General features: G+C 46.5%; 1 protein-coding gene across 1 annotated transcript; it reads right to left on the bottom strand.

The window, feature by feature from the left end:
- Positions 1–29818: 29818 nt before the first annotated feature.
- Positions 29819–63455, bottom strand: TRIP4 (thyroid hormone receptor interactor 4). Its single transcript, XM_068106330.2, has 12 exons — positions 63203–63455; positions 56199–56368; positions 51344–51471; positions 49152–49358; positions 48873–49030; positions 43914–44132; positions 40225–40339; positions 37560–37753; positions 33561–33682; positions 32063–32160; positions 31740–31836; positions 29819–30066 (listed from the first exon to the last, which is right to left on the bottom strand). Exons 1-12 carry the CDS (start codon positions 63286–63288, stop codon positions 29996–29998), a joined length of 1665 nt encoding a protein of 554 aa, XP_067962431.2. The 5' UTR covers positions 63289–63455; the 3' UTR covers positions 29819–29995.
- Between the last annotated feature and the right edge of the window lie 8634 nt (positions 63456–72089).

The raw sequence follows: 72089 nt of genomic DNA, 5'->3' as shown, positions 1-72089 counted from the left end.
GCATTGCATCAAATTGAAATAAGGTAGAATCCCCTGAAATATCCCCATGGCCTCCGAAAACCTGCCAGCAAGGCGGCGTTCGCCGCTGCTGCTTTGGGGTTGTGTTCTTCGCCGCAAGACTCCATTAGCCACGAGGTAATCTCGGAGAAGAAAGGCGTGTCTCCACCTCGTCAAAGAGGGGAGGAGTGAGCCAGCCCCGAACAACCAACCAAGTACAAGGGGTTTGGCTTGAGAGGGCGGGGAGAGAACGCTCGGGGAGGTTCGCGAAGGTTCGGGGGTGTGGTCAATATAACCCGCGGCGGGACGCCCCCACCTCAGATGAGATACAGGAGATGCGTCAGAGAGAGAACCCGTCACGCAACGCCCCCACGAGAGAGAGGAGATACGAGAGATGAGCTTTGAGTCCACCACGCAGCTTTGCATCCACCACGCAGCTTTGGAACAATCGCAGCTTTGAACGACCGCAGCTTCGGGGCTTTGACGGCAAGTTCGACCGTGGCCGCGAAGGAACGGCAGCTGCTGAACGCGCCGATCGAGAAAGGGTGGCGGCTGCTCACTCCCGGCCCGACCGTGCTCCGGTTCCAGCTGAACCTGCCTCTCCCTCCAGCCATCCACCTCCTGCCATTCCTGTCATCATCCCCCGTGTACGTGTGCTTGTAGTCTGTTTTGTGTGTCTTGTCCTGGGTTAAGTAAGACTGTTTATAGGTAAGCTAATATTTGCACTGTGTCTCGTTACTCCTTTCTGTCTTTATTTTTGTATTCTTCCTCCTTCCTTGGTTTCTTTTGACTTGTAAATATTGGTAATAAATAATATTTGTATTTCCTACCTTTGTTCTTCTTTCCTTTACATCCATTTCGTCCTTGTCTTTTCCCCCATTGAAAACCTGTGGCACGATTTGGCCAACGTACAAGAATCGGGTCTAGTTCTTGTTAATAGTTCGTGCCGCGGTTGCTAAACCGCTCGGCAATTAACATCTGTCCGCGGACGCGAACGGGGTTGCGCACCTGCCTTTCTGGAGGTAGCTGTGCAGCGTCAGGAGCAGAGACGGCCAGTGAAAATAGAAGGGGCATTAACCCCCCCGTAAGGGGAGTGCCGTACTCCGTTTCCGTAACATTTGGTGTCAGGAGTGTCGGATTTGGACCTGAAGCGCGCGTAGCGCGCTCAAATTACGAGTGGCCCACAATTTTTATTTATAACATCTAAATTAAAATCGTGCCATGGATGGTCAAGGTGATCGGATGCCGGTTTGGGAGTTAGAGGGGTTAGAATCAACCCAGGACCCCAGGGAAATGTATATGGGGGAGAGGGAAGAGGAGAGCAAAGAAGGTGCGGTCGTGGGGGTTACAGGCACACAAAATGGCGCCCTCGCTCACGTGGTTGCAGCGGCACCAAATTTTGCCGTGCCCGTGACCGTAGCAGCGCCGCCAATGGACTGGGGCCTATTAATGCTACAAATGCAGGCCTTCATGGCCAAGGCGGATGAGGAGAGGGAAAACAATAGGGGGCTGGGAAACCAACTTGTGGGATTGAGGGCTGATCGTGAGCAATTGGGAAACCAAATCGAAGGGATGGAAAGCAGAATGAGGGACGAAACGAGGGCTCAGAGAGAAAAATTGGGAAATCTAATTGAAGGGTGTTGTAATAGAATAGAGGGGGACAAATCACGGGCAGAAATGAGGGCCGATAGAGAGCCAATGGGAAATGATTTGAAAACCAAATTCGGGGGATTGAGTAAGGAGGTGGAAAAGATGGATGCAATGCCAATGAGGGAAGAAGTAAGGGCCAACACCAATAACTTGGGAAGCAAATTGGAGGGACTCGGAAGCAAATTTGAGGGAGTCGGAAGCAGATTAGGGGACAAACTGGAGGGCATAATTGGCCAAGCCAAAAAATTAATGAGTGGTTGGCGAGGGGGCAAGCCGCGTATGAGGTGAGGGAAGCGGAGAGGGACAGAGACCGCAGGTTGGGCGAGCAGGTCCCACGGGTGCACAAGGAGGTAACGCGACTCGAGGAGCACTGGTTGGGCGAAGTGGAGAAAAGCACGGGTAACTGGACCGGGGTAGAAATCGCGACCCGGGGTATGGGGCAGCCGGCGACCGCTGAAGTAGAAGAGGGAATTTTAATAAAGCCAGCGGTCGTCGTGGTGAATAAAGAAAAAGCAGTAGTGGGTATAATTGAAATTGAAAAGACGACAGAGGTAGCCCAGCAGTTGGAGGAAGGAATGGAAACTGTACAAATTCCGTGCTCACATCACGATGCTGTGCTTAATAATCCTTATGAAGATTTTCAGGTGTTGGTGCAGGGAGGAAGAAGAACCCCGAAGGTGAGACGGGCTGTATGTTGTGCCGGGAGATTTTGTAAGAGGATGTTTGGCGCGAAGAGAATTGTCGCGCGATTGGGGTCAATATGGCACCCGGGCGTTGGTGAAGGGTCCCCTGTGAGTGGAAATGGCGCGCTTGTGGAAAAAAGTGTGCGTCGGCGAGTGGGTGTGTTATAAAGTGTGGGAGTGAAATCGAGTGCGAGCGGGAATGCACGACGGAGTGTACGTGCGAGGGTGAGAGTGAGTTGGTGGAGGAGCGGGTGCGAGGATGCACGTATGGGTTGGTTGTGGCGCGTGTGCGGGAGGGCACATCGGAGCGCGTTAGTGGGTGGATGCAAGAGTGCACGCCCATGGTGAGTGTTACGGAGGACGTAACGGCGGAGAGGTGTGGACCGAAGTGTGCGAACGGCGAGTGTGCGCAAGAGGGGTGCGCGAGAGGTGTGGTGTGTAACAGGGAGTGCGGTGGTGGAATGGACGGAGTGTGTGGGATGCACTGGAGGCGCCGAGACGCCAGGTTTTGTGAGTGTGGAACGGGTCGCGTATGCGAGTGAAGCATCGACGTTGACCGGGGCAGCGTTTAGGGTGACGGATAGCGTGCGCGGTGCGTTTTGTTTGCAGCGAGGACCGGCCGGGACCGTAAGCGCGTCGCTCTTCGGAGCGTCACGCACGAATCGGGCCGGGTCCCGCACTGAATGGTCGGTGCCGTGTCAGAGCGGCGATCGGCGCGATTCCGGGGGAGGGGGGCCAGGTCGAAGGGATCGGAACGGTGCCCCCTGGTGGCGGGGGCGGGGTTCCGACCGGGCGAGATTGAGCCATCGGGCCGGCGACCGCAAGGTGCCGCGCCGAGATGGTGCGTGGAATCTCGGCCCAACGAAGCCTCCTCCCCAGAATCATGAATGCCGGACGGACTCAACCTGCAGGCGACCAAACCACCCAAATTCATTGCTCGGCTTTGCGAAGCCGAGTTTTAATGATGTGACGACGCACCGAGGCTCGAGTTAAAGGACATTTGGTAGGTATAGGGAATTTGTAAAAAGCAAAATTTGATGATTGGCAACTGATTGGTAGTGATTGGCAGTTATTGGCAAATTTTTGATTGGTTGCAATTGGATGGGAAAAAACATTGATCGTGGGAGATACCCGATGTGATGGGATGGCAAAATTGATAGTGAGACATACCCGATGTGATGGGATGGCAACTCTGCCATCCCTCACAACGGGGGCAAAGGAGCAATAGTTTTATGGGGTTTGGCAGTGAAAACTAGCCAGAGAGGGTTAGGATAAAATGATAGGGATCTAGAGAAGAAGGGCCATAGGTAACGGTAAGGTAAGTAGCAACATTGGACAGGTAGTGGGGACATAGAGAGGGTAGTTGGATTATAAGGACGAGGGAGCGCAATAATGTAAGGGGCGACGGGGAAGCGCGAGTTTTAGCAGGGCACCAGGTAGGTCAGATGATGCCGTGTGTATGTGTAAAAGTGTACTCAGAAGTGTATTGTGAAAAGGTGATTGTGAGTTGTATTGAGCGTGGAAGTGTATGAAGCAGCGTATGAGGAATAATTGATTGTGCATTGCATTGAATGATTGAAGAAGCCTGGGAGGAAGGAGGGTGCAAGTGCCACCAGGTGTGTGATTGCACAGGTGTGCAAGTGAACAGGTGTATGAGTGAGTAATGGTGATTGAGTGTTGTGTTGAGCAAATGGTCCTGGAGGAAGGAGGGTGCAGGAGGCACCAGGTGTGATGGCACAAGTGTGCAAATACAGGTGTATGGAGAATGGTTGTATGGAATAAATGGTCTGGAATATATGGAGTATGGAATATATGGAGTATGGAATGGATGGTGTGGAGTGAGTATGGTGGAAACTGTGGAGTGGAGTGGATGGTGCGAAGGTGTGAATGGGGGAAAAGTGGAACCCTATCACGAATACCCGGGGAGGGTAGTTTAGGAGTTAGGTAGAGGGAGTAGGTAAATTGTGGTTGGATATTGGCATCTGTGGTGCGTGTGGAAGAATGGAGTTTGGATGGGTGCATTAGTGACGTGGAAATGGCTGGGCGTGTGGCCTGTTAGTGTGTGTAGTTGAATGGACACTCCGCCACTGTTAGGATGTCGGCCAGGTGAGGCCGCAGGTGGGCTCTGGGAGCCGGTAGAGTTGTGGATGGGGCCCGAGGATCCAGAGGACGGACCCGGGTAGCCCAGTGCCAGAGAGGGCACCGAGTGGGGAGAGCGCCAGAGGGCCTTCCCCAGGTAGATAGGTTAGGTAAGGAGCAGGTAAGCTCGGAGGCAACTGCAGTGGTGGGGGTGTGCAGGTGGGTAGACCTGCTGGGAGAGCCACACGACCCAGTCTTGAAATTGTGCAAAGGCACAGGGAGTTGAATTGGGGGAGTGAGACCCCAAATTGATGAAGCACCACAGTTTGGTCAATGGGAATTTGGTTCTTAGAACCGCATAGAGTAAGATGGCCAATGGTTCGGCAGGGAAAGACCGGGGTAGTGTAAAGTGTGTTAAAGTCATTTAGAGGATAGTTAGGATTGAAATCTCCTTGCACCATCTACATCCACTCACCTGAGGTAACGACGGTGCTCCGCACCATGCCATGTGTTTTGGTTGTTTTTGTGCAAATGTTTGGAATGTGAGACGCATCATGACGTGGGTGTGACATTGTGCTTTGTTGTGTTCCATCTCTCCCTCCTTATGAGGATTGATGATGAATTGGGGATGGCAAATTTTAGACAAAGGGATTGTGGTGACAAATTTGGTATAGGGGAAATATGGGGAAGCCGAGACAGTAGCGACGAATTGGTAATGTGTAGATTTTTGTAAATATGGGGTAAGGGCAAGGGTAGAGTAGGTAACAGGGGGGGGTGACGTACGGTAGGGACCAGCTTTTCTCCGCTCAGTCTCCAGACGCACCTCGCCTTGCATTGCCTTTATTGATGTGTACCCTTGTGACCTTACCCCTCGCTCACCTGTCTTCTGTTCCCCTGTCTCCCACCCGAGGACTGTGCTCTCTGGGCACCGAGGGGAGCGTGCGGGAGTCCGCCATTGTGTGCCAGAACCCCCGTAACCAGCTGCTTGCATCAATGCACCACTAATGGACCACATGTCTGTGGCTGAGCACCACTCATGGACCCAACGGGTTGGGGGCATGGCCCCTCTGCTGGAACCGGCCATGATGGCCTGAGATCTTGCTGGCGGACCTTGGTAACATGGCACCTATGCCATACAGTTGAACCACTCCTAGTCGGCCCTGTGGGCCATAAATAAAAACAATGGACACGTTTTGTGCATGTTTATTTCCACCAAATAGGCCGCCAGCAAAGAAGAAAGACAACATCTGGAAGAACGACAATGGCCAGCAGAGGGAGCCGAAGAGCAAGACACCAGCAGGGGTTGTTATTTTTGTTATGAACTGTGATGACTGTGCACTGACTGGTGCGTTTATGGTGCTGTATGGGGCTTTATGGTGCTCGTTATTGGTGCTGGTGCGTCGATGCAGGGCAGGCTGTCTCCCCCCCAAAAGAACAATCACAGGTCCTGGGTTAGTGTTGTAAATACCAGCGTCAATTGTAAATAATGCTCCCCACCGTAAATGTGTAGTTTGAAGACAATTCCGCAATTCGGTTAGCTGTGGGCGCAAATCTGTTAGATAGGGTGCAATGCAGCAGAAGGGACATACTTATTTGTGTTTTAAAACTGTCGCACTCAGGGTCAGGTTAAATGTAGAGGGAACTACACCTACGTGCCACACTAAAGTTAGGTTTTATAGGCCCGAGCGCGTGCCTGGAGGATGAGGGTGCAGTGTTGCGGATTTGAGAATCCTGTGGTTTTTTTTATTGTTGTGTCATGAGAATTGTTGTAAATATCACCCTCCGTGTTGGTGTGTAAAGGTCAACGGTCGTCCTCCTTAGTTACTCCATATACATACACGTAGCCAATCATATACCCTCTTAAATAGTTATCTCCTTATTCTATGTAGTTGAAGGCTCTGTTCCCACTAGTTGACACTGCATTGCATCAAATTGGAATAAGGTAGAATCCCCTGAAATATCCCCATGGCCTCCGAAAACCTGCCAGCAAGGCGGCGTTCGCCGCTGCTGCTTTGGGGTTGTGTTCTTCACCGCAAGACTCCATTAGCCACGAGGTAATCTCGGAGAAGAAAGGCGTGTCTCCACCTCGTCATAGAGGGGAGGAGTGAGCCAGCCCCGAACAACCAACCACGTACAAGGGGTTTGGCTTGAGAGGGCGGGGAGAGAACGCTCGGGGAGGTTCGCGAAGGTTCGGGGGTGTGGTCAATATAACCCGCGGCGGGACGCCCCCACCTCAGATGAGATACAGGAGAGGCGTCGGAGAGAGAACCCGTCACGCAACGCCCCCACGAGAGAGAGGAGATACGAGAGATGAGCTTTGAGTCCACCACGCAGCTTTGAATCCAACACGCAGCTTTGGAACCATCGCAGCTTTGAACGAACGCAGCTTCGGGGCTTTGACGGCAAGTTCGACCGTGGCCGCGAAGGAACGGCGGCTGCTGAACGCGCCGATCGAGAAAGGGCGGCGGCTGCTCACTCCCGGCCCGACCGTGCTCCGGTTCCAGCTGAACCTGCCTCTCCCTCCAGCCATCCACCTCCTGCCATTCCTGTCATCATCCCCCGTGTAAGTGTGCTTGTCGTCTGTTTTGTGTGTCTTGTCCTGGGTTAAGTAAGACTGTTTATAGGTTAGCTAATATTTGCACTGTGTCTCGTTACTCCTTTCTGTCTTTATTTTCGTATGCTTCCTCCTTCCTTGGTTTCTTTTGACTTGTAAATATTGGTAATAAATAATATTTGTATTTCCTACCTTTGTTCTTCTTTCCTTTACATCCGTTTCGTCCTTGTCTTTTCCCCCATTGAAAACCTGTGGCACGATTTGGCCAACGTACAAGAATCGGGTCTAGTTCTTGTTAATAGTTCGTGCCGCGGTTGCTAAACCGCTCGGCAATTAACATCTGTCCGCGGACGCGAATGGGGTTGCGCACCTGCCTTTCCGGAGGTAGCTGTGCAGCGTCAGGAGCGGAGACGACCAGTGAAAATAGAAGGGGAATTAACCACCCCCCCCACCCCCCCGAAGGGGAGTGCCGTACTCCGTTTCCGTAACAATATATATACATATATATATATAAATTTTTGTATACAAGGTCGAGGCTCGTTCAAGAGCTAACATTGATCACAAAAAAGACAAACAGACACAAAAAACATAAAATATATATATATAAAACAGTTTGTGTGTGTGTGTGTAATGTTACCGATAGACTCCTAAACGGAGAGGCTTACGTGCCTGATATTTGACATAGACATGGCCATTGAGCGTGGGACGAACATGGCCGAACTCAAAATATTTGACGATCCATATTTTTTATTCATATTTACCTCAGCGTATTTCAGCGAAGTCCCGCTAATCTCAGCCGGTTCCAGAGCAGCTCGCTGATTCGCTCAGAGCGATCACGTGATGTTCCATTCCCGCCGCCAGACTGATTCGCTCAGAGCGATCACGTGATGTTCCATCCCGTCACACGTCACTTCACCTTTTATGCGATCGTGTTTTGTATCGATTTTGTGCGATATGAATTAAATGTCTTTGAAACAGCTGTGAAACGTCTTTCCACAACCCTTCCGTAACCGATTGGAGCAGTTTCTTGCCGCACAAAACGAGATCCGCGAAGCGAGTTGGTCGAGTCGTGCTGACCAAGATGGCGACACGGCGGCTTCACTTTTCACGGAGTATGAGCGTTCTATATATTTTCAATTCAGTGCGCCCGTGATTTGTGGCATAGACATGACCATTGGGCCTTCACGGTGTAATTTGTGCGAGGCTTTTGTCCGAGTGAGCTTGAGTCGAGAGGGCGAATGTACGGGTTGGGAATGTACGGGTCTCCCTTCCCCCGCCCGGCAACGCCGGTACTGGAGGACGTCACAGGATCGGTGTCTCCAAAATCCGCTTCGTGCTGTTGCGAATATGCAGGACTATGTCCGATTGTTGTGCTGCTCTCCGACCATGAGAACTGAAACGTCATTGTTGACTGGCCATCCCCTTCCCTCCCCCTTCCCCCTCCCCCCTCCTCCACCCTACCCTTCTCCCCTCCCCCGCCATTTTCCCCTCCCCCTCCCTTTTCCCCCTCCCCCTCCCTTTCCCCCTCCCCCTCCACCTTACCCCCTCCCCTTCTCCCCTCCCCCTCTTTTCCCCCTCCCCCTCCCCCATCCACCATCCCACCCCCTCCCCCTCCCTCCCATCCCTCACCCTCCCCTCCCCCCTTCCCCCCTCCCCTCCCCCTTCTCCCACCCCTCTCCCCCTCCCCCTCTTCTCCCCTCCCCCCCGTTCCCCTCCCACCCCCTCCCATCCCTCACCCTCCCCATCCCCCCCTCTTCTCCCCTCTCCCCCTCCCCCTCTTCTCCCCTCCCCCCCGTTCCCCTCCCCCCCGTTCCCCTCCCCTCCCCTCCCCAATCCCCCCCCCTCCCCCGCCCGGCAATGCCGGGTACTTCTGCTAGTATATGATAAAGGGAGCAGGAGAACAAGATGATGGAGAGCAGGGACATCAGGAGATCTGTGGAAGGGAGAGGGCTTTGGGGGAGGAGGCATGTGAAGGGGGAGGGGGGAGGGGAGGGAGAGGTAAAAAAACAACAACACGTGGACACTGCTCGGACTTCCAGGAAAGTCGTCTGTATTTCAAAAAAGTGGATTTGGGGAGAATTAATGGTGGTAGAAAAGATCAAGGTTTTGGATGAGTGAAGATAAGAGATGGTGGTGGACAGCTGTTTTAAAGACCTGGATGGAGGAGTGGGATTGAAGAGAGTGAGGGAGTTTGTTCCAGAGGCGGGAGTAGAGAGGAATGAAGGAGTGGAGGTGAATAGAGAGTCTTGATTTTGGCAGCTTAACCATAAGAGGGTTGCAGGCAGATCTTGTGTGACCTGCAGGAATATTTGGGGGACAGAGCACAGAGAGAGCTGGGGGAGCAAGGCCGGAGAAGAGTCGGTAGAAGACAGAAAGACCACCAACCTGCCTGCGGTGAGTGAGTGAAAGGCCCTCGGAGTTAGCTTCATCGCGGGAGATTCAAATGATTCTGAAAGCTTTGGTTTCAACATCGTGAAGCCGAGCTAGGTGTGAGGCAGGAGCTCCGACCCAGATGGGAAAACAGTATTCCATTGAGCTGCAGATGAAAGCCTTGTATGTGTTGAGGAGCTCAGGTTTGCCAAGGAAGGAATTCGCACGACGGAGGATGCCCAGTCGGCGACTGGCTTTGGAGGCCAGCTTGGAAATGTGGTTTTCCCAGGAAAGATCATGGCAGATCGTGAGACCCAAAAGCTTGAGTGACAGAACTTCTTGAAGAGGATTGTTGAGAAAGTAGATTGGAGGGTTGTCCAGTCGGTCTTTTCGGAGAGACATTGTGAGAGTGTGAGATTTGTCAGGATTGAAAGACATGTTCCACTTGTTTGACCAGCCTGATTTTTCCAGGTCTGCAGAGAGTGAAGCGGTTGCAGACTGCCGATCTGAGGGATGGAGTATGGAGTGGCAGAGAGTGGAGTCATCAGCAAAGAGATAGAGAGGATTTTCCAGAGTCGGAGAGATCATTGATGAAGACGAGAAAAAGCATAGGGCTCAGAACACTGCCTTGGGGAACTCCAGCCTGAACAGGAAGGGGAGATGGGAGAAAACCTTTCAGGGCCACACGTTGACTACGACCAGAGAGGAAGTCCGCAAGCCATGCGTGGAGATGTCCATGGATACCATAAGAGGAGAGTTTGGTGAGCAGAGCGGGGTGCCAGACCGTATCAAAGGCACGTGATATGTCAAGGGAGACAGCTCTGATTTCCTGTTTGGCATTCAGGACCTCCATCCATTGTTGAGACAGCAGAAGCAGCATGTCTAGAGTAGAATTGCCTTGGTCTGAATCCAAATTGATGATCCGAGATCAAGCCATGGGAGAAAAAGAAGGATTTGATGTCAGAAGCGATGATTGATTCTATGACCTTGCTGATTATTTGGAGCAGGCTGATTGGTCTGTAGTTGCAAGGATCTGTTTTTTCACCTTTTTGTGTAAAGCGGTAATGTTGGCTGATTTCCAAGCAGATGGCAGATGACCTTGAGCAAAAGAGAGGGTGAAGAGAACAGAGAGAGGGTGAGATAGCGTGGCAGAGCAGGATTTTAGGACCCGTGGGCTGATGCCGTTTGGTCCATTTGCAGAATCAGAGACGAGGATTGACAGAGACTTCTCCACCTTGTCAGGAAAGAAGGACACAGAGTCCAGGAGCAGCTGGGTACGACTGGGTACGGTGGGTACAGAGAGAGACGGGTTTGGGACACAAGAATTTGAGGCAAACACAGAGATATTTTCTCTCATCTGGGCAATATCTCAGGCACCTTTTGATGTAGGAAGCTGATACTTGCACACGGCAGTGACCAAGTGATTTGGCTATAAATAATATTTTTGAATTATGATTTTTTTTGATTAATTACTTAATTTTCAAAAAGCTACAGATTTAGATGAAACAGTGGCAGTTTAGGTCGGCTATTAGGCAATTGATGAATAAATTAATTATTTTACGATTATAATTTTTTTTTGGGATACAAGATCGAGGCTTGTGTAAGAGCTAACATTAATGACAAAAAAACATAAACGGACAAATAAAACATAATAAAGGGAGCGGGAGACAAGATGGGGAGAGCGCGCACAAGCACAACAATAGTAGAGAACAGGGACATTGGGAGATCTGTGGGAGGGAGAGGGCTTGGGGGGATGGGGATTGGGAAGGGGGGGGGGGGGGGGAGAGAGGTATAAAACAAATGGACACTGCTAGGACTTCCAGGAAAGAAGTCGGCATTTCAAAAAAGTGGATTTGGGGTGAATTAATGGGGGTAGAAAATATCAAGATTTTGGATGGGGGATAAGAAGATAAGAGATGGTGGTGAACAGCTGTTTTAAAGACCTGGAGGGAGGAGTGGGACTGAAGAAAGTATGGGAGTTTGTCCCAGAAGTGCGAAAAAGAGGAATGAAAGAGTGAAGGTGAGCAGAGAGTCTTGATTTTGGCAGTTTCACCAGAAGAGGGTTGCTGGCAGTTCTTGTGTGTCTTGCAGGAATATTTGGGGGACAGAGCCCAGAGAGAGCTGGGGGAGCTAGGCCAGAGAGGAGTTGGTAGAAGACAGAAAGACTGCCAACCTGCCTGCGGTGAGAGAGAAAGGCCCTCAGAATCAGCTTCATCACGGGAGATTCCAATGATTCTCAAACCTTTGGTTTCAACAGCGTGAAGCCGAGCTTGGTGTGAGGCAGGAGCACCAGCCCAGAGGGGAGAGCAGTACTCCATCAAGCTGCGGATGAAATATTTTTATTTTTATTACACAATTAATCAATTATTGTACACCACTCCCTCCCAATTCGGTCTCCATGTGCTGCACTGCGACATCGCTGAAGGCACCCCGGCAATGTCACGTGCTGGAGGATATGTTATTTATTTATTTGGCATTGGGGCTGTGTATTTTTAATTTCCAGTCACGTGAAAAAGTAAGTACACCCCATGTAAAGTTTTCACTTTTTTAACTTATTTCACCATACAGCTATTTGATCTTCATTTCAACAATATTGATAGATAAAGGTGATATAATTAAACAAATATCATGAAACATTTACATTTTGTAGTCCATTGTATAATTTAAATAAACATAAATGCAAATTTCGCATGTGAAAAAAGTAAGTACACCCCTACATTTATCACTACTTCAAATACCTAAAATTAGAATCAGGTGCACCAGCTCAGGTGCAAATGATTAGAACATCGTTAGAGAGGAAGAAGGTTAAAAGAATGGATATCCACTGGACCTGCTTGACAGTGCTAATGACATTAAAAATAACTCCACCCACGTGATGTTGCAAACTGCAATCCGGGGAACCTTGACAATACACTACTCACAATAAGTTAGGGATATTGTGGGAGTGAGTTAATTTTTTTATAGGGGTTAGGGTTAGGGTATTGAAATTAAGAATGCTGTGATTTTTCACTCTCATTAATAACCATAGAATTAGGACCAACAACTTTTTTCAACATAATTAATACACAAAATCAACCACACCGAAGAACCTGCCAATATCCCTAACTTATTGCGAGTAGTGTATATCCAAATGGTCTTGTTCATGACGAATGTGCTTTTACCAAAGGCATTGAAAACTATTTGTAAACGAGATGGTATTCATAGAATAATAATTACCCTGCGCAGTTAAATTGGTGTGAGCCAACTCTTGTTTCTGAAGGTTCTTTTTTTCTTTGATCCAATATGGATGCCAGACCATGTGAGCGATTACATCATAAATTTATTTCCTTTAATATAATTGTTGCGTAGATCACGCTCAATAAATTTCAAACAGATCAGACTAAGTGTTGTCCCTGTCAAATTATGACGTAATAATTAAGGTACCAATGACGTCATCATCAACAACACTTATTCCCCATGCGGAGTTCTTTACAATGAGTCACGTTTCAATTTTCTTCCATCGAGCAGTTTTGGAGATATAGAGGTGCAACGTTTTTTTCCAAGAAGGCGCCTGTATCACGTAAACTGTGATGTCATAATTATTTTAAAATTGTACAGGAAGAGGCGCTCCTATGGTGAAAATTGTGTCCATCAGCCAAACAGTTGCAGAGAAAAAAATTCATACTGATTGAATGAAGTGTTATAATTTGTTGAATTATGACATCATTAACATAATCTTATTCCCTATGCGGAGTACTTGACAATGAGTCATGTTTCAATTTTTTCCCATGGAGCGGTTTCAGAGATTTTGAGGTGCTAAGGTTTTCCAAGATGGCGCCCATACCACGTGACCTATGACGTCATAATTATCACATAATACAGGCGGAGGCCCTCCCATGGTGAAAATTTCGTGTCAATTGGACCAACGGTTGTTGAGATAATGAATTTTTAAAATGCAGACACATACGCTACACGTACGCAACCGATCGCCTAACCTTGCTTTTCGCTTCGTGAGCGCAGGTTCATGATTGCTTACATCAGGCAAATTACATCAGGTCTCATAGACGTATGGTAGGCACTGTAGGTGGATGGGCATCTCAGCAAATAGGAGCTGATGTAATTCTTTCAACATTTAGAAGTAGAAAAAAAATCAGTTCTTAATAGACTTCAGCGGGGAAGTTTAGGGCACCGTGCTATCATTGAATGGATGAGAAGAAGACGAGAAAGGATGAAGACAGATTAGTTAGAATGAAGGAAGGTGAGAAGAGGGGAGTCAGAGTGTGCAATGGGGATGAAGTTGAAGAGGGAAAGGAAGCAATGGGGGGGAGAGAGGGGTACAGTATGGGTGGCGGGACTTTCTGGCCAAACAAAGTGGATAAATTGTGCCACCATGAAGAGGCTTTGAAATGGGTGAGAAAAACCTGAGTCTCGCTCTGTCACCCAAATGCTGTGCAGCATTGGCTGGAATGCTGGCCATCAGGAACATCATGAGGCTTGCCAAGGGAATTCCCACAGCTTTTCTCACCATCCCAGTTCCATATGGCTTCTGCTTTTTCCGATTCTATGATGTCAACCTGCAAAAGCTCTGGGAACATGATTGTCCAACAATGGTGGTGCAGAGGGGCAATTGCAAGATCAGCAGTCAGAAACCTCCACCATGATGAACTCGACCCAGTGCTGCATTCCATATTGAATGTCTTTGTTTGTGACATCACACTATTATAGACAGTAATTAGCACACCTTTATTTTTTAAACATTTTGTTCAAAAATGTTTTACAAATATCCACAAACCAGACCCTTCTTCCCAAACATTATATTGATTTATTGATAATGTTAGGCTGAGTATTGACTTTGCAGAGTGAATGAATGTGATGCACTCATTTAGCCTCTGTCACTATCAGGCAGCATTGGATGAAGCAATTTTATTTTTCGGATATAGAATTTTCGAAACTGTCGAAGACCCGAAAGATAAGAGGAAGGATGGTGGATCGTGTGGGACACCCTCCATTTGAGGGCACTTTCTTCTGGCTATCCTGTCTGCAATATGAATCAGGATGTAAAGGACACCATGGTATCTTTTAACAAGCCCTTGCACTGATATTTAGATAATCTCCATGCATGGTTTGAGTATATGGTCCCTTCCTGATGTAGGTATCAGTTTACAGCAGCCCCAAAAGACTCCATCAATGATGATCCTCAAAGGCAACCAATTATGAAAATAATTGTCCAAAAGGCCAATTAAAGAAGTTATCAATATTAAAGGCTGCATTTTGTTTAAGATCTTCTCTGAGGGTCAATTAAAGAAGGGTCACGACTTTCTGAAAACCCACCTGGACTGTTGTGGAGGGGTCCACTGGCTCTTTGTGCTCCCAAGCAATGACTCATTTGCCTCCTCTAGCGGTTACGGCTGGAATGGATCGATAACCTAAACAATATGTGTACTGACTGTACTAACCGGTCACAAAACCTACAAAAGAAATGGAGTGGTAGTGATTTAATTGAAATAAGAAGATTGAAGGGCCAGTACTGAGATACAACCCAATCAATCAATGAGGGGTTAATATCAGTGAGGCTAAAGGGTCATCCAGTGAACATAATCATCATTCAGATATATACTCCAACTTCTGCATGAGATGAAGAAAATGTGGAGAAGTTTTATGGAAAGTTACAGGAGCTGCAGGGGATTGCAAGAAAGCAAGGACTTGGCATCCAAAATCTGTGTGGAGAATGGTCTCGTAATTGCAAACACATGGTTGAACAACCCAAACGTATACGGTACACATGGACTTCACCTGATGGTCAACATGGAAATCAGACAGACTACATTCCAATCAACAGAAGGTGGAGAAGTGCTGTGCAATCTACCAATACTCCGCCAGGCACAAACTAAACTGTGGGACAAGTCATGAACACCTTGCGGAAAAACTGAGTAAAATCGAGAAAGGAGAATATATATAATATCACACACACACACACACATTAATAGTAAATATTATAGTAAATAAATTGATCGTAAATATTTGATCTCCTGCGATGAAGCTAACTCCGAAGGCCTTTCACTCACTCACCGCAGGCTGGTTGGTGGTTTCTTTCTTCTCCCGACTCCTCTCCAGCCGAGCTCCCCAAGCTCTGTCTGGGCTCTGTCCCCCAAATATTCCTACAGGTCGCATAAGATCTGCCAGCAACACTTTTATGGTGAAACTGCCAAAATCAAGACCCTCTGCTCACCTTCACTCCTTCATTCCTCTTTTCTTCCGCCTCTGGAACAAACTCCCTCACTCTCTTCAATCCCACTCCCCCCTCCAGGTCTTTAAAACAGCTGTTCACCACCATCTCTTATCTTCCCCCATCCAAAACCTTGATCTTTTCTACCCCCGTTAATTCACCCCAGATCCACTTTTTTGAAATACCGACTTCTTTCCTGGAAGTCCTAGCAGTGTCCATGTGTTTTTTGTTTTTTTTACCTCGTGTAGGTCTCATGTGGCACTGCCTGGAGGTAGTCTGACACCTCCTGCTTCAGATCATCCAGTGTGACAGGGTGGTTGACATAGACAGAGCGGTTTCTGAAGAGCTGCTGCAGGAAAGTGATGGTGTCACCAGCTGTATGCGGGGGTGCACCATCCTGCATAAACCAGGCCATGCTAAGCTGGTTTGGGGTGACCTTTTGGGCGAGATCATTATGGAACTTCTGGAGCACGGCCCGGTAGCGCTCACCGTTGATTGTCACCGTCCTGCCATTGTCATTCTCAAACCAGTAAGGCCCAAGCATTCCCCAACTGGCATTGAAGACGCAGAAGCATGTGATCTTAGGCCATTTCAGATATCTCTCAGTGATCTCTTCAGGTGGTTCTGCCCCCCCCCCCCCAAAAAAAATGTTGTTGTGGTTGTTGATTTAGTCTCATACCACAGAGCCAACACTTTTGTCTTCTGATCTGCTGTCAATGGCATCGTTGAGCTACAGAGCTAAAAATCACAGGGAACAAATACCACGATAACACCACCAAACCCTAAAAAGGAAAACTTTATAGGTCAAAAAAGAAAAAAAATGGCAGGAAGTCAAAGTTGTATCAATCTTTTTGAAACACCCTGTGTGTGTGTATGTATATATATATATATACCCTGCAAAAAAAGAAACGCAAAAGTAGTAAAATCGTAAATATCTGACAGAATGTTGCCGATATCCATACAAAATTAATACCAAAAATGAATCGGTAATTTCTGCATGGATTGGGATTGATTTGTGTGGAAAGAATGAGGTACTGCAGAAATTTGGCGAAAAGATGGAACAATCGCAAAAACACAACCACGTGAGAGCCTGGTGCCGAAACACACCAACATGACATGCACATGCAACATCACTTGTTGGGCTATAAAAACGTTGGGTTTTCATTTGCATGCCATCACAATCTTACAGCAAGTGAACAGCGAAAACATGCCACGACTCACGGATGAGATTCTTCGGCCACACGTCCTTCCCATTATACAAGAAGCGAACGTCATTTTCCAACAAGACAACAACGCCCGACCTCACACGGCAAGACTGACAACAGCCTTTTTGAGGAACCACAACATCCAGGTCCTGCCATGGCCCTCCAGGTCTCCAGATTTAAACCCAATCGAACATTTATGGGATGCACTGGATCAACGACTGCGAGCACGTCAGCAACAACCACAGAACCTCCGACAGTTGGCACAAGCACTACAAGCAGAGTGGGTGAACATTCACCAGGCCACAATTCGGGATCTGATTGCTTCCATGGGACGACAATGCCAGTCCGTTTTGGACTCTAATGGTGGCCATACAAGATATTGAGCACAGATGACCCTCACCTTGAAAATATACTGTTCCATGTGTGCCATATGGAACCTGGGTCAATGAGAATGATGTGTGCCAATTTTGAACAATCGATTACCATCTGTTGATTTATTTATATGATATATAAAATATACATCTAAAATGCGTTTCTTTGTTTGCAGGGTATATATTATACATATATATATATATATATATATATATATATATATATATATAGATATAGTCCATATATATATATAGTCCATATATATATACGTATATATATATATATATATATATATATAGTCCATATATATATATATATATATAGTCCATATATATATATATATATATCATCCAGCATAGTCCATATATATATATATATATATATATATATATATATATATGGACTATGCTGGATGATATATATATATATATATATATATATATATATATATATATATATATATATATATATATATATATATATATATATATATATACATACATATATATATATATATATATATACATACATATATATATATATATATATATATACAGTATATATATACATATATATATATATATATATATATATATATATATATATATATATATATATATATATATATATATATATATACATATATATATATATATATATATACAGACTTGGCATTTAATATGGAATATATATTTTTTCTTGACTTGGGTTTACTTTCTTAACTCAGTATATCAATCTGGTGAGTTTCTTTTACACTTTGGTGATTTGTTTGTTAAAAGAACCATGTCACTGATTGTCTGTCGCAGCAAGAAGTCAACAACAGGATTATATCACAGGTGGCGTGGCAAAATGTACGGACAGGTGCATTTGATGATTGGCTTCACAGTCTGGTATACAAGGGTTGTTGCGTTCTGTATTAGTGAAAAACAACTGCTGCACGTCTCCAAAAGTTATTGCCGCATCCTCTGGAGATGGTCCGTCAACTCGACAATGCTGTTTGTCATGGAGCGGTGGCTTTACGAAATTATGGCATGAAACAGCGTGCTATTGCTCGGCAGTATGGCATCACTCAAGGTCATGTGTCAAAGATCCTGAAACGAAATGCTCAGAGGGGTGTCCCTACTCCAATACCGAGGCCAGGACGTCCCCGCAGAACCACAAGGAGGGATGATCGCCAGCTGCACCGGTTCGTCCGCAATGGCTGTACCAAGTCAGCTAATCGGCTTAGGGCTGAGTGGCAGCAACTGACAAATGTGCCTGTATCCAGAAGGCTAGTCAACCAACGACTGGTTCAAGCAGGCTATCGTGCCAGGCATCCCCTGAGAAAGCCATGCCTGACCAGACAACACTGCCAGCGCCGATTGCAGTGGGCCAGAGAGCACCGTCAATGGCAGCCAGGACACTGGAAACACGTGATCTTCAGTGACGAGTCTAGATTTCTGGTCTATCGTCAAGATGGCCACGTCCGAGTGCGCAGACAAGTGCATGAAGCCTACAACAAAGATTGTATAGTGCCAAGAGTCCAAGCTGGAGGTGGTGGGGTGACTGTTTGGGCTGGTTTTCATGCAGGGGGCAAAACTGACCTGGTTGTTCTGAATGGAAACCTGAACCAGTTCAAGTGCAGGGCCATTCTGGAAGAAACATTGCTTCCATTTGCTCGTGCAGCCTTTCGAGGAAACTTTGTCTTCCAAAATGACAATGCACGGCCTCATCGTGCTCGCATGATCCAACACTTTCTTGCTGACCGTGGTGTTGAGCATATGGAGTGGCCTGCCATGTCCCCGGATATGAATCCGATAGCGAACTTGTGGGCAGAATGAACGCGTCAAATCGACCACTTGGACCAGCAGCCGACCTCTGTGCATGAATTGCAGCAGGCTATTGTCACTGCATGGCAAGCGATTCCTGTCCAAACCTTGGCAAATCTCGTGAACAGCATGCCTCAACGTGTACGTGCTCTCCTGAATGCTCGTGGGGGTTACACGAAGTACTGAACTGTAATTTTACTGTCCGTAATCCCAGTCGTAATTTAACTTTTGTTTTTGTTAACAAAAAATTTGGCTAATGTGCAAAATAAAGAGATACTTCTGGAAAACGTACAGAAGTTTAACACAGTACTGTCCATGAATTGAGTTCGATATCAGTTTACATCACTTTCAAGGATCAATTTATTTGTTTCGAAATGTCAAATGTGGTTTTTGTTTCTTTTAAAGGTCACATTAACAAAATCTAGAATAATTTCAACATAATTCCAATGAACTTTTTGTTCGAAGACATCTTGAAAAGTAAGTTCACCCCCACAAAAAAAATATTCCATATTAAATGCCAAGTCTGTATATATATATATATATATATATATATATATATATATATATATATATATATACATATATATATATATATATATATATAAATATATATATATATATATATATTGTTGCGGTTTTGTGTTTTTATAATAAAGGTTAATGTCCCCTCCTAGTTAGTACACTACAACATGTAGCCTCGTTTAAGCTCAGTTATTTCTTAGTAAATGTAAGCGTAGACCTTTCCTGTTTAGTTTTGCGTTGAGTAGGATAATGAGAATTAGGTCCCCTTACGATGCTTCGATGCTTTTGGTTTTGGCGCGAAATACCACAAGGCAGGCCCAAACAAGTCGATCGAGGCCGAAGGAAAGCGGAGGAGGAGCCAACGGTAAGCGCGAGCCACCAATCAGGGCTCGAGGGGAGTGACTTACCACTGCGGCAAAAGGCGGGGTTTGGAACATTCGATTCGGGCTAGGGCGGGGCGATATAACCCTGTGCCCAGAGGCCCCGCCTCAGTTCAGTTATGAGCTGGAGTCTTTTTTTTTTTTCTTTTCTTTTTTTTTTGTATACTGAATCGAGGCTCGTGAAAGAGCTAACATTTATTTCACAAAAAAATCAACCAGACAAACAAAATATACAAAAAGAGGGAGCGGAAGACAAGATGGGGAGAGAAGCGGCAGCACACAACCACAACATTTGAGAGCAGGGAGAAGTGTGGGAGGGAGAGGGCTTGGGGGCAGGAGGCGTGGGAAGGGGAGGGGGGGGGGGGGGGGAAGAGGTATAAAACACAAGGGGACCGAAATTAGCGGGGGTAGAAAAGATCAAGGTTTTGGATGGGGGAGGATAAGAGATGGTGGTGAACAGCTGTTTTAAAGACCTGGAGGGTGGAGTGGGATTGAAGAGAGTGAGGGAGTTTGTTCCAGAGGCGGGAGAAAAGAGGAATGAAGGAGTGAAGGTGAGCAGAAAGTCTTGATTTTGGCAGTTTAACCATAAGAGGGTTGCAGGCAGATCTTGTGCGACCTGTAGGAATATTTGGGGGACAGAGCCCAGAGAGGGCTGGGGGGGGCAAGGCCAGAGAGGAGTCGGTAGAAGATGGAAAGACCACCAACCTGCCTGCGGTGAGTGAGTGAAAGGCCCTTGGAGTTAGCTTCATCACGGGAGATTCCAATGATTCTGAACGCTTTGGTTTCAACAGCGTGAAGACGGGCTAGGTGTGAGGCAGGAGCACCAGACCAGAGGGGAGAGCAGTATTCCATAGAGCTGCGGATGAAAGCCTTGTATGTGGTGAGGAGCTCAGCTGTGCCAAGGAAGGACTTCGCACGACGGAGGATGCCCAGTCGGCGACTGGCTTTGGAGGCCAGATTTGAAATGTGGTTTTCCCAGGAAAGATCATGGCAAATAGTGAGACCCAAAAGCTTGAGTGACAGAACTTCTTGGAGAGGATTATTCAGAAAGTGGATGGGAGGGTTTTCCAGTCGGTCTTTTCGGAGAGACATCGTAAGAGTGTGAGATTTATCAGGATTGAAAGACATGTTCCATTTGTTTGCCCAGTCTGTGATTTTGTCCAGGTCTGCAGAGAGTGAGGAGGCTGCAGACTGCCGATCTGAGGGATGAGGAATGGAGCGACAGAGAGTAGAGTCGTCAGCAAAGAGATAGAGAGGATTTTCAAGAGAGTCAGAGAGATCATTGATGAAGACCAGAAAAAGCTCAGGGCCCAGAACACTACCTTGGGGAACTCCAGCCTGAACAGGAAGAGGAGATGAGAGAAACTCATTCAGGGCCACACGTTGACTACGACCAGAGAGGAAGTCCGCCAGCCATGCGTGGAGATTTCCATGGATACCAAAGGAGGAGAGTTTGGTGAGCAGAGCAGGGTGCCAGACCGTATCGAAGGCATGTGAAATGTCAAGGGAGACAGCTCTAATTTCCTGTTTGGCGTTGAGGACCTCCATCCATTGTTGAGAAAGCAGAAGAGCATGTCCAGAGTAGAGTGACCAGGTCTGAAACCAAATTGATGATCAGAGATCAAGCCATTGGAGAAGAGGAAAGATTTCATATCTGAAGCAATGATGGATTCCATGACTTTGCTGATAATTGGGAGAAGGCTGATTGGTCTGTAGTTGCTGGGATCTGTTTTTGCACCTTTTTTGTGCAAAGCGGTGATGTTGGCCGATTTCCAAGCAGATGGCAGATGACCTTGAGCAAAAGAGAGGGTGAAGAGAACAGAAAGAGGGAGTGAAAGAGCGGAAGAACATGATTTTAGGACCCGTGGGCTGATGCCGTCAGGACCAGTTGCAGAATCAGAGTCGAGGGTTGACAGAAACTTTTCCACCTTGTCAGGAGGAAAGGACACAGAGTCCAGGAGCAGCTGGGTACGACTGGGTACGGTGGGTACAGAGAGGGATGGGTTTGGGACACAAGATTTAGAGGCAAACACAGAGATGAGGCATTCAGCTTTTTCACGTGCGGAGTCAGCCGTTAAGCCGTTTGAGGTGAGGGAGGGGATGGAGGAGGAACAAACACCAGAAACAGATTTGACCAGACGCCACCAGGATTTGGAAGAGGGAGACAGATAAGAGAGTTCGGTCTTGAGAACGGTGAGATATTGTTTCCTGGCTCTCCTGAGGGTGGACACACACTTGTTTCGGGCTTTGTGAAAGGAAATGAGATTTCCTTCCGTTGGATTTGCTTTCCAGGAGACGAAAGCAAGTTGTTTCAGGGCAACAGCCTCACCACAAGATTCCGTGTACAATGGATGGGAGGAAGGGTATGACAACTGAAGACGAGATGGGATAAATCTGTGCATGAGAGAGAGCAATTTACTTTGAAAGAATTCCCAGGATGAGTTGATGTCAGAGGCGGTAGAGATGGGAGACCAGTCCAGATGATTGATGGCTGCTTGAAGACCGTGCCAGTTGGCCTGAGTGAAATGCCAGACTCGCCGACGCTGAGGAGGCTCTCTGAGAATGGTCAGAGAGATGTCCACTTTGACAAGCACATGATCAGATGAGCCGATTGGAGCAGAAGAAGAGCAGCAGACATTTTCAGGGAAGTTTGTCATAACCAAATCCAGAAGAGAAGATGCTCCGTTGACTGAGATCCAGGTCGGGAAATTGACAGATTGTGTCAGTCCCAGTGAGTCGCAGAAGTCCTTTGCTGAAGAGCCATGGCTGGTGAGAGAGGTACATGAGAGGATCATCACCCAGCCAACTGGCATGGTGACAATTGAAATCACCACATATGAGGAAGAGAGAGTTGGGATGGGTAGATAGAAGTTGGTCCATATTATCAGACAGCGAGATGTAGATGGAGTCATCGCTGTTTGGTGGACGGTACAACACACATATGAACAAAAGGTGGGAGCGAAGGGGAAGCCGTAGCCAAAGGTATTCCTGGGGGTGAGGTGGAGAGAGGGCAGTGGAGGGCGAGTGAGGAAGAGAGTTTTTTATAAAGATAGCTACCCCACCTCCAGGACGAGGCTCAGGTCTATCATACCGGAGAAGGGAGTAACCTGGGAGAGATACCAAGGCATCAGAGACATCATGAAGGAGGAAAGTTTCTGTTAAGCAGATCACATCTGGTTTGTCAGAAGCAACCTGTATGGAGAGATCAGTCAAGTTTGAGTGAAGGCCCCGGATGTTTGAGGTCCATACCGTTAATGAAGAGGAAGGGGGAGCATCGGGTCCAGAACAGGGGGGGGGGGAGGGGTAGGGTAAGATGTGGAAGAGGAGGAAGAGGTAGGGAGAGCTGTTGAAGGTGTGTCAGAGATTTCAGAGATTTCAGAATAGCTTGGAGAAAGGGAAGAATGGGGCGGACAAAAGGTTTGATGGAGATTGGGTGAGGCACAGTGAGGTGTTATTTGAGGAGGGGGAAGAGCGAGGAAGAAGGTTGGGGGAGATGAAGGTGAAAGTTGGAAGGGGGAAGAAGCAGGGAGGATGCTTTGAGGAGGAGGGGTGAGAGGGGAGTCTAGGAGGGGAGGAGCGAGGAAGAGTCTCGGAGGGGAGGGGTGTGGGGGGAGTTTAGGAGGGAGGGGAGGGAAGGGGCAAGGGGGGAGATTTGAAAGGGATGGGTGATGGGGAGGATTTGGAGGGGAGGGGTGAGATTGGATTTTGAAAAGTGTACGATTCATGGGAAACAAACATTTTTTGCAAAATGAGTTTGAGACCTTCGAGTCAAAAATACGTTTGAGGACACTGAAGGAGGGGTGGAGTTCTGGATAGTTTAGGGAATGTAGAAAGGAGGAACTGTAAGAGATGGTATTATATATATTTTTTGGAATGAATAGATTTGGTGAGCAAGACGAAAGCATCCTTTTGTAGGAAAAGAAGAAAAGGGTGTTATAATATATGAGAGAAAATAGTTGTTCAGGGGAGAGATTATACATTTCTAACCACGTGATCGCGAACGAAGAACGAACGAACAAATAAGAACAACAAATAAACGAATAAGACCTGGGAAGGAAATATTTTTTGGGGTTTTTTTTTTTTTTTGAGTAGAGATATTAAACAAGGAGGTATGGGGTGAACGACTGGGACGAAACAGAGAACAAAAATAATTGCAGCGCATTCGACGAATCGCTGAGAGAAAAACAAAACCACAAGGTCGGAGACGGTACGGTAGCCTAAGCCTACGAGTACGAGGCCGCAGAATACTCGATACGCATTAACCGACGATTGTGTATACATGTACGAAAAATTAGCACCGAAAAGTTTCCAAAAGATACGCTGTAGGTACATACACGGAAAGATAGATACAGTCTCGACAAAAACACAATTGAGAAAGATCACTTAGCTTCGAAAGCGTGAGCGCATGGAACAGCTTCAAAAAGACGTGACCTCGCCGTGATCTATCCGTGAGTTGGAGTTCAGTTATGAGAGTGTGGGGTGTTCAGTTGAGTTGGTGAGTCAGCAGATGAGTTGCGCAGCCCATGAGAAGAGTTACGAATCGGAGTTGTGAGAAGGCGCGTGAGATTGCGTTGTGTCGAGTCTTATCGGAGGAACTGAATAACTCCGTGTATACGAACTTTGCCCTGCTCCCCGCGCTCCGCGCAGTATTAATCGCGGCTGTGAAGAGAGACCCGCGCCGGGCCACAGAAGCGCATATTACCTTCTGCCTGCCTTTGCCGAGATACGCGCCGCGAGGATTTTCACGCCTGCCTGCCTTCGCCGGGATACGTGCTGTGAACGCCAGAGGGCCACACCGAGTGAGCTGTTCCTGGAGCAGCCAGAGCAGGCGCGTTCGGCGCGCGAACATTCTCCCTTCATCTCCCTGTGTGTGTAAGTGGGCCCATTGTCTGGGCTATAAGTTACGACTGCTTAAGACTTCCCTGTGTCTCTTCTTCTACCGAATCATTGTACATTGTGTAAATAATAATTAAATCGTGGTATTCCTTTGATTCGACCGCTTTTGTCTCTCCATCATTGGCTCAGCATGGTACGAATTAGATCGCTCTGATCGGGTTCCATAAAAAAGGTAACAGCATGGGTCACGTGGTACGCCATCTGCCCGGGTGTACTCAATTACGCGTGGTTCGTGCGAGACTCGATCCCCGCTTCTGCTGCGGCGTGGGTACTCAAGGTACATGCGAAATTGTCCGGAGACCCTTTCCCACGTCTGCCCGGAAGTGGCGACTCAGTCTCGCGGTTCGAAGACCCAAGGAGAAAAAGGGGCTTAATCTCCCCTTTGTAAGGGAACGGGCTTCGCAAAACCGCAACAATATATACAGACTTGGCATTTAATATGGAATTTTTTTTGTGGGGGTGAACTTACTTTTCAAGATGTCTTAGAACCAAAAGTTCATTGGAATTATGTTGAAATTATTCTAGATTTTGTTAATGTGACCTTTAAAAGAAACAAAAACCACATGACATTTCGAAACAAATAAATTGATCCTTGAAAGTGATGTAAACTGATATTGAACTCAATTCATGGACAGTACTGTGTTAAACTTCTGTACGTTTTCCAGAAGTATCTCTTTATTTTGCACATTAGCCAAAAATGTTTTAAACAAAAACAAAAGTTAAATTACGACTGGGATTATGGACAGTAAAATTACAGTTCAGTACTTCGTTTAACCCCCACGAGCATTCAGGAGAGCACGTACACGTTGAGGCATGCTGTTCACGAGATTTGCCAAGGTTTGGACAGGAATCGCTTGCCATGCAGTGACAATAGCCTGCTGCAATTCACGCACAGAGGTCGGCTGCTGGTCCAAGTGGTCGATTTGACGCGTTAATTCTGCCCACAAGTTCTCGATCGGATTCATATCCGGGGACATGGCAGGCCACTCCATATGCTCTACACCACGGTCAGCAAGAAAGTGTTGGATCATGCGAGCACAATGAGGCCGTGCATTGTCATCTTGGAAGACAAAGTTTCCTCGAAAGGCTGCACGAGCAAATGGAAGCAATGTTTCTTCCAGAATGGCCCTGTACTTGAACTGGTTCAGGTTTCCATTCAGAACAACCAGGTCAGTTTTGCCCCCTGCATGAAAAGGAGCCCAAACGGTCACCCCACCACCTCCAGCTTGGACTCTTGGCACTATACAATCTTTGTTGTAGGCTTCATGCACTTGTCTGCGCACTCGGACGCGGTCATCTTGACGATAGACCAGAAATATAGACTCGTCACTGAAGATCACGTGATTCCAGTGTCCTGGCTGCCATTGACGGTGCTCTCTGGCCCACTGCAATAAGCGCTGGCGGTGTTGTCTGGTCAGGCGTGGCTTTCTCAGGGGACGCCTGGCACGATAGCCTGCTTGAACCAGTCGTTGGTTGACTAGCCTTCTGGATACAGGCACATTTGTCAGTTGCTGCCACTCAGCCCTTAGCCGATTAGCTGACTTGGTACAGCCATTGCGGACTAACCGGTGCAGCTGGCGATCATCCCTCCTTGTGGTTCTGCGGGGACATCCTGGCCTCGGTATTGGAGTAGGGACACCCCTCTGAGCATTTCGTTTCAGGATCTTTGACACCTGACCTCGAATGATGCCATACTGCCGAGCAATAGCACGCTCTTTCATGCCATAATTTCGTAAAGCCACCACTCCATGACAAACAGCATTGTCGAGTTGACGGACCATCTCCAGAGGAAGCAGCAATAACTTTTGGAGACGTGCAGCAGTTGTTTTCCACTGATACAGAACGCAACAACCCTTGTATACCCGACTGTGAAGCCAATCGTCAAATGCACCTGTCAGTACATTTTGCCACGCCACCTGTGATATAATCCTGTTGTTGACTTCTTGTTGCGACAGACAATCAGTGACATGGTTCTTTTAACAAATAAATCACCAAAGTGTAAAAGAAACTCACCAGATTGATATATTGAGTTAAGAAAGTAAACCCAAGTCAAGAAAAAAAAAATATTCCATATTAAATGCCAAGTCTCTATATATGAATGACGTTTTGTATCTTTCTGTTAAGTGATTCTGGAGAAAAGGGTTTTTAAAGGTTTTTTTTTTCTTTTCTTTCAATCCAGTATGGCTACCAGACCAGATGATGTCATAACTTTAAAACTGAACTCGAATTGGGAAGATCACATATATGAAGTTTCAATTTTTTTGGATAAGGATGTTGATTCATTCAATTATGGTTGCCACACCGCTTCACGAATGACGCCATAATTATCAAACTTTATACCCCTTCGGGAGTTGATGACATGTCATTTCAATTTTGTTCCATTCAGCGGTTTCATGAGTAGATCATCAAAGTTTTTCCTTTAATCCAATATGGCTGCCACGCCACATGACCTATGACTTCAGAGTTGTCAATAGAAAATTCTCCATGGATAGTCACTCCTGTGTTGAAAGTTTCATATTGATTGGTCAAGCGGTTGCAGAGAAAATAAATGTGAAAGCTATTAAAAGTGAAAAAAGTGCAAAATGGGGGTTCGTATAACTAGTGAGCTACCCGTGCTATGCACGGGTGGGAGGCCAGAAGCAAACAGACAATGCAGAAACGGCGAATGAAAAAGCATGAAACCAATAAATTCCACATTCCTGTAGCACCTTCAGTCACACGTCAGACATGGACAGCAAGTTCGTGAAGGACTTCCATGAAAAACGTACCCGTTCGCAAACAAACGGGTACGTTTGTTCCATACCCAGTCAATGGCGAATCTGCATATGGCGATCCACGAATTTCACGTTTAGAAAGTAGAAACCGTCACGGCATTTCGTCATTCACTTGAACTCGATATCTCTTTTTTTCATTCCAAACAGCATAACTCCAATTACAAATTAAATAACATTAATATAAAAAATAAACTTTTAACAACATTCGTGACATAAACAAATATTTAAATCCTGATGTGAAGTTCCGTATGGTTGGGTGAATACAATTACGAATTCAAAATCGTAATTGTATTCACTCAATTCCAATCATCAATTGATAACTTTAACAAAATGATTAACACGATTAACGTTTAACGATTTAACATTACAATTGAATGACTGTTGTATTTGGTTGGTTATTATCAAACCGATTTTGATATGTCCGTCCGTCCTCCGTATCTCCGTATCACATTGCCGTCATCTGTCCACTTCCGCATTCGCGGCAGGTTCATAATTGTCATCAAAATGTAAACAGTATTTGTAGAATTTCAATAAAAGCCACATCACTGTTCATATCAGTAAATATTATTCCATCGTGTTTGGAAAAACTGGAAAATTGGAAAACTTGGAAAAACAATATAGCCTATTTTACTCCCAGGGATCCCAAAAATACCCACCCAAAATATCGTTGTGATCGGTTGAGCCGTTTTTGCGGTACCTTCGAACGGACGGACGGACATTTGGTGAATTATAGTAAGATAACAATATGAACAGAAATAATATGGTTCTAGCCTGTAATGCTTGATCCCCCATCTAGGATAATGGAGGCAAATACACGTGGCTTTGAAAACCGGCAGGACACAAGGTGCACACTATAAAGAGCATCTTTTTTGTATAGACTATAGAGTGTGGAGGCTCATGGAGAAGCTAGGACATAACAGAACTAATGAAACAGGAGAAAGAAGGGATGGGGGGAGGGCGGACGGGCAGCACACCAACAGCAGGGTTGAGGGACAAAATAGAGGGAGATTTTCGGGAAGAATGAGGGAAAGGGGGGAAGTCTTCTCCATGGGTAGTCGCAACAGTTGGTGAACAACATGAATGCAGGAGGTGAACAACATCAATGCAGCTGTACCCTCTCAAACACAGAAGTAGAAGGAAAAACTGGAAACCCATATAGAGGTGGGTTTGGGGAGGGTTAGATAGGGTTAACAGGAGTAAGATTGCAGGTACAGAAGGGGATGACAAGAGATGGTGGTTCACCACTTGCTTCAAACCCTGGAGGGTAGAGTGGGGTTGAAGAATCTCCATTAGACTTCCACAAAGGAAGAAAAGAAGAACTAGAACAATGTGACTGTGTCGCCAATATGCCTCCGCATAGTCGCACAACGAGTAGATGCCATCATTCTGCATATGTATGGGTAGGGGATCACGTTTGTGAAGTTTCGTGTTGATTGAAGGTTCGTTTTTCTATCCAAGATGACTGCCAAAACACGTGACCTATGACATCATTTTCAAACTGTGGTATCACGTTCACTCTTTAATTCCTCTTTTCTCACGCCTCTGGAACAAACTCCCTCACTCTCTTCAATCCCACTCCTCCCTCCAGGTCTTTAAAACAGCTGTTCACCACCATCTCTTATCTTCCCCCATCCAAAACCTTGATCTTTTCTACCCCCGTTAATTCACCGCAGATCCACTTTTATGAAATACCAACTTCTTTCCTGGAAGTCCTTGCAGTGTTCATATGTTTTTGTACACCTCACACCCCCCACGCCCCTTCCCACACCTCCTCTGCCCAAGCCTTCTCCCTCCCACAGATCTCGCAATGTCCCTGCTCTCAAATGTTGTACTTGTGTGCTTCCCCCTCTCTCCCCATCTTGTCTCCCGCTCCCTTTATTTTGTCTTATGTGTCCGTTTGTTTTTTTGTCATTAATGTTAGCTCTTACACGAGCCTCGATCTTGTATACCAAAAAAAACAAACCACATCAACATGTGGTGAGAGTATAAACCTAACACCCATGAAGATTGTAAAAGGCTTTTGGAAAACAGTTAATGATTCAAAAAGTAAAATGGATAGGCCTTTCGAGGAAGTCCTTTTGCAAAAATGATCCGTACTTTGTCGGATTTGAAAAAGATAATCTCAAACTGGTTAAAAACAACTTTTCACCGCACTGTTCCCCATTCCCCATTGGCTCTAAAGAGCACAAGGAGACATTCTTGGCATGGCTTATTCGAATCACAATTAGATTTGTGAACCAAAGCTATTTTCCATCAAGGTTCACGTAAATGGCATTCCAATGACCCCAATCCAAAAGGAACAACTGAATACCAGAAAACGCAATGTTGATGAGAGTACTTTATAAATGTAAACAACATGGTACATTAATTAATCAAGTGCCCCGAATCCTTACTGTGGTGATGTTCCAGTTATCAACTTTAGACATTTTGCTATTCAGGTTCTACTTTTCACTTCCAGGCAAGACCCGGTGCCAGCTCTTTGATCACCACCTGATGGTGGTTACAACTCCCTTTGAAGCTGTTGCATGAGCCCCCGTCTTGCCCCCTGGTGCATGTTCGAATCCAATTTCCCTTTAAAACACGCATTCAACATCAACATCAACCGTTGCAGGTGCATATGGGCAGAAGCAGCTCAGCAATCAGACTTTGAATCCTCAATTACTTTTAGTTGCAACACCAAATGGTGCAACAAGCACGACTACTCCAACTACTACTTCTTCTTCTTCAACGGCCTCAATTATTGTCCCCCGTCGCACCGCGGAGCGAAAGGGGGACTATGGCTTTCCCCTCCGTCCGTGTATCCGTGCGTGCGTGCGGACGTGTGTGCGTAAGCGAAGGACCGAATTCTAATTTGGTGTGTGGGTGCAACCCACGTCAAAATCCAAGATGGCCGCTGCCATGTATGTCTGACGCCATGTATGTCAACCTTGTGAGCGGAATATCTTGAAAAATAAACGAAGTACCAACTTCTAATCTGGTGTGCGGGTGTATCTAGGCATAAGGAAGAACCCTATTAAAATTGGGTCGCCACGTCAAAATCCAAGATGGCCGCCACCATATATATGTCTGAACCTTGTGAGCGAAATATCTTGAAAAATAAACAAACTACTAACTTCTAATCTGGTGTGTGGGTGTATCTACGCATAAGGAAGAACGCTATTGAAAATTGGGTCACCACGTCAAAATCCAAGATGGCCGCCGCCATGTATGTCTGAACCTTGTGAGCGCAATATCTTGAAAAATAAACGAACTACTAACTTCTAATCTGGTGTGTGGGTGTATCTACGCATAAGGGAGAACGCTATTGAAAATTGGGTCGCCACTTCAAAATCCAAGATGGCCGCCTTGCGTCTTCCACTTAGTCAACTCACATCACTTCACCGACGGGGGACCTACGCGTAATGCTTGTTTCCAGCTTATTGTGGGATCGGCCAGGGGAGAGGTTTTGGCCCAGGTGCTTTACAAACAGGCTAAGCAGGCTAAATATTCGACTGAAGATAGCAGGAATTTGTAATTTGGTCAGGATGCCAATGATAGCTCACCTACTCTTTGTGAAAGACATCGTGGGGTATTTATCGTTCATCAACTGATGCTAGCAGATGATATACCTGGCTTCACATCCATCTAAGGGACAGAACACGTCAACGCAATGTCATGCATGTGAAGCACCAATCCGACAATTTATAGTCGGGTTGGGAATCAAACCAAGACGAGACAGCTCAAGGGCAAATGCGTTACATCTGTACCATCATGTCGGACACTACATGTTGCATAATTGACAGTCCAATTGACTTCCTGTGCTTGATTTTAGGAGCAGTACCAAATGGGTGCTGTAAAATGGTAGCCCTCAAGGTGATTCCCCAGACATTGTGGACCATCCAAGCATTCTGAATGCCTTCTGGCTCAAAACATTGATAGGCAGAAAATGGAACAGATCACCCAACAGCAACTTAAAGCCAAATCTTCAACAGTACCAATATATAGGATTAATAAACCCAAAATGGTTTACAAAAGAGGATAAAAAAGGAAAAAAGAATGTTAAAAGGTGTTTTTTTTCCGACAGACTGCAAGCTAGCCATACCATGTAATGGGATTAGTTCCAGACCATTTCGGCACTTTGGGAAGAGCACTAAAGGAGCATTGCACAGCTTTGGATAATATCGGGACACACATGGAGGAAGGATGTGGACACGCGGAGCAGCACGAGAGACAAACTGCTTGGGGTGAGGGTTGAAGGTTCTCACATATTTTGTGCTGCCCTTTGATGGGGAACTTAAGGCGCAGCTCCTGGGGATTCTCACAGATGAACAAAAATGGCGAATCCGACTCTCCGTCAGGGAACTGCACAGAAAAAGGGAAGATTTAATCAACTGGAAAGGGGTTGGCACAAGCTGTCTTTTCACATTGTCATGTGCGTGTTCATGCGGGTGTTATTTAACAGCACCGTGTGTAACCCGCCCAGTGACAAGGTGGGGTAACTGGGCCGCATCCATGACATGTTAACCCAGCAGGATCGTTAACTCTAACTCCCAATCAATGCTTGGAATTAGCCACCCTCCCCTCTTGCCTGTGCTCGATACTGTTCTTGTGTCAGGCAATCCGTGAGGATCAAGCAACCAAGAAGGCAACTGGTAGGGTAGTCCTTCGGGAATGGCAACTTCTCATCTGGTCAAATCACAAACAACTTACCACAACCATGATATATAACTTGATTAATAAATGTACACCTTAATAAATAAATAAAAACACAAGGCACAATAACACATGCTCTTTTTGCCATGTTAAGACCATGGTGGTTTTTAGGCCTAAGATAAAACGTGCACAGGCAACCAAGCCTTAATACACGAAATTGAAGTCATTTCATCTTGGGCTTTATCTGAAATGAAGAGCAAATGAAACCAGTACATTCTACTTCCATAATTAGGTATAATTTTAGATTACGGTGCCTCGCGTTTATGGCCTTCACAGTCCACCATGGCGACGGCGAAACCCCTGAAGAGGCACGCAGGCAATTAAAGCTTGCACTTGGCATTGAAGGAATCGGGACGAAACGGCCATTTCCCAATTACAATGACAAAAACCAGAGAAACCCCTGCACGATGAGAGCAATGCCCTGAAGTTATACCAAAACATGCATGCTCCAACTCCCAAAAGGGTGATTGGTCGAAGACGCTCCAGTTGGTCGATGGTCCATGAAGATGGTCGATGAAGCAGATTCATATTCTTGAAAAGAAAAAATATGAGGAAGCATCAAATGGAAGTCTGGCGAAGAATGAGGAGTCGCATAACACGTAGCCTGTACTGTGTGAGCATGGTCGTGACAAACGCTCAGATTAGCAGCTCAGGGAGGCCACTTGTTTAATCACTAAAGGGTGGGCAGACTGCCAGGCTTGGCAAGAATGATACTTGGCGGTATTAGCCATGGATTCCCCAACCACTATTGCAGCACCTCAAGAGACCCGTTTCTCCATTCAACCGCCTCGCCCCCTTTTCCACCGCTTCCACATCCACGATAAAAAAAAAAAATAAGAAAAGGGAACCCTGGTCCAAAGTGTAGCGTGCAGAAGTATCACGCTCACTCCGCCTGCATATAATATATAAAACCCACAACCCGTCACGGGCCTGCTGGCATATGACAGGAAAATAACTCTATGCTCTGTACTTTCCTTTCATGCACCCCCACTTTACCCCACCCTACACACCCTCACCATATGGAAGCAAAACGTGATCTGGACTCTGTCTCACATAAAAATGTAGCATTTGCTTGTGGGCGTTAAAGATCCCACAGAACCCTTTTATAAAACGGCCATTGTGTACCGGAACCCCGGCCAAGTTCTAAATTGTCGCGGCGAGGTCCTGCACAAGCATGAGGGAAAAGGGGATTCAAATTGCACACATCAAAGTGCATTTTCCACTGAGCTCCAAGCATGAGGAACCATTTCTTTCAGCATTAAGTTTTCTGATTATTATCTTTCTTTACAATTAAGCACCTTGAGAAAGTCATTAAATAGGAAAGGGAAAGAACCCACTCATGCCCTTTGTTCAACCTTTCGGAAACACCTTACCTTGATTGAGGTGCCGACACATCTCCTCCGTACTAGCTACCTCCTCGGGAGTTGGCCGCGCGGCAGCGGCTGCGATCCACAGTCGACCACGATGGGCTGTGTACCATGACCGTCCTTCTGTCCTGGACACCCGTCGTGCATGTGTCAAAATAACAACGGTGGAGTGCAGTCTCTTTGGTTTAAGTGTAGCTCATGATTACTGGGAACAGGAGACACAGTGTAACAAGTTTTTAAAATGTCAATTATCAGAAAGATAAGTTTTTTAAATACTCAAAACACGATCATTAAATTATTGGTTTGATATACAAACTACTTTTATAATCGTATGTACGAACCAATCTTGGGATGAAGCAAGTTATTTCGTTTGATGCAAGCCACCAAGACCAGTACACTGAGTTTACCAGCTCACGCGATTGCTCCAACACTCAGCAACCACCCACTCCCCTTTTCCTCTACAAGCTCCTTCTCAAACTTTAACACGAAAAACAGGCTGCTCAATCCGTGACAATAAACATGCCACTCAATCCCAGACACCAAGCACAACACTCTACGGAAGCAGCGACAGTGAACAAGATGCCACTCAATCCCTGACATGAATCACAACATGGCGCTCAATATGCGACAACAAAAACAATACGCCAGCTCAATCACGACATGAAACAACATGGCATTCAATCATTGGCAACAAAGAGAACACGCCACTCAATCCCTGACACCCTCAACAACACTGCTCAATCCCTGACACCAACTCAACATGCCACTCAATCCCCGACACCAAGTCATTCAATCCCCGACACCAAGTCACTCAATCCCCAACACCAAACCCTGCATGCCACTCAATCCCTGACACCAAGTCACTCAATCTCCGACACCAAGTCACTCAATCCCCGACACCAAGTCACTCAATCCCCGACACCAAGTCACTCAATCTCCAACACCAAACCCTGCATGCCACTCAATCCCCGACACCTAGTCACTCAATCCCCGACACCAAGTCACTCAATCCCCAACACCAAACACTGCATGCCACTCAATCCCCGACACCTAGTCACTCAATCCCCAACACCAAACACTGCATGCCACTCAATCCCCGACACCAAGTCACTCAATCCCCAACACCAAACCCTGCATGCCACTCAATCCCCGACACCTAGTCACTCAATCCCCGACACCAAGTCACTCAATCCCCAACACCAAACACTGCATGCCACTCAATCCCCGACACCAAGTCACTCAATCCCCGACACCAAATCACTCAATCCCTGACACCGAATAACACGTCATCTCAATCCAGGACACCAAAAAAACAACACGTCAGCTCAATCCCTGACACAGAATAGAGCACGCCGCTCAATCCCTGACACCAAACCCAACATGCCGCCCAATCCATGACACCAAACAACACGTCGGTTCAATCCATGACACAAAACATAACATGGCACTCAATCGCTGACATCAAATAGAACATGCCACTCAACCCATGACAGCAAACCCAACATGCCGCTCAAACCCCTGACACCAAAAACCACACGCCACTCAATCCCAGACACCAAGCACAACACTCTACGGAAGCAGCGACAGTGAACAAGATGCCACTCAATCCCTGACATGAATCACAACATGGCGCTCAATATGCGACAACAAAAACAATACGCCAGCTCAATCACGACATGAAACAACATGGCATTCAATCATTGGCAACAAAGAGAACACGCCACTCAATCCCTGACACCCTCAACAACACTGCTCAATCCCCGACACCAAAAACAACACGCCACTCAATCCCTGACACCAAGTCACTCAATCCCCGACACCAAAAACAACACGCCACTCAATCCCCGACACCAAGTCACTCAATCCCCGACACCAAAAACAACACGCCACTCAATCCCCGACACCAAGTTACTCAATCCCCGACACCAAAAACAACACGCCACTCAATCCCCGACACCAAGTCGATCAATTCCCGACACCAAACACAACACGCCACTCAATCCCTGACACCCTCAACAACACTGCTCAATCCCTGACACCCTCAACAACACTGCTCAATCCCCAACACCAAACCCTGCATGCCACTCAATCCCCGACACCAAGTCACTCAATCCCCGACACCCCAAGTCACTCAATCCCCGACACCAAGTCACTCAATCCCCGACACCAAGTCACTCAATCCCCGACACCAAGTCACTCAATCCCCAACACCAAACCCTGCATGCCACTCAATCCCTGACACCAAGTCACTCAATCTCCGACACCAAGTCACTCAATCCCCGACACCAAGTCACTCAATCCCCGACACCAAGTCACTCAATCCCCGACACCAAGTCACTCAATCCCCAACACCAAACCCTGCATGCCACTCAATCCCCGACACCAAGTCACTCAATCCCCGACACCAAGTCACTCAATCCCTGACACCGAATAACACGTCATCTCAATCCAGGACACCAAAAAAACAACATGTCAGCTCAATCCCTGACACAAAATAGAGCACGCCGCTCAATCCCTGACACCAAACCCAACATGCCGCCCAATCCATGACACCAAACAACACGTCGGTTCAATCCATGACACAAAACATAACATGTCACTCAATCCCTGACACCCTCAACAACATACTGCCCAATCCCTGACACCAAGCACAACATGTCACTCAATCCCCGACACCAAACACAACAAACCACTCAATCCCCGACACCCTCAACAACATACTGCTCAATCCCCGACACCAAACACAACACGCCACTCAATCCCTGACACCAAACACAACATGTCACTCAATCCCCGACACCAAACACAACATGTCACTCAATCCCTGACACCCTCAACAACATACTGCCCAATCCCTGACACCAAGCACAACATGTCACTCAATCCCCGACACCAAACACAACAAGCCACTCAATCCCCGACACCCTCAACGACATACTGCCCAATCCCTGACACCAAACACAACATGTCACTCAATCCCCGACACCAAACACAACATGTCACTCAATCCCTGACACCCTCAACAACATACTGCCCAATTCCTGACACCAAACACAACAAGCCACTCAATCCCTGACACCCTCAACAACATACTGCCCAATTCCTGACACCAAACACAACAAGCCACTCAATCCCCGACACCAAACACAACATGTCACTCAATCCCCGACATCAAACACAACACATCGCTCAATCCCCGACATCAAACACAACACATCGCTCAATCCCCGACACCCTCAACAACATATTACTCAATCCCTGACACCAAACACAAAACACCACTCAAGCCCCAACACCAAACACAACATGTCACTCAATCCCCGACACCAAAGACAACATGTCACCCAATCCCCAACACCAAACACAACATGTCACTCAATCCCCGACACCAAACACAACATGTCACTCAATCCCTGACACCCTCAACAACATACTGCCCAATTCCTGACACCAAACACAACAAGCCACTCAATCCCTGACACCCTCAACAACATACTGCCCAATTCCTGACACCAAACACAACAAGCCACTCAATCCCCGACACCAAACACAACATGTCACTCAATCCCCGACATCAAACACAACACATCGCTCAATCCCCGACATCAAACACAACACATCGCTCAATCCCCGACACCCTCAACAACATATTACTCAATCCCCGACACCCTCAACAACATATTACTCAATCCCCCACACCAAACACAAAACACCACTCAATCCCCGACACCAAAGACAACATGTCACCCAATCCCCAACACCAAACACAACATGTCAGCACGATATATAAAATATGACATGGCGCTGATGCAGCGACACCAAACACAACATGCTGCTGATGCAGCGACACCAAACACAACACAATTATTCATGCCAAGATACCAAAAATAAAATAATTGCCTGGATAAAGAACTGCACACAATATCATAAACACATAATCGATTAACGAGAAGGAAGAAAAGAGGTACAGCAAAAGGAAATTACATACTTTGAATCAAAACTCACTTTTTGATACCCCTGACAAGGAGCGAGGCCCAGGGCTGGTGAAGGCTCAGGCACAGACCAGCATCTGAGACTTCGAGGAAACCGCGATCTTGGATGCGTGGCCGCATGCAGTCCAATTCTCGATCCTCAGGCCAAGGATTCCTTCCAATGGATGAGCTGTTATGCAAGTCCCTCGTGTCTTTCACTTCGACCCACTGTGTTTTGGGGCAATTTTTAAAAATCCCAATCAAACACTTGACCTGTGGGACTGCGCAAGCTTCCTTAAAGTTAAAAATGCTGTTCAATATCAAATTTAATATATGTATGAACATTATAAATTAATATATCGAATATGCAGAAACATACAGTAAGCAGGAAATTTGATGACATGTGAAATTATATGGCCAGTTTGTTTAGCGCTTTTGAGCTTCACCCAGACAAATCATTGTTAACGGGCAAAGAGAGAATGTCATTTATAACTGACATTCAATTATAACTCTTTATATTATATAACTTTATATTATATATTATATAATTATATAATCTAAAGAAAGGCACTCTTTGTATGATATCTCATCACTCTTTCCATTTACCATACCCTCGGCCTTCAGGTACCCCAGTGTGCTTTCAATACTTGGTTATAAACTTTTGTGGCTTAAACTTGACAATTAGTATCCCTACGCTTTTTTGGGGGAAAAACCGGAGCTACATTTTAATTGGCTCCTGTCTCTCTGTCCATTCAACCGTCTGTCTGTCTGTTCTTCCGTTACCCTGGTGTTGGGCTAGCGGCTAGGGTGTCAGCTTAGGATCCTAGGATCCTGGGTTCGAATCCCGGTCCATGGCTGAATTAACGCCAGGGGGGTTGACTCAGCCTGTCATCCTTCCGAGGTCGGCTAATTGAGGACCAGTTCACTGGTAATTCCCTGTTTGTCGTTAAAGGCGGCAAAAAGGGTTGGCGTCAGGAAGGGCATCCGGCCGTAAAACATTGCTTCAAAAAGGGGACCGAAAAACAACAACAACCACGGTTCCCGAAAAAGGCCAACCCCCGCTTGCGGGGAAAAATGGCCTCTAAAGGTGGTTTTTTATTCAATTATAACTGAAACTGCATCAGCAAACTGACATTTATAACTGAAACCCTAACCCTAACAACTAACTGATAAGTGCCATGGTTTCCAGACCTTACTAGTTATCTCCTTCAGTTAAAGCACTGGCTTTTGTGCAAGATCGGATTGCAGCGAGTAGTGCGCAAAAACGTGGATAATGTGCATTATTATTGCCTATAATTATAGTGGGGATGGATGCAAGGTCAAGAAAGAACATCCGCATGAAAGAAAAACAAAAGGTTGGATTTAAGAACGGCAAGTGAGAACGAGTGAGTCGGTGATAGCCAAATACAGAATTAGACTTAACGACAAGTTGATAGAACAAACCTGTGTGGATGTAAGGAGATCGACTTATGGAAAGCAAAACTGAATTAACTTCAAGTGTGTGTGTGTGTGTGTGTGTGTGTGTGTGTGTGTGTGTGTGTGTGTGTGTGTGTGTGTGTGTGTGTGTGTGTGTGTGTAAAAGAGAGAGATAGAATTGTGAGGAACAGAAATGAAAAAACCAGGTGTGTGTGTGTGTGTGTGTGTGTGTGTGTGTGTGTGTGTGTGTGTGTGTGTGTGTGTGTGTGTGTGTGTGTGTGTGTGTGTGTGTGTCACAATTGGCTGTGCTCTCTTTTCTGCAACTCTGAATTCCAATCACTGCCATTTAAATATGGATTTCCATTAACTTTCTCAATCTCAATGCTGCTTACAGTGACATGATGGTTCATGCCCCTCATCCCTTACTTATGTATTTTTGTTGTATACAAGATGAAAGAACAAGGTTGCAGGGGTAACTAGAACGGCAGTCAGTAGAGCGCATACCCCCACCAGGCTGAACAGTTTATGTTTTGTATCCCACTGATAGACCGGATCTGGATCCGGATCTGAACCAAAATCTAATCGGCTTGTTCTTGTCACAAAATCAACTCATCCCTCAAGTTTAGTCACAACTCGTCCACAACTTTTTGAAATATCATGTTGGGTATCGCTTTTCGCCCGATCTCTCAATGGTGAAGAATCACTTTAAAATTCTACCAGCTGGATCCGGATGGATCTTCACCAAAATCGAATCATTTCTTCCTTGTCACATATGCAGCCTCTCTGCCAATTTTCGTCCGAATCCATCCACAACTTTGAGATATCTTGTTCACAGACAAACAGACAGACAGGGGTGAAAACATAACCTCCATCCACCTTCGGTGGTGGAGGTAAAAAGGCAACATTCTGACAATGGAGCAGCAGTCGATTATAAGCTTCTATCGACCTTGTTCACTCACTCCCTGTACCTTCTTCCGTCATTCCCTTTACTTTCTCATTCTTCCCCCATGTGTTCCTCTGCCGTGTCCCTCACCCATGCTGTTAATGTTTTTCCCTACATGCCACTGTTTGTTGCAGCCGGGCCATCCCATTCCATTCGAATCCATTCCATTATGACTTTGTGTACAGACGGACTGACAGATGGATAGACATGACCCAATTGCTTAACCCCACTTTTCGCGTTGTGTGTGCGGGGTAAGAAGATGCACCAAACAACAATTCCGATGAATACGAAGCTAAACAACAAAGAATCACGATATAGAAATAATAAATAAATAAACCACCTGGGGAGCCTCTCCCAAAACCCGGGGATTAACGAGCTCTCGTCCCGACTTCTTCAGTACGTACGACTCCTGTGCCTTTTGGCATGAAATGAGAGCTGTCGTTGATGCCACGTGACTGTGGGGGGAAAGACATGTACAGCGATAATAAATAATAATGACAATAGAATTATCAAACACCTGCAGCTTTGTTCACAAAGTAATCTTGCATTACGCTCCATCTCCAGTGCATTTTATTAGCAATTACCCAAAACTTATGGGGGATTGGACACAAATCCCATGATGGACACAGACATTCGAAGACATCGATGTACCCTCGGACCCCGCTATTCGCGGGGGATACGTTCCTGGAAAATCCACGAATTGCGAAAACGCGAATAGCGGGTCATCTTACTATAATTCACCAAATGTCTGTCCGTCCGTCCGTTCCCAGGTACCGCAAAAACGGCTGAACCGATCGCAACAATATTTTGGGTGGGTAATCCTGGGACCCCCTGGAGTAAAATTACGCCATATTGTTTTTCCAATTTTCCAGTTTTTCCAAACAGGATGGAATAATATTTACCGATATGAACAGTGATGTGGCTTTTGTTGAAATTCTACATACCAGGAGAGAGTAGATCGACTCCTGACGAACTCTTCCTATATAAACGTGCGGCTCCGAAGAAACACGGCAGCGTGTGCAAAGCGACTGAGAAACCGGTGTAGCGGCCGCTTGCGTGTTACAGATTCGGCGCGCACTCTTCACACATAAACGAGCGACTGAGAAAGACGTGTAGCGGCCACTTCCGTTTTGCAGAATTCAATCTTTTTTCAAAATTGGCGCCATGTACTGTTTAGATTTTCATGATTTGCGTGTGATATGATTTAACGGATGTCTATATAAATCGTTTAAAATAAAAAAAAGCCTTCCATTTCTAATATTTTGTCTTTTCATTTGGGCCCCCCAATTGAAGCCCCGCCCATAGGGCGGGTACCGTCGCTAGTTGTTTCAATGGCAAAAGGGGGGATAGGTTCCCGAGTCGCGAAATTCCACGAATAGAAAGGAACAAACCATGAATGGTGAGGCAAAATCCGCGAATGGCGAGGCAAAACCCACGAATGTCGATGAAAATCCGCGAATTCTCGGACCACGGCCAGAAATAGGAACAAAGAAAGCCGCGAATTTGCGGAACATGGCCGCGAAGAAGAAAAAAGAAAACCCTGCAAATTCGCTGAACACGGCCGTGAATAGGAAAAAAACCGCGAATTCGCGGGAAACTTTTCCACGCATAGAGAAACAGGTTGCATTTTATCACCCACGAATACACGGAACCGCAAATAGCTGGGTCCGACAGTACTTTAAAACGAATTGCAAGGACCTTGATGGATAATGTATGAATCAACACAGTACATGGGATTTGAATACAAGTGCTGAGATAGGAACACAAAATGTTGATCATGCTTTGCCAAGTATTGCTTTTTCCATGTTTCTTTAGTACTGGCATCAATTATAAATGAGGGAGAAATTAAACAGTCTAAAACATTACTTTAATCTCATTTGTACTTTAGCTTACTGTCGAAGAATAACAGATTATATTTTAGTGTTAGGTGCTTCAGCTCAGATAACGGTGTTTGAGCTGGCAACGCCATTCTTTGTTCAGAACTACGTGGAGTATGCCACCAGCCACCCACATTGTCATGGAGCGCTGCACAACTGAAGGATCACAATTTCAACAATGCGTGAGAGGTGATCAGCAAGCTATGGCCCGACAAAAAGTCTATTATCATTTTCCCCTCCTCCCCAACCCTCACGCTCAACCACGTAATTAAAAAAATAAAATAAACAACTTTCAAACAACAAATCGCCACATTACTCTATTTGCTGCTTATAGACCAAATTCAGAGTTCTGGGTTGGATCAACCACCTGGAGTTCTGGATGACAAGCTGGTAATTGCAGGATCAAATGCCAACCCCACTGAGAGGGTTATGGCAAACCACCCAGTGGATTGTTTTTATTAACCGTGATCAGGTAGATGCTTTGGTAGCACGACCGTCCTCAAGGGACGGCACACGGCCAGCAGTGGTGCGGATTACAGAATTATCCTTGTGGATATGCCTTCTCCCAATTTGTACTTGCTTCCTTCTTTTGGATCTTGAGGCGAAACCTTTGTTTCAGCAATATGAAAGACGAGCAGAAGTACCCGGCATTGCCGGGCGGGGGAGGGGAGGGAAGGAGGAAGGGGAGGGGAACGGGGGGAGGGGAGGAGAGGGGGGGAGGGGAGAAGAGGGGGGGGAGGGGAGAAGAGGGGGGGGAGGGGAGAAGAGGGGGGAGGGGGAGAGGGAGGGAGGGGGAGGGGGAGGGGAGGGGGAGGGGGGAGGGGAGGAGAGGGGGGAGGGGGGGGGGAATGGGGGGAGGGGGAGGGGATGGGGGAGGGGAGGGGGGAGGGGAGTGGGGGAGGGGGAGGGGATGGGGGAGGGGAGTGGGGGAGGGGAGGGGGAGGGGGAGGGGGGTGGGGAAGGGGTAGGGCAGAAAGGAAGGGGTAGGGGGGAAAGGGAGGGGCATGGGGGAAAGGGAGGGGGGAGGGGGATGGGGAAGGGGTAGGGCAGAAAGGAAGGGGTAGGGGGGAAAGGGAGGGGCATGGGGGAAAGGGAGGGGGAGGGGAGGGGGAGTGGAGGGGAAAGGGGAGGGGGGAAGGGGAGAGGGTAGGGTGGAGGGGGAAGGGAGGGGAAAGGGTAGGGGGAGCGGGAGGGGGGAAAGGGAGGGGGAGCGGGAGGGAGGGGGAGGAGGGAAGGGGAGGGGAGGGATATAGATGGTTACTGGCAATTGATCACATCCACAAAAACAATTTATGTACTTTACATAACGTTAATAGGAATACATGGCCGTGTCGATGGGAAATACAGTTTGTTTGAAATAAATCACAAATATCAGATGAAAGTGAAAAAAAACCTATGTGGTGTGAATGGCAATGTTCCTCGCTGAAATGTGAAAAAACTGAATTACGTGCGAACGCATAACTGTGAGATTATGGCGGCAAAGTTGGAACATCACGTGATCGCTCTGAGCGAATCAGCGCGCTGCTCTGCGACCAGCTCAGATGCCGTGTATTATATTCCTCGCTGAAATGCGCTGAGGTAAAAATATGGTTTAAAAAATATTATGAAATAATTATTTTTAGGTCGGCCATGTTCTTCCCAGGCTCAATGGCCATGTCTATGCCAAATATGAAGCACGTGAGCCTCTCCGTTTAGGAGTCTATCGGTAACATTACACACACACACACAAACTGTGTTATATATATATATATTAGTAATGGAGGACTTAAGATGGAAGTCTAAAGAGCCGTTATTTATTTGTGCTGGACTCAAGACCAGGCAACTTCACTGCCACAACACACAGGAAAATTGACATCCATTTCTGCTCGTTTACCCATTTGTTCGTTATTCAAGGGCAATGAGCTGCAAATGAAGACATGACACGGGCATAAACGACCAAGTCACCTTTTGTACATTTTTTCCCCTCTTCAATTTCCTGGTATTAAGTGGAAAAAAAAATGACAAGGTCGAAATAAATATTAAATGTGCATAAAACTATAAAGTTAATTTGCCATGCAATGAAAAAGGGGTAGCACATAAACGAGTATTGCTAATGGATCATTATTCAAGGCTGAGCTCTTAACGCCAAATAAATGCTCACACATGCACTCACTTGGCACTGATGTCGGGAATCGATGGTCCATCGTCCAGAAGCACACGACGCCCAGCCAGGTCCAACTTTACTCCGTGGCTGAGTCGTGAGGCATGACGCGTAGCATGTCGTTCCTCCTCTAGCTTCTTCGATGCCTCACGTTCAGTCGTGCTCATCCAGAGATTTGATTCAGATGCAAAGTAGTCCGACTGATCGTCGATGACCTGCGTCCTCTTTATGCTGAGGAGGGAGCGGGGAAGGAAAGTAAAACCAACCTTCTCCATTGCCAAGTCCTCTTGTGAGCTCTTTTTTTTTTCGATACAAGATCGAGGCTCATGAAAGAGCTAACATTAATCATACAAAAAGTCAAACCGACACACAAAACACAAAATAGGGGGAAGGACACAAACACAAAATAGGGGGAAGGACACAAACACAACATTTGAGAGAAGGGACATCGAGAGAACTGTGGGAGGGAGAGGGCTTGGGGGGAGGTGGGAGAGGTATAAAACATATGGACACTGCAAGGACTTCCAGGAAAGAAGTTGGAATTTCAAAAAAGTGGATCTGGGGTGAATTAGCGGGGGTAGAAAAGATCAAGGTTTTGGAGGGGGGAAGATAAGAGATGGTGGTGAACAGCTGTTTTAAAGACCTGGAGGGAGGAGTGGGATTGAAGGGAGTGGGGGAGTTTGTTCCAGAGGCGGAAGAAAAGGGGAATGAAAGAGTGAAGGTGAGCAGAGAGCCTAGATTTTGGCAGTTTAACCATAAGAGGGTTGCTGGCAGAACTTGTGCGACCTGCAGGAATATTTTGGGGACAGAGCCCAGAGAGAGCTGGGGGAGCAAGGCCGGAGAGGAGTCGGTAGAAGACAGAAAGACCACCAACCTGCCTGCGGTGAGTGAGTGAATGGCCCTCGGAGTTAGCTTCATCGCAGGAGATTCCAATGATTCTGAAAGCTTTGGTTTCAACAGCGTGAAGCCGAGCTAGGTGTGAGGCAGGAGCACCGGCCCAGAGGGGGGACCAGTATTCCATTGAGCTGCGGATGAAAGCCTTGTATGTGGTGAGGAGCTCAGGTGTGCCAAGGAAGGACTTCGCACGACGGAGGATGCCTAGTCAGCGACTGGCTTTGGAGGCCGGCTTGGAAATGTGGTTTTTTTGTTTGTTTGTTTTTTTATTTTATTTTGTTGTATACACGATCGAGGCTCGTGAAAGAGCGAACATTAATCACACAGAAAGACAAACAGACACACAAAACAAATAACATCGGGAGCGGTAGACAAGATGGGGAGAGAGGGGGAAGGACACAAACACAACATTTGAGAGCAGGGACCGAGAGACATGGAGACATCGAGAGAACTGTGGGAGGGAGAGGGCTTGGCTTTGGGGGGGAGGCATGGGAAGGGGGGGGGGTGGGAGAGGTATAAAACATATGGACACTGCCAAGACTTCCAGGAAAGAAGTTGGAATTTCAAACAAGGTGGATCTGGGGTGAATTAGTGGGGGTAGAAAAGATCAAGGTTTTGGATGGGGGAAGATAAGAGATGGTGGTGAACAGCTGTTTTGAAGACCTGGAGGGAGGAGTGTGATTGAAGTGAGTGTGGGAGTTTGTTCCAGAGGCGGGAGAAAAGAGGAATGAAAGAGTGAAGGTGAGCAGAGAGCCGAGATTTCGGCAGTTTAACCATGAACCATTTTCGGCAGTTTCTCTGTGAATGTGGTTCTCTTTGAGAGGTGTCAGACATTTCGTGAACTCCAGGAAGCTGCATTTCAACCAGAAGGCTTGTGAGCAACATCATCATGTTTAACGTTCTTTATCCTCCACTTAGGGCTAGCAGGATAGCCGAGAGGTATGTGCACTCGCCTCCGAGCTGTTTTAGCCTGGGTTTGCATCCCGACCCAGCTGTAAACTGTCATCCGGGTGTTTCTCATCAATGCATGTGCCATCCATAGGATGGACTTTAAGCTGGGTGTTTTGTCAGCTATCATTAGCTAGTGGATGGTAAATACCCCACGGTGTCTTTTGCAAACAGGACGCGAGTTATCGCTGGCATCCTGAACAAGTTACGAATTCTTATTCGAACCCACAGAAGGCACTGTATCTACTTTCACAGCAAAGATGCAAATGAGCTACGACGTGCTTAACACAAAATCATGATGATCCTCCACATCAACGGTCCTGTTGTTTTCCCAAAAAATGTTTTGGCAAAATTTTTTTTTTTTTTGAAAAAAAAAATTTTTGCGAAAATTTATCTAATCAGGCTGGTCAAACAAATGAGGGGGAAAACAGGTGCACGTAAAAATTCCTACACACAAACTCTCTCATCAGGAAACCACGTGTTAACATATTGCTGAGAAATTGCAATCAAACGAGATTTTAATGTTAATGTGATCTTAAATAAACAGATACTCTCTCTCCAAATGATTGTTGAGATGCCAGCTGGTGATTTGCTGGTTATAGTACCTTTTAAGATGCAAGCTAATCATCTTTATAGTTCACAATTGAGTCACAGGTACAAAAAAGGAACAAAGCAACACTATAAAAACCTTGTGGTGCTATTCAACAAAGCAATATTGACTTGGAACCCCTTTTTAATGAAAATCTTTGTGTCAAAAAAACAAAACAAGATTAGCCATGATCACTGCATGAAGGAAAACAAAAGAAGATGACTAATGGCAGGTAGTACTCCAATTAGCATTGTAAATAGGCCTGAGGAAGTTAGGCCAAACTGAAGGAAACCCCAAAGCCAATCCAAATGTGTACCCGTTCTCTTGAACACGGATTGACTACAAAACAAAGCTTATCCGGGTTCTCCTGCAACCCACGTTGACAGGTCAACCAAGTCGAGTTAAAAGACTCATCTATATGTAATTTTTTCTCCAACAACCTCATCTCAGATCACCAATTCCGTTTCAGACCAGGTCACTCCACATTGGCCATGCTGCTTCTACTCACCTAACAATGCATGGACATCGGATACCATCTCTGTCAAACAAGAGATCAGGGCCTTCTCTCTAAACATATATCTCGTGCATTTGATACAGTCTGGCATCGTTCCTTACTCTCCAAACTCTCGGCCAATGGCATCCAAGGCCAACTCCACACATGGCTTACTGACTTCCTCTACTGTCGTAGCAATATTTGGCACTCAACAGAGTCCTTTCATCTCCTCTCCCTGTCAAGGTGGAATGCCCCAAAGCAGTTTTCTGGGCCCATTCCTATTCCTGATCTTCATCAATGATCTCTCTGACTCTGGGAAATTCTCTTTATCTATTGCTGATGACTCCACTCTGTGCCATGACATCCCTCATCCTGCCGACAGACAGGCTGCAGACTCTTCCCTCTCTTCAGACCATGAAAAAAAAAATCACAAGATGGTTAAACACTTGGAATACGTCTTTCAATCCTCACAAACCACACTCTCACCGAAAAGATCATCTGGCAACACCCCCATCTATTTTCTTAACAATTATCTTGAGGAAATTCAGTCATTCAAATTCCTGGGTCTCACTATCAGTCATGATCTTTCTTGAGTAAACAACATTTTAAAGTCGGCCTCCAAAGCCAGCTGCCGACTGAGCATTCTCCGTTGTACAAAGTCCTTCCTTGGCACACCTGAACTTCTACCTACCAACAAGGCATTCATCCGCAGCTTGATGGAGTACTGCTGTCCCCTCTGGGCTGACTCCCCTGCCTCACATCTTGCTCAGCTAGACTCCATGGAAACCAAGACCTTCAAGATTATTGGAATCTCCCACGACGAAGCTGAGTCTATCATTTTCCTCATCACAGAAAGGTCAGTGGTCTCTCTGTCTTCTACCACCTCCTTTCTGGTATTGCACCCTCTGCTCTTTCCGTGCTTTGTCCCCCCCTCCCCCAGGTTTCTGCAGGGTTAACTCAGTCCACCATCGACCCACTTCTGGTGAAACTACCTAAATGCAGGATCACTGCTCACCTCCACTCATTCGTTCATCTTTTTCCCCACCTGTGGAACCAACTTCCACATTCTCTTCAATCTTCATTCTTCATTCTTCCCTCAATGTCTCCAAGACAGCTCATCATCACCATCTCAGATTGCTCCCAATCTTAAACCATGATCTTTTCTACCCTCTTTAACCTCCCAACTACCCACCATCCCACCCCATTTCCTCCTTCTGCCAAATTTCCAGTTTTCCCTCCTGAGAGTTTCCTTCTGTATCCATCTTGTCCACTCTTTGCATCCTCTCCTGCCCCTCTTTCCTCCCCACACCCATTATTTGTCCAGGTCTGCCCACTATCTTGGCCTTAAACTATGCTGTTTATGTTTCCCCCCCCTCTCTGAACTGTTCCTTTTTGCCTTTTGTGTCCTGATCCGTTCAGTGTACCATTACTCGATTTATTTTTTTGATACATGTGGGCTGTTGTTCCCCAGAAAATTTTGCAGTGAATGTCACATTAATTTGTGCACAATGAAGACAATCTCAACAACTTTTCTTATCTCTATTCTTAACCCCATCCCTCCAATTAAATTACGTCATTATCTTGGACAGAATTATTTAATCTGGTGTTGGTGTAGCGCAGGCCAGATGGGCCGAATGGACTCGGCCATCAAATTTACAGCGGATTCCTTGTGAACTCTTTGGAGCTATTTTGTTATGACAAATAAAATAAAATATATGGGAATATTAAAGCACAGAAAAAACCAGAAGCAAACCCAATAAACCTGGATATGGATTAAACGTTTAAGCCCCCTTCGCTTGATTGGTCAGTACTGTGATGTACTTCCACAGATCCTGCTTTTGCCCTCTTTGGGAGGAGGTCCACAAAAACATCAGGGACAGCTCGAATTGCCAGCTGATTCGGGTGGGCTAATTTAACATGGAAACACAGCATCAGGGTCAGCAAGGTTCACAACGCAGAATGAGTTGAGCATGGAAACATTGCACGAGAAGCCTCACATAACTGGCCAAATTACCCCCAACAAAAGGCTCACTGAATTCCAACAGACCAGTTTTTGTCGTAGTCCAGCAACTTGTCGCGGTGTTGGATGGCTTTATTGAGGCCCTGCCCGACACGATCTTCACTGTTTCCTAGCAACTTCCTCCGGAGTTTCTCACTCTTGTTGGAATTATGAGACAATACCTCCATCTCTTCTTTAGTACACACCTGTATAGGACAAAAAAAGGCTTCTCACTTAAAAAAAACAAGGTCAACCCACAATACTTTATGGTTTTTCCTTACTCTCCACCTATCTGCCCACTCTTCCCCACCGCCCAGCTCCACTCACTAAATTTCCACAGAAGAGACAAGGACCCGAGCCCTCCTGCTTGCATACGATGCGCCCACATTCCAAGCAGTTGTTGATGAGGGCGTGCTTTTGTGCCAAGCAGTCACACGGGTGTCGCCCGGGCAGTATCACAGCCAGCCGATTCTCACCCTCCTTGCTATACAGGGAAACAAACTTGGTCTTCTGTGTGCCACCATCTGTAGCATCCTGCTCTCCACAAGTGGGTTTGAAGGAAATGAGCTGTTCCATCTCAATCACAACTTCTCGTTGATTTTAGAGATTCCAGAAAAAGAAGATTTATTTTGTCTTTTTTAAGTACCAAAGTCCACTTTATTGCTTTACTAGCAGGGGATACCTGGCGCTGCCCAGCTGGGTGAGCTTTTCTCGGTGGTGGTTTCGGGATGTGTTGGACATTGAAACGCTATGGAGTTTTTGACCTCGTGATGGTTACTTTTTGCCTGCTGGTTGGCGGCAGCACTATCTGACCCCACATCCCAAATATACATTTTATAGCACCCTAAGGTGGCCTTAAAACCGAGGTCAACAGGTCATGAGGTTTTCCGAGCAAAGGTCTATGTGAATGGAAGATAGTCTGTCAAAACTTTAGAGGAGTCAATCAGATTATGGATTACTTATCGGGCATAAGTTTGTGTGAATATAGCACAACCATATGGTTTGAAGGTGCAGCACGCTGTCCAGGTGGTGCGATACGCTGTCCAGGTGGCGCGACATGCTGTCCAGGTGGCGCGACACGCTGTCCAGGTGGCGTGACACGCTGTCCAGGTGGCGTGACACGCTGTCCATGTGGTGCGACACGCTGTCCAGGTGGCGTGGCACGCTGTCCAGGTGGCGCGGCACGCTTTCCAGGTGGTGGATGTGCTGTCCAGGTGGCGCGATGTACTGTCCAGGTGGTGCGACATGCTGCCCAGGTGGAGCGACACACTGTCTAGGTGGTGTGACAAGCTGTCCAGGTGGCGTGACTCTCTGTTAAAGGGTGTTGTCTGCATAAATTATGGCGGCAACAGCAATGAAGTGTTCCACTGCCAAGCCTTCTCCGGTCACTAACTCGTTCGCTTCCTGACACCTAGCCCATGTCAAATATCTTCATGTGAACGCCAAGCTTTTATTATGGATCCAAATTCTTGGGAATTAATTTGGACTAGTTATTTCAGATTAACTGTGTGAATGCAGCTTTACATTTGTTGATTTCCTAGGGAAAGGCTATTAAAGAACATTGCAGTACACGTCAGCCTTTCATAATAAAAGTATGAGAGGCTGAAATGTACCTTTCATAATCTCCCACTATTTGAAGCATAATGGCCTCATCTCAAAAGCTGTTCTGAATGGTTTCAATGTGAGTTTCTCACTGTTTTTGTTCTGAGGAATTTCCACCCAAAATGATAAATGCAAATTTGGTCAGTTCATGTTTATATTGGGGATTCATTTCTCAAAGGTCTTTATTTTAGTCTGCAAAAGTTACTAATTTAATGCTCAAATTATCCCAGATAGACATATTGCATTTACAAAACATCAACTGCACCACTTCAGTAAAACAACTAATGCAAGGCAACACGAGCAACATACAAAGTTATTTTTCCATGACGCAACCGACAATTGCAGCAGAACTTATCTAAAAATGGACCTCAATCTCAATGACGACATGCAGTGTTTCCTTTGGTAAAACCTGGAATTTTGACTTGAATTCCTGGTACAACCTGTAATATTCCATGTACCTTTTAATCCAATCATGATATATGCCACCTGTTATCATTACACAATGATAACCTTTGATAATCATATTACTGTACTATTTTCCCAAGAATGTGGAAATTCATTTTTAACAACAACAAAAATCATCATCATCATCATTGATTAGGAGGTTATGGAACCAAAATGTCTAATATTTTTCTGCTGTTTTCATTTACACCCATTTTTCCAGATCTTCCTGATTGTCTGCAATCGCCAAATATGGTAATATGGCACCATTGATATCTCTCCTTTAAAGCAATATCAAAATTAACTGACCCTGGTTACATCCCACAACTCCTTGCGGCAAACAAGTCATGAGGTAATTAGCTCTGGGGTCCATAACATCCATTGCAGTATTAACTATTTCTCTAGTTGGTTGGGTACAGCAGTCTTCTTGTGCCGAATGGCAGAATTAATCTAAAACCACCATATTCAAGTCTCACCTTGCCCTGAACTGCAGAATCTCTCTCTGAAGACGTTTGAAGGTCAGAGTTCAAATAGGAGCCCTTTGTTTCCGCCTTGTTTTTTCCTTTCTTCTTTCCCTTCTCTGGCTTCTGGAACTTGTCTTGGTCTGCACAGAAAGGGTATATGCGTTGTTTGAGAATGTAAAGCAAACATCTTGGCATAACCAGGGCGGAGCCTTTTGATATTCAAGTAATTAATAAGGGATAGATAAGGATAATGGCTATGCCATGTCGGTGGTATACGTTAAAAGACAAGTCTCAAGCTCAGAATTCCTGCGATGCACCTTTTACACTTTCCATGAAGCAAGACAGTCATTTGGGATTTCTCATTAGGTTAACACTAAACAAAAAACCACACTGCTGCAATAGTGCATTGTGGTTCTGTTGGTAAAGGAAGTTTATAGCAGGAACACATGCCGATACCGATAAGACAAACTCTCTGAAAAGGATACATGCATGACCTCATGACTCTTTTAACACAGAGATCATGAGCAAATGCACACCATACCAAAACCATCAGAAGAGCATGTAAGCAATTCCTATCAATTCCACAGGAAATAGATTTGTGGTATATAAAAATGTCAGAATCCTCAAGTGTAAAAAGGCCTGGTGTTGGCTTTTTAAGCCTGGTGTTGGCTTAGCGGTTAGGGTGCCGGCTTGGGATCCTAGGATCCTGGGTTCGAATCCCGGTCGATCGCTGAATTAACGCCAGGGGGGTTGACTCGGCCTGTCATCCTACCGAGGTCGGCAAATTGAGTACCAGCTTGCTGGGATGAATGATCACGGTGTGTACCCCGATTTAGAATAGGTACACCGTATCCCTGCGCATCGTAAGAGCGTGACCAAGGGTTGGCGTCAGGAAGGGCATCCGGCCATAAAAACATTGCCTCAAACAGGGAACCATGATTGTCATGGGGCCCGCAAGGCTAACCCCCGCTCTAGCGGGGAAAATGGCCTTAAAACGATCATTCATTCCTCAAGTGTAAAAGGCCAGCCTGTGGTGCCAAAGTAGGCAGACTGTGGTTTTGATAGGTTTGCATGACAACACAGCCAAATGCATTATGGGACAGTAACCACGCACTCAAGTGCACGACATTCTTCCATATGAAACTACGGTAACAAGCCGCATTGCCTACAAAGTCACAAATTGTGCAACAGAGTGGTCTTTCATTTATTTCAATCACTTTTTGTCCTCTGTCCCTCCAACAAAGTCGGAGACAGGGAACGTTAAAATGAGCTCTGTCCGACCGATGGATCATCCGTCCATGTACTTTTGTGTACGCGATATTTCAAAAACTTCAAAAACCGAAATATTTCAATAGCTTTCATAATAATACAGATATCTATTCCTAATGACATTTGTCAACCTGATTAGATTACGGATGTGATTGGCTGAATTATGTTGCCATAACAACCATCTCGGTAATTTGTCTTGTGTACAATATTTGAGAGGCTCTTCTTGCATTGTTTCTTGTTAAAGAGTGTGTGTTTGTGTGCGTGCATGTGTGTGCATGTGGCAACCACCCAAAAGCCAAGAGACCTTGAGTATCAGCTCCTAGTTAAATGATGAACAACAAAGAAAAAGGCATTTTGGAAGTGAAGTAGGTTGAGAACAACTTAACATAGCCAGATTGCTCTTTCATAATTTCCTATTTCAGCTCTTGCGTGAAGTCCTGAAGAGAAGAGTGTGAGTGAAGAGCCTCCGGAAAGCAATTCCACAAACAGGACAGAAGAGGAACAAAAGAGTAGAGGTGAACGACAAGCATGGATTCTGGGTGTCTAACCAAGAGGAAATTACTGGAACACACTTCAGTATTATTTGCTCAATTGCATCCCCAATTTCAAATGAGCTTCAAAATGACGGGATCTGCCATTTCAATTAAAATAATATCTTCATTTTTTTTAGACCTATAACTATTTTCAACATTCCACTCAGTCATGAGCATGCGTGAATTCAACAGTGGTGAAATGGTTGGCGCACTACAACGAGAACTCAACAACATTTCCACCTCTGTCTGTCTGTCTGTGTTATATGAACTCCTAAACCGCTGGACAGAATGAGTGGAAACTTGCGAGTTGTACTCGGGGTGTGCAGTGAATCTTTTAGAAAGTTGGGATGGTTACGATCAATTTATGTTTTAACATTAAAGTGAGCGAATCATCATTTCTTACATTTCAACATTAACAATTCTCTGTATGAAAACTCATTCGCTTCAGGCTCAGCTTTTAAATCTAAACTTGGGTGCATTCATGGTCCAGGGCCCGGAAGGAGAAGGCAGGATTTATTATCTATCCCGTACGTATTACGAATGTTTTCTCAATAGATGAAAAAAAAAACTACATGGCCTCAAAAGAACCAAAATATTGGAGGGGAAACGAGTAGTACGAAGTGAACATGTGAAGTCAGAGCTGTGAGCACCAAAGAGCCAGGAGCACCAAAGGCATCGGCACAAATGGCATGATACTGATTGTTCTTTGCAATCTGAACACAAGCAAGGCCTGTGCAATGGTACAAGACTTATCTTCATAACTTTTTCGGAAGTTTACCGCTGTTGACACAGCGTCTATTACACCACATTATTTAACATGTTATATTAGTTATTCGTGCCTGTTGTTTGTGTCCTTTATGACGTCCTTAAAAACAGTAAGCTTTCTTTTTGGAATGATTTTCAATTTTGTTACTACCAGACTGGCAGAGTATAAAAATTATTGCACTGCTCTCTGCGCATGCGCAATCTGGAGAAATTCGGAGCCAAAGTACTGCTAAACTAGAGGTTAGTTTTCCAATTCATGTTCAAACTAGAATGGCACTCAGTAGAGACTGGTGAACATTTTACGTTTTGTATCCCACTAATAGGCCGGATCTGGATTCGGACATGAACCAAAATCGAATCTATTTGTCCTTGTCAGACACCCAACCGGTCGACCAAGTTTTTTTTTTTTTTTTTTTGTTTTTGTTTTTGTATACAAGATCGAGGCTCGTGAAAGAGCGAACATTAATCACACAGAAAGACAAACAGACACACAAAACAAATAACATCGGGAGCGGTAGACAAGATGGGGAGAGAGGGGGAAGGACACAAACACAACATTTGAGAGCAGGGACCGAGAGACATGGAGACATCGAGAGAACTGTGGGAGGGAGAGGGCTTTGGGGGGAAGGCATGGGAAGGGGGGGGGGGGGGGTGGGAGAGGTATAAAACATATGGACACTGCCAAGACTTCCAGGAAAGAAGTTGGAATTTCAAACAAGGTGGATCTGGGGTGAATTAGTGGGGGTAGAAAAGATCAAGGTTTTGGATGGGGGAAGATAAGAGATGGTGGTGAACAGCTGTTTTGAAGACCTGGAGGGAGGAGTGTGATTGAAGTGAGTGTGGGAGTTTGTTCCAGAGGCGGGAGAAAAGAGGAATGAAAGAGTGAAGGTGAGCAGAGAGCCGAGATTTCGGCAGTTTAACCATCAGAGGGTGGCTGGCAGATCTTGTGCGACCTGTAGGAATATTTGGGGGACAGAGCACAGAGAGAGCTGGGGGAGCAAGGCCGGAGAGGAGTCGGTAGAAGACAGAAAGACCACCTACCTGCCTGTGGTGAGTGAGTGAAAGGCCCTCAGAGATAGCTTCATCGCGGGAGATTCCAATGATTCTGAAAGCTTTGGATTCAACAGCGTGAAGCCGAGCCAGGTGTGAGGCAGGAGCACCAGCCCATAGGGGAGAACAGTATTCCATTGAGCTGCGGATGAAAGCCTTGTATGTGGTGAGGAGCTCAGGTGTGCCTAGGAAGGACTTCGCACGACGGAGGATGCCCAGTCGGCGACTGGCTTTGGAGGCCAGCTTGGAAATGTGGTTTTCCCAAGAAAGATCATGGCAGATGGTGAGACCCAAAAGCTTGAGCGACAGAACTTCTTGGAGAGGATTGTTGAGAAAGTAGATGGGAGGGTTGTCCAGTCGATCTTTTCGGAGAGACATAGTAAGAGTGTGAGATTTGTCAGGATTGAAAGACATGTTCCACATGTTTGACCAGTCTGTGATTTTGTCCAGGTCTTCAGAGAGAGGAGGCTGCAGACTGCCGATCTGAGGGAAGAGGAATGGAGCGGCAGAGAGTGGAGTCATCAGCAAAGAGATACAGAGGATTTTCCAGAGAGTCGGAGAGATCATTGATAAAGACCAGAAAAAGCACAGGGCCCAGCAGTTTGGAGGGGATCCGTCCAAATCCGTCCACAACTTTTTGAGATATCTTGCTATGTATCGTTTTTGGCCCTATCTCCCAATGGTGAAGAATCACTTAAAAAATTATAGTAGCCGGATACGAATCCGGATCTTCACCAATATCTAATCATTTCGTACTTGTCACATATGCTACCTCTCTGCCAAATTTCGTCCGAATCTGTCCACAACTTTTTGAGATGTCTTGTTCACAAACGGACAGACAAACAAACAGACAGACAGACAGACAAACAGACAGGGGTGAAAACACAACCTCCATCCACCTTTGTTGGCAGAGGTAAATATAACATTCAATTGACATTCAGTTGTTCCACGTTCCAGTTCAAAAGGGGACCACGAAAAACAACAACAACCACGGTCCCCGAAAAAGGCCAACCCCCACTTTGCGGGGAAAAATGGCCTCTAAACGGTGGTTGGTTGGTTGGTTGTTTGACATTCAGTTGTTCCTTGCTCATAGACTGACATCTGCAGACAGACACACAGATAGAGTGAACCCATTCCTTAACACTTCACGTGCGAGGTAATAAATAAAAGCTCGTTATTCCAAGATGTCATCTCCTTTCTACGCTATCACCACCAGCCAAATTATGTGAAGTCAGCAAGGAGACACAAACCTTCTTTCTTGCGGTAAACCTGCATATTGTCAGGAAGAGGAGGAAGGCATTCGGTGTGACGGCGTTGCAGAAGCTGCTCAATAAACCTTCTCTTTTCTCTATCGTCACCACGCAGCTTATCCATCAGATATATCCGAAGCTCTTCAGCATTGACATTAGAGAGGATTTCCCTGTGGAAAATACCAATTTAGAAAAAAAACAAGAACATGACATGACAAGCACACATGACAACATGACATTCCAAGCATACGACTGCCTTTCAATCTTACCCGTAAATATTAAATTACCATGGGATTTACCACAGGCTAAACCTCCATTGCCCAGCGAGAATGATGGAATGGTGACAATTTCGAGCAAATAGGGCCAAATGGGACATCGTTTAGAAAGACATTGATCACGGGTTATTTCACACTGAACGCGCAATTTTGGACAAACAATGCAGTTTAAATAGAGAGTTCAACCAGTGGAGAAATTGTGCTGTTCAAGCGATACTAAAAGGGGAAGCGTGGTGGACAATGGTTCCTTTGAAGAATAAATTTGTGGTTTTAGAGGACATCAAATTTTGGAAACGGAATGAACCTCAAAGGCATTTATACTCGAACAACATCCAATCATCAGCAATCTGGTTGGTCCAATGGAGAGAGGGCAACACTGTGATTATAAGGGCTGATGGGCACTGGTCAATTGCCTAATGAATGTGTTGGTGGCACACAATTCATCGTTTTCTGAATCCTTTGCACCTGCATACAAAATTTTAAAAATGTAACAATCTATTTCAGGCATTATTTAACCAGTTGTTAATAAGTAGGCATAGCACTGCACTTGAATGATGTGACATTTAAACATATACCATGACTTCAAAGGCTGAATCTTGTACATGGTGTGATTAAAGGTGTTTATAAAGGATTTTCATGCAATAGTCTCATCTCATAGAAGAGCGAGTTAACAAGAGGGTAAAAAGGCAACAAACTGAACTGTAGGGCCTACAGTTGGATGCAATAAGCAATATACTATAAATGGACGAGGTTTTGTGTGTGTGTGTTTGTGTGTGTGTGTGTGTGTCTTTTTTTGTGGAATTCTACGAAAGCTTTCTGATGTGGAATGTGAGACACCGAAATAATCGTTATGATCTTTTGCTTGATTAGGCTAGTCAACTACGAATAATCCTGAAGAATTCCCATGTTTTAAAAGCACACCATGTTAAGGTGTATAGAGAAGTTTAATAGGTCCTTCCATGGTATGGCATTCTGATTACAAAATAAATAATAATAATAATAACATTGTAACAAAGCATATATTAATTAATACAAATAATATTAACAACAATAATAATAGTAGCATCATTTGACAATAATAATAACAAACATATATTTCCCCCCCCCTTACTCCCACCCTGCCCATCTCCCTGACCCAATCCCATCAGGGTTTGGTGAAAGACAAGCTAATGCTCAAGCAGTACAGTAAGCAGGTATGCTACAAGGCCGTGAAGACCAATGAAAGTTTGGTCCTTTGGACCAACGTCCCCAATAGTTCATGAAACGGATCCATGAGGGTTGACGAAGAGTCCCAGCAATTTATGATTACCTCACCCTCGCGAAGCAAACAGTGGGGTTAAGCAATTGGTCATGCATGTGTCTGCATTTTGTTAAGAGCATACATCAAAAACCATTCAACGGAAGAAATTTAAACTTTACCACGTGCATATTGAGCATACATCGAAAACCGTTCAACGGAAGAAATTTAAACTTTACTACATGTTACATGAACATTTGATATAGTGCATATTGAGCATACATCGAAAACCGTTCAACGGAGGAAATTGAAACTTTACCACATGTTACATGACCATTTGATATAGCGCAAATTGAGTATACATCGAAAACCGTTCAACGGAGGAAATTTAAACTTTACCACATGTTACATGAACATTTGATATAGCGCATATTGAGCGTACATCGAAAACAGTTCAACGGGGGAAATTGAAACTTTACCACATGTTACATGAACATTTGATATAGTGCATATTGAGCAACAACAACAACATGCATTTTAAAGGCCATTTTCCCTGCTAGAGCGGGGGTTAGCCTTGCGGTCCCCATGACAATCTTCTCCATTTTGCCCTATTTTCTGCATCTCTCCTTGTTAACCCCCTTGCCCGCATTTCTTCTTCCACCATTTTTAGCCAAGTCTTTCTCGGTCTTCCCCGTCTTCTACTTCCTTCTACATTCATTTCCATCACTCTTCTCAACCAGTCACTTTCATCCTTCCTCAACACATGACCAAACCATCTCAACCTGTTCCTCTTCACAGCATCAATCACAGGCTCTATTCCCATCATCTTTCGCAATTCATCATTTGTCTTCCTCTCTCTCAACGATACTCCGCACATCCGTCGAACCATTCGCATTTCCACCCTTTCCAACCTTCGTTGCTGCTCTACGTTCATTACCCATGTCTCGCTCCCATAAATCATAACAATTCTCACACATGCAGCATACACCTTTCCCTTCAGCTTCAACGACACCCCCTCATCATCAGCACGCCACTCAATTCCCGAAACTTCTTCCATGCACATCTCACTCGAGCAACCGTTGCCGAGTCTGATCCACCTTCTCCATTCAGCATGTCTCCGAGGTAGCAAAATGTTTTCACACCTTCCAGCTTCACGCCGTCTCCAAGATCCAACTCAACATTTCCTCCATCTGCAGCTCCCTCTGTGCACACCTTACATTTGAATGTAGCTGCCACACTGGTTAATGACCCTCTCAGACCACTACATTTTTGATGAACCCACTCAGCGCACATTGTACACTGAATGGAGTTCACTCCGACACCTTTCCTACACACAGCACAGGGCCACTTCCCAGTTCTTTCCACCTCACCACATGCTTTACCACTTGCCATCACCTTCGTCTTTCCGATATTCACCTTCAGACCTTTTGTCTCCATACATTCCTTCCACGTGTTCATCTTTTCCTTCAGTCCATCCATACTTTCCGCAATCAACACCAGATCATCTGCATACAACAACTCCCACGGTAAACCCTCCTTTACGTTCTGAGCCAGCACCTCCATCACAGCTACAAATAGTAGTGGACTTAGTACCGACCCCTGATGCACTCCCACCTTCACCTCAAACTCACCACTGTTCCCGTCCTTCGTCCTTACAGCTGTGCGCGCTCTTTTGTACATTGCCATCACTACTCTGATCAACCATTCCTCCACTCCTAACTTCCTCAATGCCCATGTTTCAATACTTTGCGTGGAACCCGATCGAATGCTTTCTCCAGATCAACAAACCCAAGAAACAACTTCTTCCTCTTCTCCGTGTACTTCTCCTGCAACTGCCTCACAATGAAAAGCGCGTCTGTCGTTCCTCTTCCTGGCATAAATCCAAACTGCATTTCGTCGATCTTCACTTTCATCCTTATCCTCCTCTCCAACACCCTTTCCAATACCTTCATTCCATACTCCAATAACTTTATCGCTCGGTACGAGCCACACTCCAGAGGATCACCTTTCCCCTGGTATAGAGGGACGAGGGTACTCAGTTCCCAATCCACTGGAATGTGGCCTTCTTTCACCACCAGATTACAGATCTCTGTCATTCTCTTCACACCCCAACTTCCTGCTGCCTTCAACATATCTCCCACAACTCCCGTCGGCCCTCCCGCTTTTCTACCCTTCATTGCTTTTATCACTTCCTCAACTTCCTTCTCAGTTATCTTCTCTGCCGGTCCTAAAACTGGGTTACTCTCTATGTTGCCATCCCATTCATTCTCTGTATTCAACAGCATTTCCATATATCTTTTCCATCTTCCTTTAATTCCATCTGGGTCGACAACGATTTGTCCCACTTCATCCTTCAAGCAGCTCACCCCCATCACATCACACCTCTCTTTCGCTATCTGCTTTGCAATCCTGAATACTGCTTTCTGACCCTCTTCCGAATCCAAGCGTTCTCCAAACATCTTCCTACATGCCTCCTGCGCCTTTGCTACCTCTTTCTTTGCAGCCTTCCTGGCTGCCTTATAACTTTCATGCTCTGCTGTTTCTGCTCCCGTACCCTTCGCCTTCTGCCACTCCTTGAACTTCTTCCTCTTCTCGTCAATCCTCTTTCCAACTTCATCATCCCACCACCATGTTTCCGAGTGCCTCGGTGGTCCTTTTGTCCATCCACATACCTCACCAACGGCTCCCAACAGACTAGCTTTCATTGACATCCAACCACTTTCAAGCTCAACCACATCATCCTCGACCCTACTCAGCCTCTCTTTTAATGCCTCCCTTACTGTCACCTCTTTCAACCTCCACACCTTCATTCTCGGTTGGTACTTCACCCGCCGAGCTCTCCTCGCACCTTTCACCCTTACGTCGCAGACAACCAAGTGGTGCTGTGAAACAGCCTCCTCCCCCGGGATCACCTTTGTGTCTCGGAGGTGCCCCCTATCTCGCCTACGCACCATCAGGTAGTCAACGGTTGTCGTCGACCCACCTGACGTGTATGTAACAAGCTTATTATCCTCTTTCTGGAACTGAGTATTACAAATCAACAAATCAGCTCCATCAGCAAACTCCAAAATCCTTTCACCTTCTCCATTTCTCACACCATATCCGTAACCCCCATGAACTCCATCAAAACCATCCATACTCCTTCCCACATGTCCATTTAGGTCTCCTCCTACCACAACAACTTCCTCATCTTTCACGTTTTCCATCAGCTTCTCTATCGCACACCAGAACTTGTCCTTCTCTTCATCGCTCCGACCAACCTGCGGAGCATATCCCGAGATGACGTTCACCAAGAGCTTTCCAATCATCATTTTCACCATCATCAACCTGTCACTCACTCTAGTCACACTCACCACACTGTCTACAAACTCCTCAGAAAACAGGACACCAACACCATTCACGCCCTCCAGGCACCCTTGCCACACAAACTTGTATTTCTGTCCCTGCCTACCCTTCACCATTCTCACACCACTTCCCTTCCATCTCGTCTCTTGCACACAACATATGTCCACTCTTCTTCTGACCAATACTTCCACCACTTCTCCTGATCTCCCTGTCATTGTCCCTACATTCCATGTCCCAAACCTCAGAAACCGATCTCCTCTTCGGGCTGTACCCTGCCCACATGTAGTTGTAATTGTCATGGTTCTCTTTTTGAGGCAATGTTTTTTATGGCCGGATGCCCTTCCTGCCGCCAACCCTCTTAGTCGCCTCCTACGACACGCAGGGATACGGCGTACCTATTCTTATCCAGGGTACACACTGGGAAACGTTTAAAACATGGAAATCCTGGGGGGGGGGGGGGGGGGGGGGATCACCGCTGCGGTTTAAACATATTTAAATAAATATTTAAACAAAACCATGAAAACAATCTGGGAAAAGTCTCTAAGTGAGAACATGGATTTGAGAAAGCAGGAGCAGAGGTGAAAGAACAAACGAGAATATAGGGGGCGGGGCACAAGTCGAGACGAGGAGGCCGCACGAGACACCAGGCCGCACGAGGCGCGGACAAAGAAACGACTAATTACACACAAATGTGCAACAACTACAAAACCAAAACCAAATAGAAACACACAATAACACATACACAACAAAATACGCAGCGGAAATTTGACAAAGAAACGAACGGGAAAACACTCAAACTTTGATGCCGTGGAGAGATCAAAGCAAGCCCCGTCGCATATTGAGCATATTGAGCATACATCGAAAACCGTTCAACGGAGGAAATTCAAACTTTACCACATGTTACATGACCATTTGATATAGTGCATATTGAGCATACATCGAAAACCGTTCAACGGAGGAAATTGAAACTTTACCACATGTTACATGAGCATTTGATACAGCACATATTGAGTATACATCGAAAACCGTGTGAAATTAGGATCATTATAATCGTATCAGCCTTTATTGTGCTCGGGTGGTGAAAAATAGGAAAGAAGAAGTATAATGTGGCGTTTTAACGATGTCTTGATTTATACTTTAGCGATCTATTCTGGCGTCCTCATCAGCGTTGGTAGTTATATGAAAACACTCGAGGATGAGAATAGAATCCACTTTATAAAGGCTTATTAATGTACTCCATAGCAGATTTTTGAAGTATAATTTGTACACATTTACCTCAGAAGTGTATATCGGTGAAATTACAAATTTGTAAGACTGCGCAGGTAAGTATTCTATGAATACCATCGATCTAGTTACCTCCGCCACCAAAGGTGGATGGAGGTTATGTTTTCACCCCTGTCCGTCCGTTTGTCTGTCCGTTTGTGAAAAACAAATCTCAAAAAGTTGTGGACGGATTCGGACGAAATTTGGCAGAGAGGTGGCGTATGTGACAAGGATGAAATGATTCGATTTTGGTGAAGATTCGGATTCGGATCCGGCTACTAGAATTTTGAAAGTGATTCTTCACCATTGGGAGATAGGGACAAAAACGATACAAAGCAGGATATCTCAAAAAGTTGTGGACGGATTTGGACGACACTTGGTGGAGAGGTTGGGTGTGAGACAAGGACGATTCGATTCGATTTTGGTGAAGATCTGAATATGGATTCATAATATGAGAAATATTTAATTATTCAAGTGATTCTTCACCATTGGGAGATAGGGCCAAAAGGATACATAGCAGGATATCTCAAAAAGTTATTGATGGATTTGGACGAAACTTGTTGGACAGGTCGTGTGTGTGACAAGGAAGAATCGATTCAATTTTGGTGAAGATCCGGAACCAGCTAGTATAATTTTTAAAGTGATTCTTCACCATTGAGTGAAATGGCCAACCAGGTGGAGGTTTGCTCTCCACTGAGTGCCGTTCTAATTCACCCTGTGCTCATTTAAAAACAAGTGCTCCGCATTGTAAACATTTCTTAATGGTCTTGTAGCAATTTACCAGATGTGATTGTGCACTGAATATATATATAATAAATAAATAATTTCTATAACAGATCAGAGGTAGTCTTGGATTGGAAATCAGACTGGCGAGTCTGGCACACCTGAGTCCTTCAGGCCACAGATCCATGGAGAATCTCTCGGAAAGCTCCTTCTTACACCAACTCTCCAGTGACAGTGGGTCGGACATGACCACAGCGAGTCGTACTCTGTTACGGTACCGTTCACAATGTCCACCACTGTCACAACTCCAGCGACCCTCGCTCGCCCCCGCCCGAGTCTGTTACGTGATCTCTTCAATCCAGGAAATACACGCGATAATAATTACATCTCACCTTTTCTTCCTGTCATTGCACTGGCGGCTAAAACTTTAACCTTTTTATCTATAACAAGAGGTAACACTAAGGAAGCGATAAAATAAACTTGTAAATTCTGGAAACAAATTAACAAGATGAATTAGGCTCTACCTTGCACTATACCGCCATGGCCGTCACAACAGGTTTAAATAAACATGCAACTATCAAACAAACATAATGAAACAGTATTTAAATTGATCCACAGTTATAATAACTAAGCCATCAAAATAACTATCATGCGAATGTATGAAATACAAGTAAAAAACGAGGTAACACAAGTTAGTTCAAACTTGAAACTTTAAAGAAAAACCCCGAAATGAACCGAATTATTTTGTACATGTTAATTTTGAGCAATTCCGTTTTAGGCAGCAGTGTAACTGAGAAGGTCGAATGCTGTCCACAAAACCTGTCTAGTCTGGGTTCCATCTCTGATAGGGTGAGACCAAGACCTTGCACCGCCGTCCTGATGCGTTGCCAGCAGGGGGTGCTGCATTCTGGAGTACGCCTTCATTCAGTCGAGGACGTAAAACTACAGCTAATGTCTGCATTTACATTGTGTACATTTAAGATCTTACAGTTAATTTCATTGCGTGCTGTACCCAGGCTAAAAACTCTAACAGCCAGCCTACCGATGACCGCCACCTCCTCCTACGGACAGCGTGCTCCACGGTGCAGCACACCCAATTCCGACACTGCAGTTTTAGTCGGACTCGGATCTCATTCCACTAGGAATCGAACCCTTGATAGTTCGGCAGATAGGTGAAATATTTGGGAGATTTATGACTGATGATACAAGCACAAGAGTTGGCACACAGTTACAGTATGCCCTAAGGAAGATATTTGGCTATAGGGCCATCGCAGATTTGTCCTGTGACAACAATGGCGGCCATTTTTCAAAAAAGGACAAATCTGCGATGGCCCTATGGCCAAATATCTTTCTTAGGACATACTCTGACTGTGTGCCAAATGCCATGCTTGTATCATCAAAGGCATAATTCCTGCACCGATCTGCCATACTTGGCCCCGACCCAGCAAGACGAAGATAACAACATGCACACGTTTGACCAGCAGGTGGCGCTGTGTATAAATACAAACTTGTAATTTATTGCAAGCTGACCGCAGCTATTTCTTTTCCATTGTGACGTAATACCTGGCTTTATCGCTCTCTGACTGACTTGCGATATCTCGATTGCCTCCACACCTGAATGTCAGGTGAACCTCTTCGTATTTCCAACGAACGGCGTTGCAAGCACTGATCAAGCATAAGTTACTTTCTGAAAAGTGTACTTCGGTCGAAGTCCATCAGTGAGCCCATAAAAGAGGTATCGAGTTCAAAATGAAAGGTTGTAAAATACAACGTATTGTTTATTATACCACCTATATATTAAGGGACGCAAATATGGGAACAGTTTTCACCGGTCTCACCTGTTCATCCGCACCGGCCCATCCCACTCTCCCCTCTTCATACACACCCCCTACCCCACTCTCCCCTATTCATTTGCCCCTCCAACCCACTCTCCCCTCTTCATCCGCATCCTCCCACCCCACTCTCCCCTCTTCATACATACTCTCCTACCCCACTCTCCCCTATTCATTTGCCCCTCCCACCCACTCTCCCCTCTTCATCCGCATCCTCCCACCCCACTCTCCCCTCTTCATCCGCATCCTCCCACCCCACTCTCCCCTCTTCATACACACCCCCTACCCCACTCTCCCCTATTAATTGGCCCCTCCCACCCCACTCTCCCCTCTTCATACACACCCTCCTACCCCACTCTCCCCTATTCATTTGCCCCTCCCACCCAATGTCCCCTCTTCATCCGCATCCTCCCACCCCACTCTCCCCTCTTCATACACACTCTCCTACCCCACTCTCCCCTATTCATTTGCCCCTCCCACCCACTCTCCCCTCTTCATCCGCATCCTCCCACCCCACTCTCCCCTCTTCAAACACACCCCTACCCCAATCTCCCCTATTAATTGGCCCCTCCCACCCCACTCTCACCTCTTAATACACACCGTCCCATCCCACTCTCACCTCTTAATTTGCCCCTCCCACCCACTTTCCCCTCTTCATCCGCATCCTCCTACCCCACTCTCCCCTCTTCATACACACCCCCTACCCCACTCTCCCCTATTCATTTTCCCCTCCCACCCCACTCTCACCTCTTAATACACCCCCTCCCCTTCATCCACACCCTCCCACCCCACTCTCCCCTCTTCATACACACCCTCCCTTTCATACACACCCTCCTACCCCACTCTCGCCTATTCATTTGCCCCTCCCACCCCACACTCCCCTCTTCATACACACCCCCTACCCCACTCTCCCCTATTCATTTGCCCCTCCCACCCCACTCTCACCTCTTAATACACACCCTCCCACCCCACTCTCCCCTATTCATTTGCCCCTCCTACCCCACTCTCACCTCTTAATTTTCCCCTTCCACCCCACTCTCCCCTCTTAATACACACCCTCCTACCCCACTCTCCCCTATTCATTGGCCCCTCCCACCCACTCTCCCCTCTTCATACACACCCTCCTACCCCACTCTCCCCTATTAATTTGCCCCTCCCACCCACTCTCCCCTCTTCATACACACCCTCCTACCCCACTCTCCCCTATTCATTTGCTCCTCCCATCCCACTCTCCCCTCTTCATACACACCCCCTACCCCACTCTCCCCTATTCATTTTCCCCTCCCACCCCACTTTCACCTCTTAATACACCCCCTCCCCTTCATCCACACCCTCCCACCCCACTCTCCCCTCTTCATACACACCCTCCCTTTCATACACACCCTCCTACCCCACTCTCGCCTATTCATTTGCCCCTCCCACCCCACACTCCCCTCTTCATACACACCCCCTACCCCACTGTCCCCTATTAATTTGCCCCTCCCACCCCACTCTCACCTCTTAATACACACCCTCCCACCCCACTCTCCCCTATTCATTTGCCCCTCCTACCCCACTCTCACCTCTTAATTTCCCCCTTCCACCCCACTCTCCCCTCTTAATACACACCCTCCTACCCCACTCTCCCCTATTCATTGGCCCCTCCCACCCACTCTCCCCTCTTCATACACACCCCCCTATCCCACTCTTCCCTATTCATTTTCCCCTCCCACCCCACTCTCACCTCTTAATTTGCCCCTCCCACCCACTCTCCCCTCTTCATACACACCCTCCTACCCCACTCTCCCCTATTAATTTGCCCCTCCCACCCACTCTCCCCTCTTGATACACACCCCCCTATCCCACTCTCCCCTATTCATTTTCCCCTCCCACCCCACTCTCACCTCTTAATTTGCCCCTCCCACCCACTCTCCCCCTTCATCCACACCCTACCACCCCATTCTCCCCCTTCATCCACACCCTCCCTCCCACCCCATTCTCCCCCTTCATCCACACCCTCCCTCCCACCCACCCAATTCTCTCCCTTCATCCACACCCTCCCTACCACCCCATTCTCCCCCTTCATCATCCACACCCTCCCTCCCACCCCATTCTCTCCCTTCATCCACACCCTCCCTCCCACCCCATTCTTCCCCCTTCATCCACACCCTCCCTCCCACCCCATTCTCCCCCTTCATCATCCACACCCTCCCTCCCACCCCATTCTCTCCCTTCATCCACACCCTTCCTCCCACCCCATTCTCCCCCTTCATCCACACCATCCCTCCCACCCCATTCTTCCCCTTCATCCACACCCTCCCTCCCAACCCATTCTCCCCCTTCATACACACCCTCCCTCCCACCCCATTCTCTCCCTTCATCCACACCCTCCCTCCCACCCCATTCTCCCCCTTCATCCACACCCCCCCTCCCACCCCATTCTTCCCCTTCATCCACACCCTCCCTCCCACCCCATTCTCCCCCTTCATACACACCCTCCCTCCCACCCCATTCTCTCCCTTCATCCACACCCTCCCAACCACCCCATTCTCCCCCTTCAGCCACACCCTCCCTCCCACCCCCATTCTCTCCCTTCATCCACACCCTCCCTCCCACCCCATTCTCTCCCTTCATCCACACCCTCCCTCCCACCCCATTCTCTCCCTTCATCCACACCCTCCCTCCCACCCCATTCTCCCCCTTCATCCACACCCTCCCACCCACCCCATTCTCTCCCTTCATCCACACCCTCCCTTCCACCCCATTCTCCCCCTTCATACACACCCTCCCTCCCACCCCATTCTCTCCCTTCATCCACACCCTCCCTACGACCCCATTCTCCCCCTTCATACACACCCTCCCTCCCACCCCATTCTCTCCCTTCATCCACACCCTCCCTCCCACCCCATTCTCTCCCTTCATCCACACCCTCCCTCCCACCCCATTCTCTCCCTTCATCCACACCCTCCCTACCACCCCATTCTCCCCCTTCATCCACACCCTCCCTCCCACCCCATTCTCTCCATTCATCCACACCCTCCCTCCCACCCCATTCTCCCCCTTCATCCACACCCTCCCTCCCACCCCATTCTCTCCCTTCATCCACACCCTCCCTACCACCCCATTCTCCCCCTTCATCCACACCCTCACTCCCACCCCATTCTCTCCATTCATCCACACGCTCCCTCCCACCCCATTCTCCCCCTTCATCCACACCCTCCCTCCCACCCCATTCTCCCCCTTCATCCACACCCTCCCTCCCACCCCATTCTCTCCCTTCATCCACACCCTCCCTACCACCCCATTCTCCCCCTTCATCCTGTCATGTATGCAGTGCAAATGTTCACCGTTGTATCCCTACACCGGGACCGGGTTGTATCCCTACGCCAGAGCTCGGATGGCGCTGCTGTGAATCGGGCCTTGATCGGCAGAGTGAATAAACGCGTACGACAATTGATCGCAGTTTGTCGAGATACTTTACATGGCGACGAAGGTAAACATCTAGACCATGACATCTTTCGGCCATATCGATGAATTCGACCCTCATGAGGGGGATTTTGACACGTATTCTGAGCGTTTGTCTTTCTACTTTGAGGCGAACGGCATTGCGACCGAAGGCCTGATGAAGGCCGTCTTCCTGTCCGTTTGCGGAGGTGAGACGTTCACACTCGTTAAAAACCTGATTCGGCCTCGGACAATCCAGGAGCTCACGTATGCAGAGCTCAAGGCCGCTTTGAAGGAACATTGCAACCCATCTCCTTCAGTCATCCTGTGTCGGTTTAATTTTTACATGTGCAGACAGCAGCAAGGTCAGTCGATCGCAGACTTCATTGCACACCTCAAAAAACTGTCACATCTGTGTGAGTTTGGGGACACGATTGATGACATGCTTCGTGATTTGCTGGTGGTTGGCATGTCCGATGACCGCACTCGTAGACGCCTGCTTGCTGAGAGAAGACTGACGTTCCAAAATGCCAGAGACACCGCAATTTCCATGGAAAGTGCTGAACGCAACGCTACAAGCATCGGTGCCACTCGCTCATCTGGTACCAGCCCTGCTGTGAATCGGTTGGATCATGTTCAGCCACAACGTTGGAACAAGGCTCCTCGTCAGAAGCCAGTGCAGTCTCAAACCCACAACAACTGTTTTCGGTGCAACGGAAAGCACCCTCCGGAGACGTGTCGGTTCAAAGATGCCACCTGCCATTTCTGTTCGAAAACTGGCCATATTGCTCCAGCTTGCATCACTCGCAAATCGGGAAAAGGAAAAGCTGCTGACAAGATTCATCAGTTTATCGGTTCGGAGGAACCCGAGCTTGACCAGGTGAGCTCTGTTTCCGACAACTCAGAATCGTATGACCTGCTTCATATTGATTCTCACCATAGGCGGGACCCTCTTCTTGCCAATGTTGTCGTCAACAATCGACCATTGCAAATGGAGGTCGACACTGGTGCGGCCGTCTCGCTCATCAGCCATGCTGTTTTCACAAACCTGTGGAGTGATGCTGACCGACCCCATCTGAAACCTACTACCTATGGACTCTCCACCTATACAGGTGAGAAGATTGTTCCCTGCGGTACATGTGATGTCACGGTGGGCTACGATAACCGTGAGTTTCACCTACCCCTGATCGTCATTCCTGGAAAGGACCCTTCCTTACTCGGCAGGAACTGGTTGAGCATAATTCGACTGAAGTGGGAAAGCATTCATCAACTCCGGGCAGCCAATGTTTCTCCTACCGCAGCATACACACTCAAAAATGTGCTGGATACGTACCCGGATGTCTTCAAGGATGAGCTTGGAACCTTGAAAGGACATACGGCTAAACTCAGGGTTGACTGGGATGCCAATCCTATATTTTGCAGGGCTCGCCCAGTCCCTTTCGCCCTGCGTGAGCGGATTGACAAGGAACTGGATCATCTTGAAAATCTGGGGATCATCGAGCAAATCCAGTATGCCGAATGGGCGGCGCCCATCGTTCCAGTCATAAAATCGGACCAGTCCATCCGCATATGTGGAGATTATAAAATGACCGTGAACAGGTGTTCTTCATTGGATAAATATCCAATCCCGAGGATCGAAGACCTCTATGCTCGTCTCACGGGAGGCAAGACTTTTACGAAACTCGATCTCAAATCCGCCTATCTACAGCTCTGCTTGGACGAGAATTCGAAACAGTATCTTACCATCAACACGCATCGTGGGTTGTATAGGTACCACCGACTTAGTTTTGGAGTGAAATCTGCACCTGGAATTTATCAGCGTGTTATGGACAGTTTGTTTGCCGCCGAACGCAACGTCGTTTGTTACCAGGATGATATTCTGGTTACTGGTCGTACGGACGCGGAACATCTACAGAACCTGGAGAGAGTTCTGAAGAAGATTTCGGACTCCGGCCTACGTTTGCGTCGAGACAAGTGCAAGTTTATGGTGCCATCAGTCACGTACCTGGGTCATACGATTGATGCCGAGGGTCTACACCCGACAGATGAGAAAGTCCGAGCTATCAAGGATGCTCCTTCTCCACGAGATGTGACCGAATTGAAGTCATACCTCGGTTTGCTTCAGTTCTATGGTCGTTACATCCCGAATGTGACCGACGTTTTGGGCCCCCTTTATCGGCTTTTGAGGAAAGGAGTCTCCTGGAGCTGGGGGTCTAGTGAACAATCAGCATTCCAGACCTCTAAGGATCTGCTCAAATCGTCCAATGTTCTCGTTCATTTTGATCCAGAGAAGGATCTTGTGCTGACATGCGATGCCTGTCGGTATGGAGTGGGGAGTGTATTATCGCACGTGATGCCTGATGGTACAGAAAGACCGGTTGCATTTGCATCCAGAACGTTGACCCCGGCAGAGAAAAACTATTCCCAACTTGACAAGGAAGGATTGGGAATCGTTTTCGGCGTTGGCAAATTTCGCCAGTACCTTCTTGGACATCATTTCACGATTCGCACTGATCACAAGCCGCTGATCAGTCTGTTTGGTCCAACTAAGGCGACATCTGACACACTACCGCCCAGGATCATCCGCTGGTCCCTGTTTCTCGCTGCTTATGACTACACCATATGTTATAAGCCCGGTTCGTCTATCACAAATGCAGATGCCATGAGTCGGTTACCCCTTCCAGAATCCGTTGATGATTCGCCTACACCAGGATCCATTATCGCACTGATGGATCATCTGGAAGATTGTGCTGTCGATTCTGGCCAGATCCGCACTCATACTCGACGAGACCCCGTTCTGTCCAGAACTGTCCAGGCTGTACAGCTTGGATGGCATTTGCTACCTGAGGGTGACCCAGATTTTGCGGCTTTTAAAGCACGTAAAAACGAACTCAGCGTGGAAAATGGTTGCCTACTCTGGGGATGTCGTGTCGTGATCCCGAAAAATCTGCGTTCCAGGGTCATGGATGAAATCCATGACTGTCACCCCGGGATTGTGAAGATGAAGTCACTCGCCAGAAACTATGTGTGGTGGCCGAATCTTGATGCTGATATCGAACATCATGTTCGACATTGTTACCCCTGCCAGAGCACCCGGAATACACCTGCGAAATCGCCACTGCATCCCTGGGAATGGCCCAGCGAACCGTGGCATCGCCTACATCTCGATTATGCCGGGCCTATTAACGGCAGCATGATTCTAATAATTACGGACGCGCACACAAAATGGATTGATGCCTATGTGACGCGTGGTACTACGTCAGCCATTGTCATCGAAAGACTCAGACGCTGTTTCGCCACTCATGGTCTGCCCAGGATGATCGTGAGTGATAACGGTTCGTGTTTTTCCAGTACCGAGTTTGCCAAGTTCACACGTCGGAACGGCATCAAACATAAGTTTGTCAGCCCACATCACCAGGCTTCAAATGGCTTGGCCGAACGATCCATGGGAATCATCAAATCCGGATTGCAGAAACTTCAGGAGGGAACCCTGGAAACAAAGCTGTCTCGTCTCCTGTTCAAATACCGCATCACGCCACAATCAACAACCGGTGCAGCTCCGTCTGAGTTATTGATGAAACGACACTTGAGATCGACACTTGACAATCTCAAACCAGACATATCATCAAATGTTTATCAGAGCCAGCTTAATCAAAAGTTGGTGCACGATAAGACGTCCAACAGTCGATGTATCAACATTGGAGATCCAGTGTTTGCCCGAAATTTTGGTGCAGGTGCGACGTGGCTACCGGGAGACATCATCGAGAAGCCAGGTCCACTGTCCAGTGTGATT

The sequence above is a fragment of the Myxine glutinosa genome, chromosome 2 (genome assembly GCF_964187855.1).
Source record: "Myxine glutinosa chromosome 2, kmMyxGlut1.1, whole genome shotgun sequence".
Classification (NCBI taxonomy): Eukaryota; Metazoa; Chordata; class Myxini; order Myxiniformes; family Myxinidae; genus Myxine; species Myxine glutinosa.
The sequence above is the reverse complement of the archived record's forward strand: the minus strand, read 5'-3'. Positions and strand labels throughout refer to the sequence as shown.

What these genes read in the sequence shown, in the direction of transcription:
- TRIP4 (XM_068106330.2), bottom strand. Translation starts at nt 63,288, where the DNA reads ATGTCCGACCCACTGTCACTGGAGAGTTGGTGTAAGAAGGAGCTTTCC. An exon ending in ATTCTGCAGTTCAGGGCAAG is followed by an intron (nt 49,359 to 51,343) that starts GTGAGACTTGAA and finishes TGTGGAGAGCAG; the next exon opens with GATGCTACAGATGGTGGCAC. An exon ending in GTCTCTTCTGTGGAAATTTA is followed by an intron (nt 49,031 to 49,151) that starts GTGAGTGGAGCT and finishes TGTCCTATACAG; the next exon opens with GTGTGTACTAAAGAAGAGAT.